General features: G+C 40.5%; 1 protein-coding gene across 1 annotated transcript; it reads left to right on the top strand.

Annotated features, from left to right (window-relative positions):
* The first annotated feature begins 832 nt into the window (after positions 1-832).
* GSTP1 (glutathione S-transferase pi 1) lies at positions 833-36,648 on the top strand. The gene is made up of 7 exons (XM_053692345.1): positions 833-960; positions 4,688-4,723; positions 13,974-14,080; positions 28,954-29,041; positions 35,939-36,042; positions 36,147-36,254; positions 36,346-36,648. Coding segments are annotated over exons 1-7 (633 nt in total). The 5' UTR covers positions 833-959; the 3' UTR covers positions 36,535-36,648.
* Positions 36,649-60,948: the final 24,300 nt, after the last annotated feature.

The raw sequence follows: 60,948 nt of genomic DNA, 5'->3' as shown, positions 1-60,948 counted from the left end.
TATTACTGGAAGGGGGGGGGTTTGGCGGCGCAATAGCGGGTGAACCCACCTCCCTGAAATGAGGTTTTGCAGGTTGGGATGTCTGTAATTGGTAAGCTAATGACAAAGGGCATATATGTCCAGCCACCAAACAGCAGCTATTCTCCTGCTCCTGAGCCTACCTGGGTATACTTTTGAACAAAGGATGCCCAGAGAACTAAGCAAATTAGTAATAAAAGTAAACTAAAACGTTGTCTAAAATTGTATGCTCTTTCTGAAAAATGGTTTCATGTCCCTTTAAATATTGTTCCACATATTTTTTCCCTGGGGACAAAAAGACTGCAATATTGTTTAGAGCCACTTCTACAGTAATCTATTTCTGAAATAATAATTTATATATTAAACTCAGGAGGATTGCTGCACTAAAACGCACATTTTACTGCTACGCTCACTAAACATAGCATAACATGGCATTTGAAGAGTTAAGAAAAACATTGCAATATTACTTGTTTTGCAATATGCGTTTTCTCATAAAATGATGTTTTGTACGTGCCTCATAATAGACCCGCCAAATGTTTAGTGAGATCATGAGACGCGAACAAACATGTTTCTAACTTGTAAACTAACGATAACAATGTGTAAACATTTTCAGTTTGCAAAGCGTTTCAGTAATAAGAACAAAAAATTAACAACTAACATCTAAATCCAACCTGATATTTAATTGTATCTCATGCAAATCTTGCTATTAAACATGACAGTTTGCCAAGTGTTCCAATCCTCAAGCAATATAGATGGCAAATTGCAAAACCAGTTTGTACATATTCCCCTACCCACAGTCTGTCCTGATGGGCGTGGTCGAAATGACGTCACCTCACCTAATCCTCTCACGCCACATTGCTTATAAAGTGAGGACGTCTTTGCAAATCTATTGAATTCACCCTGACTGTTGTGGACGGTGCAGCACCTGACCTCAGACAAGAAGTAAGGTTTTACTTGTAGCTAACAAATATTGCAGATTATAAGTAGCCACTGGTGTAGGCCTTGTGGGGAAGGGTAGGCGGACCAAGACTGTAAATGTTGTTTCTTGCTTGCTATTCTCTGGAGAGCGTTTATATAATTATTGCGGCTTTAGAGCCTATGGTGCGTGCTTGTATAGTATAAAGTTTCTTAATGTTTGTTCATCGTTTTTCCAGCACTGATTGGACACTGTATAATTAGTTCTAAATGTGCCCTGCCCCTACCAAAATTCTATAGGCCTAATAGTCTATGCAGCTATTTCATTAAAGGGACAGTAAACCTCACAAATGTTGTTTAAAAAGATAATCCCTTTATTACCCATTCCCCAGTAATTACCTTGTATCTAAACTTCTGCAGACTGCCTCCCTTATCTCAGATCTTTTGACAGACTTGCTTTTCAGGCAATTAGTGCTGACTCTTAAATAACTCAGCAGGTGTGAACACAAGGTTATCTATATGGCACACATGACCCAACACCATCTAGCTGTGAAAAACTGTCAAATGCATTCAGATAATTTCTAAGCCTTTGAAGGCCACCTCTTATGAGGCTACCTAGGCCTAGTTTTCAACAACGAATACCAAGAGAACAAAGTAGAATTGATGATAAAAGTAACATAGAACGTTGTTTAATCCCTTAAGGATAAGGCATTTCAGACAAAAACTTTCCTAAAAAACCAGAGCATTTTTGCTATCACTACATTTAAACTGAAATAGAGCCCCTTTTTTTTTTTTTTTTTTTTTGTAGACCACCCAAAGTATTGCTCTAGGCCCATTTTGGTATATTTCATGCCACAATTTCACTGAAAAATGCGATATAATAATAATAATAATAAAAAAAAAAAAAAAGTTAACTTTCTCACAATTTTAGGTTTCTCACTGAAATTATTTACAAACAGCTTGTGCAATTATGGCACAAATGGTTGTGAATGCTTCTCTGGGATCCCCTTTGTTCAGAAATAGCAGACATATATGGCTTTGGCATTGCTTTTTGGTAATTAGAAGGCCGCTAAATGCTGCTGTGCACCACACTTGTATTAACCCCAGCAGTGAAGGGGTTAATTAGGGGTGTGGGTAAAAGCCGGAACTTGCTGGATCCATGCCTAATTTAGACAAATGCACACAAATGTAAGTGTTTTCCACACAAACCCATCCAGACACTTCTGTATCCAACAGCATTTTACTCAAAAGCATTTGGGTCCTTTCAGAACCTACTTTTTTACAGAAAAGCAGCCGGATCCAAGCCTAATTTAGACACACACAAATGTATTTATTTTCCACACAAACACATCCATACACTTCTGTATTAAACATTTTACTCAGAAACACTTGGGTCCTTTCAGTACCAACACTTTGTGTTTTTTTTTAAAAAAAAGATAAAAAGCCGGATCCATGCCTAATTTAGACAGATACAAAGTGTTGTTTCTGAAAGGACCCGGATGGTTTTTGAGTAAAATGTTGTTGGATCCAGTAGTGTTTGTATGGAAAACAATTAAATTTGTGTATTTTTATAGATTAGGCGTGGATCCAGCTTTTACCCACACCTGTTAATTGGGTAGCTTGTTGGGTTAATTTTAGCTTTAGAGTAGAGATCAGCCTCCCACCTGACACATCCCACTCCTGATCTGTCCCTGACCCCCTCAAACGGCTCTCCCCACCTTACAATTGTCACCGCCATCTTAAGTACTGGCAAAAAGTCTGCCATTACGAAAATAAGTGTGGTGTGTGGGTTTTATTATATATTTGCTTATTATTTTAGCGCCAACAGGTTCCGCTGCGCTGTCCATGGGTACAATAGAGTACAACGGTGAAACAATACAATAAAAGACAACATTTTACAGACAAATACAGGGGGAATTGAGGGCCGTAGGTTCCCCCCTGATCTCCCCCCCCCCCCTCCATAAAAGCTGTCTAAACCTTTACCTATTTGCCACCATCTTAGGTACTGGCAGCTGTCTGCCAGTACCCAGTTTGCTGCAAAATTGGCAATTTAAAAAAAAAAAATAGTTTTTTTGTTTTTTCATGTAGTGGAACTGCCCCCTCCCCTCAATACACTACCCCCTCTCAGACCCCTTTCTGTTAACGGATTCCAAATGGGATTTCCCCCCCCCCCCCCCCCCCCACAAATCTATTTCTGCAGTGCCCCACTCAGCATGCAGAAATGGCGCAATCTCGCTATTTTGAGCAAGATTGCGGCAGAGAGAAGTTTAATAGGCACTTTTATAAAAGACAAGAACATTCAAGGCTGAGTTTTTTCCTACACTTTAACTCCACATTTTCACTGTAGTCACGCTTTCACAGTTCCCAAATTCTAGGCAAGCTATCATTAAATCACTAGCTGTACCATACATATATGCTAATAAGAGATGTTTAACTGTTAGATTTATATATTTCTTAATTTAAAAATTACTTAACAAAGCATAAGTGTTTTTTAAATAGTAATTTTAATACAATTCTGCATAAGTTAAAATTTTCATTCTACCAATATATTTACACTGCACATATCTCACAAGCTGACCCCTCTACAGTATCACACAGTATGGAGACATTTTACTGTGGAATTTTTAAAATATTGAGTTTCAAATATCACTCAAATGGCAAAAAAATAGTAATTTTCCAACACTTTAACTTAGAGCTACAAACAAACTCACATTGTGGCAATATATTTTCACTGCAGCTATCACACAATGACCACTCTACAATATTGCAATGTATGGGGACTTTTTTACTGTGAAATTTTAAAAATTGCAAGTGTCATATTTTGGCACAATGAGAGACTCAATTGTTGCAATTTGAGTGACTTTTGGGGCCCAATATTATTAAAATTCCAATGTAAAAAGTCCCCATATTTTGTTATATTGTAGAGGGGTCATTGCGTTACATTAGCTGGAGTAAAAATTTATTGGCACAATGGGAGAATTTGTTTTTAACCCTTAGTGAAGTGCTGGAAATTTACTATTTATTTTCTTAACATTTGAGTGACATTTGGGGCCCAATATTTAAAATTCCAAAGTTAAAGTCCCCTCATTTGTCTTACTGTAGAGGGGTTATTGTGTGTTAGTTGCAGTTAAAATTTAAAAGCCCAATGGAATAATTTTTATATACATTTTTGTTTGTTTTTTAACCCAGAGTGCTTACACCTATAACAGAGTCCATCTGAAAAATTACAACCCTGCGCACACAGGGCTACCGTCCTGTTTTACTGCCTGCAGTGTTTTGTTTTTTTGTTTTGTTTTTTTTGTTTTGTTTTTTGCAAATGCCGTAGAAAATTCTGTCCTCAAGCAATTTTTTGCATACTAATTTGCTCAAATACATTAGCGCTCCCCTAATTAATCTAGCTCCTGGGTAGAACACTGGGTTGAACAGTGTCTGCTTCAGATGGTGTGTGGATTCAGTTTCATTCACACAGTTGCTTTAAGCATTTGCAATAAACTGCAAGAAGAAACAATCATTTTACCACTCAGGAATGGATACATTAAACTTACCTTTTTCAACTGATTAAAATTAAAACAGTCACAACCCTAATTTTATCCATATGAAATCCCTAAAAGGGTTTTATATTTAATGTTAAGTAGACCGTGTTTAAAACTGAATGCATCTCATTAACTGTATGTGCTACTGATTATATTACTCTCCATAAGGAGAGGGAACAGTTTCTAACTTAATGATATGCTGTCCAACTTTTTTCCTTTAGTGGCTGATTACACCATCATTTATTTCGATGTTAGAGGTAAGTGTTAAAATACTAATTTGTTAATTACTCATGCAATGTGTCTAGGAGCCAAATATTGTCATTTTTGACTGAATGTATGTATTATCTAGATGCATTTCCAAAAAAATTAACTTTTTAACCCTTCCCTAAAAAATTTTTATATACATAAATGTGCAATGCTGCTGCTATATTTCTTTCATATAGATTGCGAGAGTCCATGACTTGTTTCATATGGCATATACATTACCCCCAGGAGGAGGCAAAGTTTCCCAAACCTCAAAAGCCTATAAATACCCCACCCATTTAATCTGTGATTAGCCTGAGGAAACTGCTCTTTAGAGTTTGAGAAACGTGTGTTTTTTTTTTTGTTTTTTTTTTTTTATATATAAACCGTTTTTATTCATACACTTGCTGCTTTGGTGGACTTTTAGATAATCTGTAGTGGGGAAACAGGAAGGCGCCAATAGGGTGATAACGTAAAGGACCCTGACAAGTAGGTAAAAGGAAAAGGGTACTCACAAGCAGGGCGGCACTTGGACGTGCCTAACAAAGCAGGCCGGGACCTCAGTGTCGCCCGGAAGACTCACAACGGCAACAACCAATCCTCGAGCCGGACCAAGTTCCGTGTGGCCAATCAGGAACGCTGGATACTAACACACCCTCCTCTTCGTATGCCGAATCCGAACACTGGCAGAAGGGTAGGGGATAGTGATATACCGTGTGACTCTCCCGAATACCGAGAGTTGAATAACACAGGCCAACAAACTGGAAAGAGGAAGGAGCAAACTCCAGCAAAGTTGATTAAAACAATTTATTAAAAAGTTTTAAAAACAATGCATAAAAGCAACGCGTTTCTCGGCTACACAGAGCCGTTTCATCAGGCTGTTTGGTGGACTTTGTTTTATCATTATTTTGGAGTGTATCCAGCCTTTTGCCTGTGGAGTTCAGCTAACTGGGCAGCTGTGTAGTCCCAGTCTGTTTTTATTGCACCTGGAGGTGCTTTCTCTCTAGTAAGTGCAATCACATGTGGCACCATTGGGTGCATCACACTTGTGAGTAGATTTTGTTCCATTATCACTTGTCGTGGTGGTACTAGGCCATTTGTGGCTCCTGTGTGTTCCCTTTTTACAGATCATCACTCGCCAGGATTTGACTGTCCTTGACAAAACTGCCTTATTCCTGATTATATGGACTTTTTTGTATGCTTTTGTGTTTGTTGTATTGACATATGGTATATGTTTAAATAGGAAGCGCACCCTATGGGATTATTTGTGCTATAGTGCATTTATCTCATATTTTTTCTATTTATCTGAAAGTAAAGACTTTTTCCAATACTGTAAACCTTTTTTAAGCAAGAGGTTTTTTATTTTTGTTAAATTGTAAAAAATTTTTTTTTTTGGTTTCTATGCCATAATGGAATTTTCTGCTTCTGTCACTGAAATTACCATAGGACCTGAGTCTGAACACCTTTCTACCAAAGCTAAGTGTGTGTAAGTCCCAATTATTTTTTTCTGTAGTGTAGCTGTACCCTCAGCAAATAAGAAATTTATTGCTGCTTCAATTAAGGCCCTGACTGAAATTCCGCCTTCAAATAAGCGTAAGATCAGCCCATGTTTTACCTTCCTCTAGTAACGTATGTACTGATCAGACTAATACTTACTTATCTTCTCATGATGGATAATTCCTCTGATTCTGAGGATCCCTCATCTGATACTGAACCTGATAAATCTTTTTTGTTTAAAATTGAAAAAATTTGTTCTTTTAAAATAAGTTTTTTTTACTCACTTTAGGAATTGAAGTGGTTAAAACTTCGGAAAATATTTCTTCTAACCAATAAATTAAAAAAAAAAAGTCTAACATTGTTCCAGAGATTTCCTGTTCCTAACGCAAGTCTCTAATATCTCTAAAGAATTGAGAGAGAAAAGGAATATATATATATATATGTATACCAATCTGTGAGTATCTTTTAATGAGCTGGGGTGCTTTGAAAAAGCCTAGATAGCATCGGCGAAACATGTCGGGGGGGGGGGGGGTATAGTCTAACAAACACCCCATTATCCGTTTTTAAATGGCATAGGAACTGGTCAATATAATTTAACCTAATATGTTGGTAATTTAAAACTCTATGTATTTAGTGTAAATTGTTTAAACGCAGCCACAGTATACTGACCGGAATGTCCAGAGTTATACTGGCAACTCGGTAATACGCTGGGGGTGGCAGCTTTTGTGGGGACAGCAAATATTTGAGTCTTGGACTTGTAAAAGTTAGAAGCTTAATCCTTATTAACAGATGCCAAAATAAGACATCTTACTTAGATTTACTATACAAGCCAATAGCAATCTAAATATTGCTTAAGATCTGCCACCACTCGCATACTACGCTATCTTAGCATCTAGCATCCTAAGCAGTGTGTGTGCAATTTACTATCCAGTTAACGGTGATTGTAGACACCAAAGAATACATTGCATTTGGGTAACAATATACTGACCTGTGTGGTCCTGGATATTCTGGTAACTTAGTTATATGCTAGAGGTGACTAATAGATGCAAATGATATACAGGTATAACCTGCAACAAACGGTTTAACTTATGATAATTAATGCCAAATAAGGCCCCCCTTTTTTTTTTCAAGAGCGAGTGCACAAATTTAACACATAAGTAAAACGACTACTGTTCCAAATCTGTAACAAAACACACAAAACGTAATTTTACCATTCAGCTATTAAAGCTGTTTGTGTACAATTTAAAATTCAGTCAAATTTACAAAGAGTATCACAGTTGAACAATAACACAACGATCTTTATGATTTAAAATATCCTAGTGACTTAACCACACGTATGAAGTGGATGTTAGGTGGTAATGGTATACAGGTTTAATTTTTAAATCTGCAACAACTTTTGCTAAACTAAGACACTATTAAAACTGGCTGCACAAGACAAAAAATAAAATCACTATACATTTAAAACAGCCAGTTACAAAACGTATAATTTGCCATCTTTTACACCAAGCACCCTAAGATGTGAGACAAATAGCCAGTCGCTACAAGTTTGGCAAGTCTAATCTTGTATAACTTTTGTTACAGATATATAAACTCTGTATGTCCAAATAAGACATCACCTAAATTAGCTAATCTAACAGTATACTTCAAATATGTATACCACTAGACATCAATAATCTGAACTCTTTGCAAAACATAATAAAGAGTAAAAAAGAAAAAAACAAGATTGTAGAAAGTAACGCATGTCCAGCTAAGAGAATTAAACTCTCTATCCTAAGATTTACTAGTCTTGCTGTCTCCAATAAAGTGAAATCTAGACTCATTGTATCTTTTGGAAGCAAGTACAGTATTTAATCAAACATACTTGTATTAATAGCAACTAACTTGACTTTGACCAACAACTCTGAGCACTATCAGCACTATATGCTCTTACAAGATGCAATATAGGTCTGAGTGTAATTCATGAGAATAATAATATTTTTATACTCTAGATACAAAGTGCAAAGGTACTTAGTGTAAAATCTGAATACAGATAGGTTAAAGGGACACTGAACACAAATTTTTTCTTTTGTGATTCATATAGAGCAAGTAATTTTAAGCAACTTTCTAATTTACTCCTATTAATTTTTCTTCGTTCTCTTGCTTTCTTTATTTGAAAAAGACATCTAAGCTAAGGAGCCAGACAATTTGTGGTTCAGAACCATAGACAGCACTTGTTTATTGGTGCTGTCCAATCAGCAAGGACAACCCAGGTTGTTAACCAAAAATGGGCAGGCATCTAAACTTAAATTCTTGCTTTTCAAATAAATACCAAGTGAATAAAGAAAATTTGACAATAGGAGTAGATTAGAAAGATGCTTAAAATGGCATGCTCTATCTGAATCATGAAAGAAATAAAATTGGGTACAGTGTCCCTTTAACAATCAATATATAACCTATCCTAGTAGTGGACAATTTGAAGATATATATATATATATATATATATATATATATATATATATATATATATATATATATATATATATATATATATATATATATATATATATATATATATATATATATATATATATATATATATATATAAAATCATATATATAATCAAAACCTGGCCTAATTTTTGGGCATGAGAAAGTTAACCAGTTAACAACCAGAGGCCATATTTGCAAAATTACTAACTAGATACTGGACCAACTTTATCGCAAATTCAGAAAGTGCCCCACATAGTATCAATATATAAACCCAAGGTGAAACATTACAATCTACTTCCAGTATAAGAAGTTAACCGTAAAACACCAACAATTTCCTATACAAGAGTGGGACCCTTTGGAGGTGCCCCCAACATTTGTACAATTAGGTTACCCAACTGACCATTGGGGAATATTTACAATCCAGCTCCTATGTTTTTAAAGTACACACACATACATTTTGATTTTACAACTATTGTTGAATAAGTTATGTTTTAAGTGAATTTATTTGAATGGAAACTCTTTGGTTCTGAATGTGAGCCTATTATCATTTACTTTAATCAGGGACTGGAGTGCTGTCCAAGTGCACTCTTTCCAGTCTTGACCCCTTCTCTTTGGCTCCAGACTTAATCTAAAAATCTCTAAAGAATTGCCTAAACCAGGTACTTTTAATCCTTCTAGGTTTAAAAAATTGTATCCCTTCTCTGTTGCTAATTTAGAGCTATGGGGCTATTTCTTCTCTAGCTAAACTTCTTTCAAGGATCCTTTAGATAGGAAACTCGAATAGTTTTTATAAGGTCTTATTTACATACTGGTTATGGCCTTAGGCCAGCTATATATAGCTGATGTAGCCACTGCCTCTATTTCTTGGCTCTCTAATCCTTGCTCAGCAATTTTCTTCAGACCCTGAATGTTGTAATACTCCATTTTACTTCAAGAGGCAAATCCTTCTTTTTATTTGCAATGCAGTATTTGACATTATCAAGATTGATGTTAAAACTATGTCTTTAGCTATTCTTTAAAGAAGAGCTTTATGGATTAAATCTCAAAATGCTGATATGGTTTCTAAGATTAGATTGCTATCTTTCCTTTCAGGGTAAGAATCTATTTGGTTCACAATTATTTCTTCCATTACTGGCGGCAAGTCTGTTTTTCTGCCTCAAGATTATAGATCTAAAATGAAAATACAGGGCTCCTAATAGTTTTCATACTTTTCAAAACTAAGATCAGAAACCTTCCCCCTCTCCAAAAGCCCCTGGCTCTAACTGGAGACTTTATTCCAATTGGAATGAATCTAAACAATTCAAGAAACCTAATCCTGTCCAGAAAACAGCATGAAGGTGCAGCCCCCAACCAGTGTTCCCTCTAAGGCCAGTTTTGTGTGCGGCCCAGCAGTGAAACAGTTAATTAGGTAACCACGCCCTGCAATTAGCAGACACTGCACAATGCAGATGGCAAGGTATGGTTCTCTTAACACTGCCCCCAACCCAGTTCTCCTGGTAGGGGGCAGATTAAAACTTTTTCAGAAAATTTGGTCAGAATCTGTCCAAAATCTCTGGATTCAGAATATATTTCAGGGATATCAAATTTGGTTTTCAAAATTAACCCCCCCCCCCCCCCCCAAGGGGGCCGTTTTATCTAACTAATGTTCCAAAACATCCGGTAAAGGCTTAGGCTTTCCTAACATGTCTTAAATCTAGTACTTAGGGGAGTGATAGTCCCTGTTCCTGTATAGGTACAAGGAAAGGGTTTTTACTCCAATCTATTCATTGTACCAAAGGAGAATTCTTTCAGACCAATATTGGATCTGAAAACTCTAAACATTTGTGTATTCCAACCTTCAAGATGGAAACTAAGGACTATTCTGCCTTTTTTGTTCAGCAAGGTCATATGTCCACAATAGACTTAGAAGATGCTTATCTTCACATCCCTATTCACTAGAGCTGCACGATTAATCGCGGCTGTGGTTTTTAACACCGTTTAATCACCACTTTTTTAAAACCACAAGAGCTTGCAATTTTTAACCCTGCCCCTTTGACATCAGGAGGGCCACTGACTTTGCTGAATTTTTTTTGATGCTAAAAAAGCCAGACACTTAAGAAGAACTTATCGAGTGCCTGAAGAACAGCCTGTGGGCATTTTCTTAGAAATCTGACACATAACATGTAAACACTGGGCCCGTCTGTTTCTCACAAGCTTTACCCTCAGGCCGAGCTTGTTACAATATTCTGCTGCAAAACCACTGAGCACAGTTATATTAAGTTACTTCCTTTTTTTTTATGCAGAAGAATACAATTTTAATAAATTATATTTTAAAACCATAAAAACACAGCAAGTATCCACTGTATTTGATTTCCTTATTGTAATTTGAGTAAAATGAGCTCAAAACATGGACGTTTGCAAAAACAAAAAGTAGCGTAGAGAAATAACCAATCATTGATAATAGTGTGTGTGCTCAGCGGTTTCGCAGCATAATATTGTAACAAGCTCAGCCTGAGTGTAAAGCTTGTGAGAAACAGACGGGCCCAGTGTTTACATGTTATGTGTCAGATTTCTAAGAAAATGCCCACAGGCTGTTCTTCGAGCACCCTCTTCTCAAGGATTGGTGTTTTTTTTGTGTTTTTTTTTTTTTTTTTTTGTCATAAAATATTCCGCATGCGCACTGGATTTTATTGGAGATTTCGATAAGTTCTCCCCAAGACTCCGCCTCTTTTCAGATGAACTGATGGTGGTTACAGGCGGTGCTTATGTTAAATGGGGTGCTTATTGAGAGGGTTACAGTGGGAGCTGATGGAGCTTATGTAAGTTACAGAGGGGGGGCTTACATTTATTTTATTTTTTTTTGTTCTTTAGCCCCCCCCCCCACCACCACCACCATATAGCCCAGCCCTACTATTCACCCAGATTAAAAAAAAAATTAAATTTCTGAGATTCTTTTCTAGAAAAGCATTTTCAGTTTGTTGCTCTACCGTTTGGCCTAGCAACAGCACCAAGAATATTTCAAAAATCCTCGGTGCCCCAGAGGGCAGGGTATTGCAGTGTTTCCTTATTTGGACGATATCTTGGTTCTTGCTAAAGCTTTTAATTTGGCAGAATCTCACACAAATCAACTCATGTTTCTTCAAAATCATGGTTGGAGGATCAATTTTCTAAAGTTGATTCCTCAGACTAAGGTCACTTGTTTGGGTTTTCAAATAGACTCAGTGTCCATGACTTTCTCTGACAAAAGACAACTAAAGCTAGTCTCAGCATGTCTGAATCTACAGTCTCTAACATACTCTTCAGTGGCTATGTGCATGGAGGTGTTAGGCCTAATTGCGCATCAGACGCAATCCCCCCCCCCCCCCATTGCTCGTTTTTCATACAAGGCCTCTTCAACTTTGCATGCGGTGTCAATGGTGCAAAGATTATACTCTAATATCACAACTGATGTTCTTGGATCACAACACTCGTTTTTCTTTGACATGGTGGCTACACCACCAATATCTTCAAGGGGCTTCCTTTGTTCATCCTACCTGGTCTGATCACAACAGATGCAAGTCTTACAGGTTGGGGAGCAGTATGGGTGTCCCTGACTGCACAGGGAGTCTGGAATGTTCAGGAAACAAATTCCGATCAATAGCTTGAACTCCGTGCTCTTTACAAAGCTCTTCAAGCTTGGCCTCTTTTACGGAACAAACCTTGTCTTCGTTTTAAGACAGACAATATCACAACAGTGGCATCTGTCAATCATCAAGGGGGAACTCTAAGTTACCTAGCCATGAAAGAAGTATCTCTGATACTTTATTGGGCAGAGACCAATTCCTGTCATTGCAATTCACATGCCAGGTGTGGACAACTGGGAGGCAGAATAACTCAGCCGTCAGTCCCTACACCAGAATGTATTACAAATTGTTCAAATCTGGGGTCTTCCCCAGATAGATCTCTTGTTTGAACAAAAAACTTCCCAGATACCTTGCAAAGTCACTGGATCCCCAGGCAGAAATGAGTGATGCTCTAGCAGTCTCTTGGTCATTCCAATATGCTTATTTCCTCCAATAGTTCTGCTGTCCAGAGTAATTTTCAAAAATCAAAATGGAACAATCGTCTTTAATTCTGTATGGCCTCTCAGGATCTGGTATGCAGATCTAGTTTGACTGTCCAGCTTCCCGTCATGGCATCTTCCTCTTAGACCAGACCTTCTGTCTCAAGGTCCTTTCTTTCATCCAGACATAAAATCTCTCTACTTAATGATGTAGAGATTGAACGCCTAGTTCTCAGTCACAGGTCTTTGAAGCTCTAATATTTTTTTTTTTTTTTTTTAAGTTCTGAAGACTAATTTGGATATCATTTTTCAGCAAAAAAAAGCAGTTTATATTTTATCCCACCCTTATTTTGTTACTCGCAGACTTCCACATCTTGGGTATTATATCCCATGTGTAACAAATCATGGACTCTCGCCACCTATATGAAAGAACCTGATAAATTCATTTATTTTATGGTGGCGAGAGCCCACCCAGTCCTCTCCCTATTATGGGTTATTTTTTTAACAGCTTTTTTTTTTTTTTTTTCTGTTCCTTCATAAAAAATTTAAAAAAAAAAAAAATCTCCCATAATAGGGAGAGGACTGGGTGGACTCTCGCCACCATAAAAGAAATTAATTTATCAGGTAAGTTCTTGCATAAATTTGTTGTGGGGTTTTTTTTTTTTTTTGTTTTTGTTTTTTTTTTGGGGTTTTTTTTTTTTTTTAAATATACTAATAGTGCCAAACTTTATAGTTGTTCAGATTACGACTAACCTAGTGGATGTCAACCTATAATACGCATTTTTTTTTTTTTGTTTGTTTTTTTTTTTGCTCTTAGTTGCAAAATCTAGATTGTTGCATAAGCGATAATGTAATGATAAAAGGTATCTGTCAGGGTATATCATTTGTATCCATATTTGAAAGCAAAGCACTTAAAGGGTCAGAGGTCAACATTGAAATATAAATCTATTCATTTAATTGTTTAAATAGAAGCATTTTGCAATATTCTCCAAAAACAAAAAATGCTTCTAGTAAAAGTTTTTTTCAGCAGCAGATGCATATATACTACATGTGACTATAGAATCAGGATTCAAACACTGCCTGCTCAGTGGTGGGTATTGTCCGTGAAGACTTCATTTGTGTCATACAAGCCACCTCTGACTCTGAGTTGGATTTGCATTTTGGTTGCTTGCTTGTTCTGTTTTACTTATAAATACTTTATGTAAAAAGTGTTTCTGGATGTGCAGTAGTTTGTATTGTTGGCTTCTTTTGCTTTGAAATGTTTTGGTTGCCTTGCAGGCCGCTGTGAAGCTATGCGGATGTTGCTGGCTGACCAAGGCTTGGATTGGAAGGAGGAAGTTGTAACATTTGATACCTGGACAAAGGGGGAGCTTAAGCAGAAAGCGGTAAGATGGACTTGCCTTGTGGCTTTAGAAAAGCAAGAAATGTGTTTGATTTGTGGTGTGTGTTTTTTTTTTTTTTTTTTTTTTTTTTTTTAAACCCCTTAACGACCGAGGACGTGCAGGGTACGTCTTCAAAAAAAAGTCGGTTAATGACCAAGGACGTACCCTGCACGTCCTCGGTCTGGAAAGCAGCTGGAAGCGATCCTGCTCGCTTCCAGCTGCTTTCCGGTTATTGCAGTGATGCCTCGATATTGAGGCATCCTGCAATAACCTTTTTTTTTTTTTTTTTTTTTTTTTTTTTAACCATCCGTGCAGAGAGCCACTCTGTGGCTATATTAGTTGGTGTGTGGGTGGCGGCCATCGATGGCCCTGGTGATCTAGAGGGTGGGCGGGGATGGCCAGGGGCGCGCACGGGGAGGGAGAGGGTGGGAACCGCTACACTACAGAAACATATATTCAAAGTGGGGGATATAAGGGCATAAAATACATCAGTCAGGGGGTGGGGGGGGGGAAGCTACACTACAGAAAAAGCACACACAAAAAAAAAAAAAAAATTTTGCAAACTGGGTACTGGCAGACAGCTGCCAGTACCCAAGATGGCCCCCAATAAGGCAGAGGGGGAGAGCTGTTTTGGGGGGGATTAGGGAGGTTGAGGGCTAAGGGGGATCCTACACAGTAGCATATGTAAATATGCTAAAAAAATTAGAAAACTTATTTTAGTACTGGCAGACTTTCTGCCAGTACTTAAGATGGGGGGGGGGCAATTGTGGGGGAGGGAAGGGAGCTGTTTGGGAGGGATCAGGGGGTGGGATGTGTCAGATGGGAGGCTGATCTCTACATTAAAGCTAAAATTAACCCTGCAAGCTCCCTACAAGCTACCTAATTTAACCCCTTCACTGCTGGGCATAATTCACGTGTGATGTGCAGCAGCATTTAGCGACCTTCTAATTACCAAAAAGCAACGCCAAAGTCATATGTCTGCTATTTCTGAACAAAGGGGATTCCAGAGAAGCTTTTACAACCATTTGTGCTATAATTGCACAAGCTGTTTGTAAATTTCAGTGAGAGACCTAAAATAGTGAAAAATTTTGCTTTTTTTTAATTTGATCGTATTTGGCAGGGAAATGGTGGCATGAAATATACCAAAATGGGCCTAGATCAATACTTCTTTGTCTACTACACTAGAGCTAAAATTAACCCTAGAAGCTCCCTACATGCTTCCTAATTAACCCCTTCACTGCTGGGCATAATACACGTGTGGTGCGCAGTGGCATTTAGCAGCCTTCTAATTACCAAAAAGCAAAGCCATATATGTCTGCTATTTATGAACAAAGTGGATCCCAGAGAAGCATTTACAACCATTTATGCTATAATTGTAAATTTCAGTGAGAAACCTAAAGTTTTTGAAAAAGTGAACTTTTTTTTTTTTTTTTTTTTATCGCATTTGGAGGTGAAGTGGTGGCATGAAATATACCAAAATGGGCCTAAATCAATACTTTGGGATGTCTTCTAAAATATATATATATATATATATATATATATATATATATATATATATATATATATATATATATATATATATATATATATATATATATATATATATATATATATATATATATGTGTGTGTAACTAGCGCTAATTTTGAAAAAAAGTGGTTTGGAAATAGCAAAGTGCTACTTGTATTTATGGCCCTATAACTTGCAAAGAACATGTAAACATTGGGTATTTCTAAACTCAGGACAAAAATTACAAACTATTTAGCATATGGTTTTTGGTGGTTGTAGATATGTAACAGATTTTGGGGGTCAGTTAGAAAAAAAAAATTGTTTTTTTTCCTCATTTTATAAAAAAAATTTATAGTAAATTATAAAAGATGATGAAAATAATGGTATCTTTTGAAAGTCCATTTAATGGCGCGAAAAATGGTATATAATGTGTGGGTACAGTAAATGAGTAAGAGGAAAATTACAGCTAAACACAAACACCGCAAAAATTTAAAAAATAGCCTTGGTCCCAAACGGACAGAAAATGGAAAAGTGCTGCGGTCATTAAGGGGTTAAACCTGCTGTGGAACATTAGTTTGGATCATGTACTTTTTCCACTGCAATTTCCATTTTAAAGACCTTACAAATTTATCTAATGGCTTTTTTTTTTTTTTTTCTCCTCAATCTGTCTTAATGAAAGTGGCATCTGTTTAGTAAAATTCCTTATCGCAACTAATATTGAGAATTTTTTTTTTTTTAGCTGCTCAAATTTCAACAGTGAATTTTTAAAAAAGGCACATTAATCAAATGCTTTAAAGTCAGGTTCACTTACACATAACACACTGCAAAAAAAGCCAACTATGCAAGATAAAACTGTGTTTTCACAGATCTTTCACCTGCCAGACATACAGGGACAATGTATTCAAACAAGGCTGTAGTAGTTAAATCAAGCATTACATGTTGGTAAATTTTGCAATATACATTACATATTTTGCAGCTAAAACTGAGAAATCTTTAGTGCTTTCTACATAAGTACATAATATTCACTTCTAGCAGAGCTAGGGGTTTTCCCACACTCCCTAACTAGCTGCCAGGAAGACCACAGCCAGCATCAGACAATCATGTTGGCAAGGAACTATGTAACGTGAACAGCTGAGCTGTGATACTGAAGTTTTATATCCTAAAATCATAAGAGCAGCACAAAGCTAACATCTAAGAATTAGACTTCCTGTTTCTGTCACGGTAATACTGAGCTGTTTCCTAATGCACTGCAGAAAAGTAGCAAGCTTCTACACGCCCTTCTCTGTGAAATATGATCCTAGCTGACATTGTTTCACAGAACAGTGCATGAGAAGTTACATTTTAAACTTGTATGTATGGTTGTTGGCTCACCCAATTTGTTCAGCTAGCTCCCAGTAGTGCATTGCTGATCCGTTAAAGAATACCAAGAGAATGAAGCAAGTATAATAGAATTAAATCTGAAAATTCAGTTTTTAGAACTACAAAAACAAGTGATATCTTCTAGATAGAAATAAAACCTGCCCAAAATAAGTTTACAGGAGGTTTTTTTTTTTTTTTTTTTTTTTTTTAAAGTTTAGACTTAGATGATATCCTATAAGAACACAAGAGAAATGCCTTATGATTAAGTCCCTTTTTTGTATGTAATGTATATTATAAAGCTCAAATTCCACTCGCCAACTTGCAATTGGCGTGTGAAATTTATGCAGTGGTGAGTAAGTTTCAGTTCAGCTGGAACTCATGCTGGCTCACTAGTTAAAGTTGTTCCCCTGAGTCTGATAGTCTCTTCAGACCGTCACCTACCCCCTGCCATCCTCACATGCTAGCCTTGTTGATTCAGGATTGGGGCGGGCTGGGTCACGCTCAATTCAGTATAAGATCTTAACGCTGCCTTCACACAGTAACAGCGCAGCGTTAAGGTCTCCAGTCACCATGGATAAGAAGAGATTGTGAGGCCCCGTGTGTGTCAAGGAGGCTTTTAATGCTGCCTCCGTAGCACTGTTGATGTGCTTGGGAATCCCATCTAGTTCCGGCGTTCAACCAATCATGTTGAGAGAACTCGCTAGCATCACAGTTCACTTCCCTCCCTGTGAGTCCCCGCGCAGTGGTGGCGGTGCTGGAAAGGCAGAGAGGTGAGTAGCAGGGTACGCATGTTCCTGCAGAACAAGGATATGCTTTATTTGAATGCAGGCATGCTAAAATGTCGATAGTCGTTGCTTTTATTTCTCCTGTTAAGTGTAGTCAGTCCACGGGTCATCCATTACTTATGGAATATTTCTCTTCCTAACAGGAAACTGCAAGAGAATTACCCAGCAGAGCTTGCTATATAGCTCCTCCCCTCACCTATCATCATACTCAGTCATTCTCTTGCAGCCTAACTAAAAAAAGGAAGCTGTGAGAGATCTGTGGTGTTTTTTTAACTTAGTTTATTTCTACAATCAAAAGTTTGTTATTTTTAAATGGCACCGGAGTGTGCTGTTTATTCTCAGGCAGCATTAGAAGAAGAATCTGCCTGGGTTTCTTTCTATGGTCTTAGCAGACGTAACCAAGATCCACTGGCTGTTTCTCATCTGAGGCGTGAGGTACTTTCAGAGAAGGGGAATAGCATGCAGGGCTCCCCTGCAACAAATGAGGTATGCGCAGTAATTTATTTTCTGAGGAATGGAATTGACTGAGAAAATACTGCTGATACCATTGTAAAGTAAGTTCAGCCTTAAATGCAGCGATAGCGACAGGTATCAAGCTGATGTGTGTGTGCACTGAATGTATTTTCTAAGGAATGGAATTGACTCTGAAAATACTGAAATAATGTATGAGCCTTAACTGCAGTAAAAGCGACTGGTAGCAGGCTTGTAAATAATACATAACTTTTAAATGTATGTTTAAAACGTTTTACTGGCTTGTTAATCGTCTTTGTGAGGTACTTGGTGATAAAACTTATTAGGGCATGATTTTTACCACATGGCCATTTTTGTTTTCTGCATAGAAACAGTTTCTGAGCTTCCCCACTGTTGTAATATGAGTGGGAGGGGCCTATTTTAGCGCTTTTTTACACAGTAAAAATTCAGTCACAATCTGTCTACTTCATCCTCCATGATCCAGATCGTCTCTAGAGAGCTCAGGGGTCTTCAAAATCAATTTTGAGGGAGGTAATCAGTGACAGTAGTCCTGTGACAGTGTATTTGACTGAGAAAAACGTTAATTATATAATTGTTATCCGTTTTTGGGTACTAAGGGGTTAATCATCCATTTGCTGGTGGGTGCAATCCTTTGCTAACTTAATACATTTACTGTGAAAATTTGGTTGCTATAACTTTTTTTGATCATTGTTATTTCAACTGTGTTAGTTTTTCTGTGCTTCTTAAAGGCACAGTAACGTTTTTTATATTGCTTGTAAATTAATTTTGAAAAGTATTTCCAAGTTTGCTAGTCTCATTGCTAGTTTGTGTAAACATGTCTGACTCAGATGAATCTCTTTGTTCACTATGTTTAAAGGCCAATGTGGAGCCCAATAGAAATTTGTGCACTCAATGTATAGATGTCACTTTAAATAAAAGTCAAACTTTATATGTTAAGAAATTATCACCAGACAACGAGGGGGAAGTTATGCCGACTAACTCTCCTCACGTGTCAGTACCTTCGCCTCCCGCTCAGGAGGTGCGTGATATTGTGGCGCCAAGTACATCAGGGCGGCCCATACAAATCACTTTGCAAGACATGGCTACTGTTATGACAGAAGTACTGTCTAAATTGCCAGAATTAAGAGGTAAGCGCGATCACTCTGGAGTTAGAACAGAGCGCGCTGATAATGGTAGAGCCATGTCTGATACTGCGTCACAATTTGCAGAACATGAGGACGGAGAGCTTCATTCTGTGGGTGACGGGTCTGATCCGGGTAAACTGGATTCAGAGATTTCAAATTTTAAATTTAAGCTTGAGAACCTCCGCGTATTGCTAGGGGAGGTATTAGCGGCTCTGAATGATTGTAACACGGTTGCAATTCCAGAGAAAGTATGTAGGCTGGATAAATATTTTGCGGTACCGGTGTGTACTGACGCTTTTCCTATACCTAAAAGGCTTACAGAAATTGTTAACAAGGAGTGGGATAGACCCGGTGTGCCCTTTTCACCACCTCCTATATTTAGAAAAATGTTTCCAATAGACGCCACCACACGGGACTTATGGCAGACGGTCCCTAAGGTGGAGGGAGCAGTTTCTACTTTGGCTAAGCGCACCACTATCCCGGTGGAGGATAGCTGTGCTTTTTCAGATCCAATGGATAAAAAGTTAGAGGGTTACCTTAAGAAAATGTTTGTTCAACAAGGTTTTATATTACAACCCCTTGCATGCATTGCGCCTGTTACTGCTGCGGCGGCATTCTGGTTTGAGTCTCTGGAAGAGACCATTCGCACAGCTCCAATGGATGAAATTATGAACAAGCTTAAAACCCTTAAGCTAGCTAACTCATTTGTTTCTGATGCCGTCTTACACTTAACCAAACTTACGGCTAAGAACTCCGGATTCGCCATTCAAGCGCGCAGAGCGCTGTGGCTTAAATCCTGGTCAGCTGACGTGACTTCTAAATCCAAATTGCTTAATATTCCTTTCAAAGGGCAGACCTTATTCGGGCCCGGCTTGAAAGAAATTATTGCTGACATTACGGGAGGTTAGGGCCATGCTCTACCTCAGGACAGGGCCAAATCAAAGGCCAAACAGTCGTAACTTCAAGGCAGGAGCAGCATCAACTTCCTCCGCTCCAAAACAGGAAGGAGCTGTTGCTCGTTACAGGCAGGGCTGGAAAGTTAACCAGTCCTGGAACAGGGGCAAGCAGGCTAAGAAACCTGCTGCTGCCCCCAAGACAGCATGAAGAGAGGGCCCCCTATCCGGAAACGGATCTAGTGGGGGGCAGACTTTCTCTCTTCGCCCAGGCTTGGGCAAGAGATGTCCAGGATCCCTGGGCGTTGGAGATCTCAGGGATATCTCCTGGACTTCAAAACTTCTCCACGGGGGAGATTTCATCTTTCAAGGTTATCAGCAAACCAAACAAAGAAAGAGGCGTTTCTACGCTGTGTACAAGACCCCTTACTAATGGGGGTAATCCACCCAGTTCCGCGGACGGAACACGGGCAGGGATTCTATTCAAATCTATTTGTGGTTCCCAAAAAAGAGGGAACCTTCAGACCAATCTTGGACTTAAAAATCCTAAACAAATTTCTAAGAGTTCCATCATTCAAAATGGAAACTATTCGAACCATCCTTCCCATGATCCAAGAGGGTCAGTACATGACCACGGTGGACTTAAAGGATGCTTACCTTCACATACCGATTCACAAGGACCATTACCGGTATCTGAGATTTGCCTTCCTAGACAGGCATTACCAGTTTGTAGCTCTTCCCTTCGGATTAGCTACGGCCCCAAGAATCTTTACAAAAATTCTAGGATCACTTCTGGCGGTACTAAGACCACGAGGCATAGCGGTGACTCCGTACCTAGACGACATTCTGATACAAGCGTCAAGTTTTCAAACTGCCAAGTCTCATACAGAGATAGTTCTGGCATTTCTGAGGTCGCATGGGTGGAAGGTGAACGTGGAAAAGAGTTCTCTATTACCACTTACAAGAGTTCCCTTTCTAGGGACTCTTATAGATTCTGTAGAGATGAAAATTTACCTGACAGAGGCCAGGTTATTAAAACTTCTAAATGCTTGCCGTGTCCTTCACTCCATTCCACACCCGTCAGTAGCTCAGTGCATGGAAGTAATCGGCTTAATGGTAGCGGCAATGGACATAGTACCATTTGCGCGCCTGCATCTCAGACCGCTGCAATTGTGCATGCTAAGTCAGTGGAACGGGGATTACTCAGATTTGTCCCCTACTAAATCTGGATCAAAAGACCAGAGATTCTCTTATATGGTGGCTCTCTCGGCCACATCTGTCCAAGGGGATGACCTTTCGCAGGCCAGATTGGACGATTGTAACAACAGACGCCAGCCTTCTAGGCTGGGGAGCAGTCTGGAATTCCCTGAAAGCTCAGGGATTATGGACTCAGGAGGAGAAACTCCTCCCAATAAATATTCTGGAATTAAGAGCAATATTCAATGCTCTCCTAGCTTGGCCTCAGTTAGCAACTCTGAGGTTCATCAGATTTCAGTCGGACAACATCACGACTGTGGCTTACATCAACCATCAAGGGGGAACCAGAAGTTCCCTAGCGATGTTGAAAGTCTCAAAGATAATTCGCTGGGCAGAGTCTCACTCTTGCCACCTGTCAGCGATCTACATCCCAGGCGTGGAGAACTGGGAGGCAGATTTTCTAAGTCGCCAGACTTTTCATCCGGGAGAGTGGGAGCTCCATCCGGAAGTCTTTGCTCAACTGATTCGTCGTTGGGGCAAACCAGATCTGGATCTCATGGCGTCTCGTCAGAACGCCAAGCTTCCTTGTTACGGATCCAGGTCCAGGGACCCGGGAGCGGTGCTGATAGATGCTCTGACAGCCCCTTGGGTCTTCAACATGGCTTATGTGTTTCCACCATTCCCAATGCTTCCTCGTTTGATTGCCAAGATCAAACAGGAGAGAGCTTCCGTGATTCTGATAGCGCCTGCGTGGCCACGCAGGACCTGGTATGCAGACCTAGTGGACATGTCGTCCTGTCCACCGTGGTCTCTGCCTCTGAGACAGGACCTTCTAATTCAGGGTCCTTTCAAACATCCAAATCTAATTTCTCTGAGGCTGACTGCATGGAGATTGAACGCTTGATTCTATCAAAGCGTGGTTTCTCTGAGTCGGTTATTGATACCTTAATACAGGCTAGGAAGCCTGTTACCAGAAAAATTTACCATAAAATATGGCGTACATATTTACGTTGGTGCGAATCCAAGAGTTACTCATGGAGTAAGGTTAGGATTCCTAGGATATTGTCCTTTCTACAAGAGGGTTTAGAAAAGGGCTTATCTACTAGTTCGTTAAAGGGACAGATTTCTGCTCTGTCTATTCTTCTACACAAACGTCTGGCTGAAGTTCCAGACGTTCAGGCTTTAACTAGGATTAAGCCTGTGTTTAAGTCTGTTGCTCCGCCGTGGAGCTTAAACTTAGTTCTTAATGTTCTTCAAGGCGTTCCATTTGAACCCCTTCATTCCATTGATATCAAGTTATCTTGGAAAGTTCTGTTTTTGATGGCTATTTCCTCGGCTCGAAGAGTCTGAGTTATCTGCCTTACATTGTGATTCTCCTTATCTGATTTTTTTCATTCAGACAAGGTAGTCCTGCGTACTAAACCTGGGTTCTTACCTAAGGTAGTTACTAACAGGAATATCAATCAAGAGATTGTTGTTCCATCTCTGTGTCCTAACCCTTCTTCAAAGAAGGAACGACTTTTGCATAATCTGGACGTAGTCCGTGCCCTGAAATTCTATTTGCAGGCAACTAAGGATTTTCGTCAAACTTCTTCCCTGTTTGTCATTTACTCTGGACAGAGGAGAGGTCAAAAGGCTTCGGCTACCTCTCTCTCTTTTTGGCTTCGTAGCATAATACGCTTAGCCTATGAGACTGCTGGACAGCAGCCTCCTGAAAGGATTACAGCTCATTCTACTAGAGCTGTGGCTTCCACCTGGGCCTATAAAAATGAGGCCTCTATTGAACTTGGTCTTCGCTTCACACTTTTTCAAAATTTTACAAATTTGACACTTTTGCTTCGTCGGAGGCTATTTTTGGGAGAAAGGTACTTCAGGCAGTGGTTCCTTCTGTTTAATGTTCCTGCCTTGTCCCTCCCTTCATCCGTGTACTTTAGCTTTGGTATTGGTATTCCATAAGTAATGGATGACCCGTGGACTGACTACACTTAACAGGAGAAAACATAATTTATGCTTACCTGATAAATTCCTTTCTCCTGTAGTGTAGTCAGTCCACGGCCCGCCCTGTTTTTACGGCAGGTTTAAATTTTAATTAAACTCCAGTCACCACTGTACCCTATGGTTCCTCCTTTCTCGTCTGCTTTGGTCGAATGACTGAGTATGATAGGTGAGGGGAGGAGCTATATAGCAAGCTCTGCTGGGTAATTCTCTTGCAGTTTCCTGTTAGGAAGAGAAATATTCCATAAGTAATGGATGACCCGTGGACTGACTACACTACAGGAGAAAGGAATTTATCAGGTAAGCATAAATTATGTTTTTAAAGTGCCTTTCAACAGTCAGTAGCAGCTCGACTAATATAGTCTGAATATCAAACAAAGCTTATGAGCTCTATTATAGATTGGTGCACTGATAAAAATGTTTTCTAGCTCATCAGGAAACTGCATGAGGATGTAAATACATATACATTTATATCAGAAAAGCATAGGTCTTTGTGTTATTTAATTTCTAAAAAATTGTAGGTCTTTGTATATCAATAATAATAATGGAAAAAATGAAGAAAAGACTAATATAAGTATATTGGTTGTAAAAGTAATTTCAAAAGACTTTTAAAATGTAGCACCTTTTGTGATGAGAAATAGTCCATTGTCAGTGTAGACTGGAACTCCTTTTTTTTTTTTTTTTTTTAAATATCCCCTCTAGGTATGTCAGATTCGATATTTAAATGGGAATGAAGCCCCATTTCACCAAATAAAACTAGAAAACTCTACCCTATGAAATACATCTCCATGAAAAATTTCATAAACATTGGTACTTTTTTTTTTTTTTTTTTTTTTTTTTGTCCAAAAATTCACTTACAGATAAATATTTTTTCATGGTTTGTAGGCGATAATTATTATGCTGCTCTGCCTCAGGTACCAAGTATAGAGAATATATGCAAACTGAATGTTGTGCTCATTCCACAATGGAAATGGAGTGGTACTTTATAGAAAAATCTTGTTTTTTTTTATTTTTCTAGCATAAAAATATTAAAAAGCCCATTTTTTAGAACACATATTCCTGTGCTTCAGTCTGTTTTTGTTAATGGAAATAATTTTGCTGCTAAAAAGAAAATAAAACAAAAAAACTGCAATAAGACGGTGTGGTGCTTAAAGCTACAGTGGGTCATGTCCCAAGTATTTTTCATGTAAAAACTGAGGAAACTTTGTCTCTATATTGATGGATTACTGGTATATTATGGTTAAAAAAAACATAAGGATAGAGAGATTACATATACATCATAGGGTCATAGGATGCCTGTCTTAATAAGCTCATAGGATTTCTGAAGTTTCAGTAACCGTATGGTATTTATTAATAAAGCTATAAACGTACAGAAATAAGCCAAACATTAGACCCCTAACTCTTGGCCAAACATTCTGAGTTGCATTCACCAAAAATGAGTTGTATTGGCAACTCACTTTTTAGTAAATAAGCACTTCTGTATTGAATTTATTTTAATATCATTAATATACCTTAACCCTCCCCACTCCGCTCTCCACCCTCTTCTAACTGCTAAAGCCGGTCAATGGCAGTTCTTTCGTTTCTCAGATCTATCCCTTTGTGTTTACAAATCTGAATTAAATATTTTATAAAGCAGTTAAAAAAAGAAAAAGCTCACATCTTAATTAATCCATATCCCTACCTAGGGGTGGGGGAGCCTTCAATTCCTTCCCCTTGGCAGTGAAAGGGTTACAAATATATATTTAGGTTTTTTTTTTTTTTTTTTTTTTTTGTTCTACCTCTCTGTGCTGTGAAAGTCTAGCGTTCTTTTCCAAAGATGTATGAATTTAATTTTTTTTATAAGTTATGAAAAGTATTTAAAAATGTAAGCGTAGCTGTTTATTCTTTTTCTGCAATATTCATATGCTGCCTGGATGCTACTTGGCCCTGCTGTTGCAGACTAGTCTATTGTTTTAAATACAAAATGAAATACATTTGCAAACAAAAAAAGAGAATTCAAGCTCTTTAAGGAAATGTATATTGCTGTCGTAAGACATTACCATTGGCATGTGTGATATTGTGCAGCAGCTTTTTTTTTTTTTTTTTTTTTTTTTTTTTTTTTTTTTTTTTTTTAGCCCCAATATGTAAAGTGGGTTAGTGTATGTCAGGCTTTAAAAAAAAAAAAATAACACATTTCTTGGACGGTCCTTAACTTCTCTAACACTTTCCTGGCAAATTAATGCTGTCCAGCCTGGCACAGGCAAGGAGGTTATCCATGTTCCCATATAATCATATGTAATGCATTGTTTCCTGACAAGTGACTGTGCAGGTATGAGTCTATGACTATTTGCATGCATGGGTAAATGCCTGTGTATGTGACTGTTTGTATGGGTAAATGCCTGTGTATGGGACTGTGTGAGTGAATTTTTTTTTTTTTTTTTTTTGTTCTATGGATGTAATTATTTGTTTTAATTTTATTTGATAACTTAAGTTACTGCACTGGCTAAACATATGAAAAGACGGGGTGACGTGGGCAGGTGATGGGTGGGATCAGAAGTGGCGAGTAACATTTTTGGCCTGGCTAGTAGCTTTGGACCTGAAATTTTGAGGTATGTATGATCACCCAATCAAAATCCATTACACAGAAGCATATTTGTAAAAACTCAACACGGCAAGTATTTAGCTAAAAACCTTTTGACACTCAATTAAACCCTTTTATTGCAGAGGGCAGAAAAGTAACTTACAGGTAAACTTTTTTTTTTTTTTAATATAATTGTTATAAAAAAACTTTATTAAAATAAACTATTTGCATGACATAGGTGCTGAAAGGACCTGGTTTGGAACCTGAAAACCTTAAGTTCTGAAAGGTCCCCAACATTTGAGATGGAAACTTCTATGGAGAGATTGAAGTTTGTTTGCCTTTCTGGACAGGCATTACCACAATCCCCTGGGGGTTCAATGAGGTTTTGAAGGGGGTGGTCTTGCTGATGTTGCACACCTAGGAAACTTCAGGGGCTTTTTTTTTTTTTTTCTCGTACAAAATTTTGGTGTAAGCGCCTTTGGAGAAGGCACTTGGGCACCTTACTTTAACTGCTCTGCTGTTGTATAAATGTACCTAAGAGCACTATTGTTCCAAGTACGACTTGCCATCCTGGGTTCTCTAATAGACTTGGTGTCCATAATGCTGTCTGGTGGAAAAACACTGGCTTAAGCATTAGTCAGGATGTGCTAGGTTGCAGCATGTGCCTTTGCCAAATGTCGCCTAGTGGATGGAAATGGTGGGATTGATAGTTTCCTTCTCGGATGTGGTCCCCTTCATATCTCATATGTAGCCTCTGCAACTTTCTTTTCATCAGTGGAATGGAGATCATAAGGACTTGTCACTTGATCCCTATTCAGATGTTCAGGGTGCCTTGTTTGTCAAGAATCTCATTTTGGTCGTCCAGCTTCCTCATCTGGGGATCTCTGGGAACTAAGTTTTAGAATGTTTATAAGGTTGCCTTCCAAGCACACCAAACTCTGTCATCTTAACAATTGTACAGAGTTCAGCCAGTCTGACAGGAATCTTTACTTCAGTTCCCATAGCAGCATTGCCTCCTGGCTTTTGTCAGGAAGAAACTTTCTCTGAGTGAGGTGTCATGAAACTCCAGAGTGAGATATTAGCCATCCCTTTTCCAGATGTAAATGTAGATTCTACAATAGAAGGTTCACAATTAGATTGTGGGGTCCTAGGGAAGGATAGAGATATCAGGGCCTTTTGTTTGCCCATTTTCCCGGACCCTCAGGTGATTCTGGGGAGATACCTTGGTGGTTCCAGCTGGTGTGTGTGTATATGTATGTATATATAGTATCTCTGTTGCTACCCTGCTTAATTCTGGTTTTAACAGAAAATGTTATACACACCTTGTTCATATGTCCTCATGCCTAACTTGGCACTTTCTCAGAAGACATGTCTTGTTGTCCTTTTTATTTTATTTATTTTTTTTATTTCTGCATCTTCAGACCTTGATCTGAATGCATGATTTTGGGGAGACAGGCTTGCCTGGCAGACTTCCTTGCTTGAATCAACGTCTCTGTGTCTGACATGTTGCTGTTATAAGGTTTATCAATGGAAGTGCGTTGTTTTTAGCATTTCTCCAGGAGGGCTTGGAGAAGAGTTTATTGGTTCTCTGAAACATGTTTGCTCAGACCCTGCTCTGTAGCAAAACATTTTTCTCTGCAATGCCACCTTTTTTTTTTAAATACCTTTTGAGTCTTCAAGCTCTTCCTTTGGAACCTAGGCTTGGTTGAGATATTAATCTCCTTGACTTGAAGGGTTCTTAAGACTTTAATCAGGCTTATCTCGGATTAGTCAACTGTTGAGCATATTACTAGATCTATTGTTGTGGGTTTTGGTTTCTCCCTCTCCAAAAGCTGACTTGGCTAAGGTATAAAGTACTGCAGGCTGTTGTCCCTGATTAGTAACCTGCCTAACATTGGATCCTAAATGTGGTGGTTCATGGATTCTCGACATCAACGGAAAGGAAAATATAAATATTTGATTACCTGATGAATCAACAGGTAATCAAATATTTCTAGTCTTAAATTCAATTGGGGGTTGATCATGTTAATAAATTTTCTATCTTTAGTCATTTCCTGTCTTCTGACTTCCCTTCTCTACTTTGCAATATGTATAACTGAATGTTGGTGTAGTGTTGGGAGCATGGAGTGGTACAAAGCTCTAGAATACAGGCATGATTTTTGCCATCTCCCCAGTGAATGGGAAATATTACCACATTATTTGTGGATTCTTACCCTAATGATTAAAGTTTATTATGCAAACCTAAATTGTTTGTGTAATTTTTAAGAATGTATCTAATTAGTATGGCTAGATATCTTCTAACAACTCAATGTTGCACCTTCTTTGCAGATTTATTTATTTTCTTATAGAACCTATTTTAGATTTTTTTTTATGGGGGGATGTTAATGTCAAATGTGTAACAAAGATTGGAGGTATGTCATTTTACATTTTCTAAAATGTGTTTTTTTTTTTTTTTTTTTTTAACCATACACCTCATACAAATGCCAAAATACCCTAAACAGAAAGTAGCTCCAGCAAGGGGTTAAAGGGATAGTGTAGTTCAACTTTTTGATATGGTGTTGTCCTTTTTTTAGCTTTAAAAAAAAAAAAAAAAAAAATTCTCTATAGACACAAAGGGCGCCTAATAGTTTATCAAGTTCCAACGGAATTCAGGTAGATCAATGTAGAAGGTACTACTCATTTAGTAAACGTCTAGAAAGGTGATTATAAACTGAGCTATCCAGCAAGCTCCCTCCCTGCATAAACTGCTCCAGAAATCCACACAGCCGTATTGGATGTATGTAAACCAGGTAGACTCACTCTGCAGATGCTGTATCAGGATATGGCTGCTAATGGTGTTACTATCCAAAACACACACTCCTGCCCTAGATAAGCATGTGTGTCTCTTGCCTGTCTTCTCCTCCCCCCCCCCCCCCATAAAAAAAATAAAATCTAACAACTTATACTTTTTTGGTAATCTACAGGTTTTTGGACAGCTTCCTGCATTTAAAGATTGTGATGTCACCATGTACCAGTCAAATGCAATCCTGCGTCATCTTGCCCGAAAGCATGGTATGTCATTGCCTTGTTTTATTGTATTATGGAGTTTACATACAAAACACTGTAAGATCAGTGTGTTAGTTTGTTTTTTGTTTTGTTTTTTAAACTGTGCTGCTATCCTAAATATAAAATAATCAACAAAATGATTTGACTTTTTATTCTTAAACAAAAAAAAGATCCTGTCTGACTTTGAAATAGGATTCACTCATACAAGCATTTGGCTTAACTTGTGTGAGATTTGTGGCCTTTTCTGTATGACATTGTAAAGGGACATTCTAGTTAAAAACAATGCTATCATTTAGATATTTTTTTAAATTTAAAATGTTTAGGTTATAATTGAGATACATCAACAGACCTAGTACAGCATAAATGCAGCATCAGCTCTCACATTGATTGGCACTCCTTCAATGGTGTATATAGGGAGCCACTTTTGGACTCCAGCAAGTGACCCAAGAAGAGGTACCTTTTTAATATGTATGGGGTCAGGCATTGTTTGTTCAAAATTAGCAGCTATAAATACCAAGGGGGAGGGGGGGAGAACAGAGCACAAAATTGTGTTCTTTTTTGTGTGACTGAAATTGTGGTTATTTAACGGCTAGATGGAGGATAGCAAAACAGTTGATCCCGCATAAACAAGATTAAACCATAAATTCACAATTGTTAACATCAAATGGTTCTCTCTGTATTACTTTTAGCCACCCAGGTGCTAAACCAAAAATTGGTTGGCTCTATCAGAAAGAAAAAAAAAATTTGGTTTCATGTCCCTTTTTAAAGTGAAGGTAAACTTTGATGAATGAAAGCCCGGTTTTTAAAAATACTATTAAAAACAGGGGCCCTTTCATTCATCAAAGTTTAGAAAGCAGCCGCTTTGTTTAAAAACGTACCTCTCCTTTTCACAGCCAGAGCAGCTTCGCCCCCTCTTCACACGTCGGCAAGGACTAATCCGGCTTCCTCCAATCATGGCATGGCCTCGGGCAATGACTCCCCTGGGGAGAAGCCATGATTGGAGGAAGCCAAATTAGTCGTTGACGTGTGAAGAGAGGATCTCTGGGTGGGCGAAGCTGCTTCGGCTGTGAAAAGGGGTGTGTGTTTTGCTTATTTAAAAAAAAAAAAAAAAAAAAAAAAAAAAAAACGGCTGCTTTCTAAATAAACTTTGACGAATGAAAGTGCCCCTGGTTTGTTTTGTGTGGTGTGTGGGGGTTTTTTTTGTTTGTTTGTTTTGTTTTTTTTAACCAGGCTTTCATTCATCAATGTTTACCTTCACTTTAAGTTTGTAATATCCATCGGGACTAGATTTTACTGCATTTTCCCCAATATACACTACCCAGATATCTTGTCAGATAACTGCAGAGCTAGTCAAACTGAAACATTACATGTGTTTGGATTTGCGATTTCCATCTAAAGGGGAGGAGAGTCCACGGCTTCATTCATTACTTATGGGAACTAAGAACCTGGCCACCAGGAGGAGGCAAAGACACCCCAGCCAAAGGCTTAAATTCCCCCCCCCCCCCCCCCAGTCATTCTTTGCCTTCTGTCACAGGAGGATGGCAGAGAGGTGCCAAAGTTTCGGAGGCCTCTTATGGAGAGTACTAGTCTTTGCTATGGGACGGGAGTTTAAGTAGCCCTAACAAGCCTTTCAGTTGAGGGTCTGGGTGAAAGTTACAGTCCGGAGATGCAGGGAGAGCTCTCGTCTGTGACACCATCCCGACTCGTAGTAACTGCTCCTACAGTAATCGGCGTTGACGAGTTTCGCAGACTGCTTCTCTCAAGGTCCATGTCAGGAGCGATGCTACGACCTGTCACACTTGAAGGGCCGTGTTCCATGGTGTGGATTTTGGTAAGATCGTTTCATTTTTTTATTATATTGATAACACAGAAGACGGGCCACAGTGTGGCGCTTTTTATCTTAAAGAATTACAGAATCAAGGGTTAATATTCCTGGTAAGGGGATTATTGAACGGGGGGGGGGGGGGGTTATGCATGATATTCGTTGTGTGTGGGATGAGGCTCTGGCAATGTGATGGAACTGACAGGTTCATTTCCGGGAGTTTGGCGCGCCTTTTTCTTTTTGGCGCTTTTTCTCCTTTAGGCAGGGGCGGTCCTGTTAGGGCCCTTCACTTCCGGTTTGATCTGCGATTTTCTCTAGTCTGGGTCCTAGGAGGTGATGAGTACCCCGGCCGTTGGCAGTATAATGTGCCTGTTCTTAATTTTGTTAAGATAAAAGCTATGAAGGATTCTGACATGTTGGAGGGTACTCCCTCTTTATCGAAGTCTTTTTACCTGCATTTATTGTGAAGTTCCGGTAGACCAGCCTGCGCAACTAGGTTCCACATGCCTTGTAAAAGCTACGACATCTAAAAGTAAAGGAATGTTTAGTACTTCTGAGCCATCCACCTCTGAGGGTTCTCCGTCCCATGAGGTGCGTTCCCCTATTTCACATGCAGCACCCCAGGGTCCAACTGTTACCCCTTTGGGGAGATTTGCTGGCCGCCAGATTTTGCGAACCAACTTCAAACGTCAGTCTCTAAGGTGATCCATGCTTTACCGCATTCTGCGAAGCACAAGCGTAGAGCCTTTTAGAGCAGCCGGAGTCAGGATTCATCTAGGTCGGAAACTCCTTAGGAGTGGTAAGACGAGGCCCACTCCAACGCTTCGGAGGGGGCCCCTTCTGGTTCGGAGTCCGTGTCATCTAAACCACCTGCGGCGGAGGAGCCTGGCTATAGGTTTAAGATGGAGAATTTGCACTTTTTGCTAAAGCAAATGCTTGCTACTCGGGAGGTTCCAGAGCCGATGCTCCCGGAAGAACCTTCCATTCCTAAGCTGGACAAGGTGTATGAGGACAGGGTGCTGCCCCAGACCTTCCCGGATCCTGTAAAGATGGCAAATATTATAAAGAATGAATGGGAGGGATTAGGTTCTTCCTTTTCCCCTTCTAACTTTAAGAAGCTTTTCCCCGTTCCAAAGGCCCAGCTTGAGCTGTGGGGAACACTTTCCAAGGTGAATGGAGCTATCTCCACGCTTGCTAAGAATGCAGAAGGGGGTCTAGGATGCTATTCAAATCTGTTTGTGGTTCCAAAGGAGGGCACATTCCACCCGATTTTTGGATTTAAAGTGTTTAACCCCTTAATGACCACAGCACTTTTCCATTTGGGACCAAGGCTATTTTTTTAATTTTTGCGGGTGTTTGGGTTTAGCTGTAATTTTCCTTACTCATTTACTGTACCCACACATATACAGGTTTTTCTCACCATTAAATGGACTTTCTAAAGATACCATTATTTTCATCATATCTTATAATTTACTACAAAAAAAATACAGAATATGAGGGGAAAAATGGGGAAAAATCACAATTTTTCTAACTTTGACCCACAAAATTTGTTAAACATCTACAACCACCAAAAAACACCTATGTTAAATAGTTTCTAAAATTTTGTCCTGAGTTTAGAAATACCCAATGTTTACATGTTTGCTTTTTTTGCAAGTTATTTGGCAATAAATACAAGTAGCACTTTGCTATTTCCAAACAACTTTTTTTTTTTTTATTCAAAATTTAGCGCTAGTTACGTTGGGGCACTTATATCTTTCAGGAATCCCTGAATATCCCTTTTTGTGTGTTTTTTTTAAAACATAAAGTATTGGTCTAGGCCCATTTTGGTATATTTCATGCCACCATTTCACTGCCAAATGCGATCAAACTTTAGGTTTCTCACTGAAATTATTTACAAACAACTTGTGCAATTATGGCATAAATGTTACTCTGGGACCTTCTTTGTTCAGAAATAGCATATATATATATATATATATATATATATATATGGCTTTGGCATTGCTTTTTGGTAATTAGAAGGCTGCTAAATGCCGCTGCGCATCACACGTGTATTATGTCTAGCAGTAAAGGGGTTAATTAGGGAGATTGCAGGGTTAATTTTAGCTTTAGCGTAGAGATCAGCCTCCCACCTGACACATCAGACCCCCCCCCCCTCCCAAACAGCTCTCCTCCCTCCCCACCCCACAATTGTCCCCACCATCTTAAGTACTGGCAGTACTAAAATAAAAGGGGTGTGTTTTGTTTTGTTTTTTGTGGTTTTTTTTTTTTTTTTTTTTTCCTCAGTGTAGCCGTTCCCGCCCCCCACTTCCTACCTGAAGCCATCGATGGCTGCCCACATCGGCTACTGGCCATCTATGTCCGGTGCAGAGTGCCATAGAGCCGGTCTCTCTGCACAGGAGGGCTAAAAATCGTTATTGCAGGATGCCTCAATATCGAGGCATCACTGCAATAACCGGAAAGCGGCTGGAAGTGATCAGGATCGCTTCTACAGCTTTCCTAGAAAAACGTGCAGGGTACGACCTCATTCGTTGTTTTTTGTGAGGACGTACCCTGCACGTAGTCGGTCATTAAGGGGTTAAATAAGTTCCTGTCCGTTCCATCGTTCAAAATGGAAACGATCAGGTCCATTTTGCCTCTAGTTCAAGAGGGGCAGTTCTTGACCACAATAGACTTAAATGATGCCTACCTACATGTTCCAATTCACAAAGACCATTTCAAATTTCTAAGATTTGCGTTTTCTGGACCAACACTTTCAATTTGTGGCCCTTCCCTTCGGTCTGGCAAGGGCCCCGAGAGTCTTCACGAAGGTTCTGGGAGCCCTGCTTGCAGTGGCCAGATCCAGAGGTATTGCGGCGTCCTTTCATCCGGCAGAAGCCAACTCAGGGGTTCTGTTTCTTCAATCTCACGGTTGCAAGATCAACTCTGGAAAAAGCTCCCTGGTTCCCAGCACCAGGGTGGAGTTTTTGGGCTTCATTCTAGACTCATTATCCATGAAGCAATTCCTCACAGATCAGCAACGCAGGAAGATTGCGCCTGTCTTGTCCTTCAGTTCTCAAGGAGTCCCTCAGTGTATGAAGGTGATTGGGCTCATGGTCTAAAGCCTAGACGTCATTCCATTCGCAAGACTTCATCTCACACCAACTGTGCATGTTGAGACAGTGGAACGCCGATCATTCACAGCTGATATCCATGAATACTCAGACTTCCCTCTTGGTGGCTCCATCCGGCCCAGTTGTCCATGGGGACATCCTTGAGACCGTCCTGGGAAATTGTGACTATGGACGTGAGTGACGGGATGGGGATTCATCCCTGGGGTGCCAGGATGGCACAGGGAAAATGGTCTCTACTGGAGTCTCTTCTTCCAATAAATATCCTGGAACTGTGAGTGATCTACAACGCTCTGAGGGCATGGCCCCGTCTGGGGGAATGCAACTTCATCAGGTTCCAGATGGAAATTACCTCAGTGGCATACATCAACCACCAGGGGGGTACGAGGAGCTCCCTGGCAATGAGGGAGGTGTCTCAGATTCTGGAGTTGGCGGAGGCCCACAGCTGTTAGCTCTCAGCGATCCACATCCCTGGAGTGGACAATTGGGAAGCCGACTTTCTCAGCAGACAAACTTTTCATCCGGGAAAATGGTCTCTTCATCCCAAGGTGTTTGCAGAGATTTGTCTCAGATGGGGGACACCAGAGATCGATCTAATGGAATCCCGATTAAACTACAAGCTTCCCTGATACGGTTAGAGGTCAAGGGACCCCCAATCGGCGTTGATAGGTGCGTTACTGCTTCTACCTCCATATAGTGGCACGCATAAAGCAGAAGAGTCGTCCATTTTGATCCTTCATGGCCGTGGTTTGTGGATCTGGTAGAGCACAACTCAAACAATATGTAGGCCAAAGCCTTTGAGTAAAAACACTTTACAGTGAATAAAAGGCACCACTTTAATTTCCCCCCCCTCTGTCTCCCAGCCTAGCTACTGATTTGAACCGCTGATTTTCTTCAATAGACAGTGATGCATTTATTTGTTCTGTGGAAAATAATGGAACTCAAGCTAAAAATATAGTGAGTGCTGCTAATGGGATTTACGGTAATAAAATGAGAGGGATTTAGAGATTGAATTTTGGAAATTCTGGTGTTAAACACACAGGTATGTGTAAAGGCTGAGAAACCCCAACTATTTAGTACCTATCAAAAGGGAGAGTACTAGGGATAGTTCTTGGACTGTGTTTAGTGTCACTTACCTGGACTGTAGCACCCCTCCACTGTATCTTACCAGTTTGCTGAGGCTTTTCTTCCTCACAGCATCCAGTACAAGTAAATATACTGTAAAGGATGTCTGATATACCAGCAACTCCTCAGGTACCGTACGGGTACTGATGCCATAACTGAGTTATTCCTTTACCCCTGATTCACTCAGAATTTGAGAAATTATCTTTACTTCCCTGAGGAAAGATGGAAGGATACTTGGGGGTTCAAGTCAGGTCTTGCTCCCCATAAATTAATATATAAAATAAAACCTTGCTTGTAGAACAACTCTCTTCGGGTGGGGGAGAGGTGGTGTGAGGGATTAAAGCTCTTCTGAGGGCCCTTGACCTCTTCCTAGTGGCAAGAAATATATCCCACATGTTAGACACCTATGGACTCGTCTTACGAAAGAAAAAGACTATTAAAATATCTCTCTAATATCTCTATTTGTTATAGTTTCTAAAGTGGTAGTGGTCAGCTTATTGGGTTCGTCACTGGGTAGCTCTATGTGATGGGGTTAGATCTCTACAGCACTTAAACTTTTTTGCTTTTTTTTTTTTTTATTATACGTTTTGATTATGCTATTCTGTTAAGTGGTTCTTGAAGGAAAGGCTACATTTTATATTGCAAATGTATCTTTCTGACTTTTTTTTTTTTTTTTTTTCTACCCCACGTACAGTATGTTTAAAATATTTTCCCAGCTGTTAGGAATGTAAAGTAAAATTCCCCCCCCCCCCCCCCCCCAAATAATAATCTGTGTACTCCAGTCTTACTCCTTAGCAGCATATAGTTTATTACTAGCCATTTCGTTTCTTTCCCTTTCATGTATTTCAGGTCTTTATGGGAAGCAGCCTCTTGATGCATCTCTTATAGATATGGTTAATGATGGAGTAGAAGATCTTAGACTAAAATATATTCGTTTGATCTACCAAAACTTTGTGAGTGTTTAATTCCTTGTATTTATTGGCTATCAATTTATATAAAAAAAAAACCCTAATGAGTGGTGTGTTTTGTTGGGTTTTTTTTTTTCCCCCTCCTGCAGGAGGACGGAAAGGATGCTTATATTAAGAGTCTTCCCAATGAGTTGCGGCCATTTGAACGTATACTATCTGAAAACAATAAGGGTAAAAGCTTTCTGGTGGGAGAAGAGGTGAGTAATGAATAGTCTCCACATTTTATGTATGACATGGTTTTTAAAAGAAACCTAGCAATGTAATTTTCACATACTATGGCTCTTGCAGATTTCTTTTGCAGATTATAATCTAGTGGATCTCCTGAACAATCATCTTGTTTTGAGTCCGGGATGCCTTGATGACTTCCCACTCCTTTCAGCATACGTGTCCTGCATCACATCCAGACCTAAGCTCAAAGCATACCTGTCTAGTGATGCGCACAAGAATAAAAAAATCAATGGGAATGGCAAACAGTAACTGGTGGGAGGCCTGGAATATTGAGATCTTAATATGTAATACAGGCTCAGTACTTGATTACATCTTTTTGTAGAAGCTTGAACAAATTTTGTAACAATAAACAAAAGAAACTTATTGTGTTTTTTTTTTTTTTGTGTTTTTTTCTGTTTTTTTTTTTCTCCCCCAATAAGTGATTGTAAACTTTTGAATAACTTTTGTTAAACTTGCACTGGGACATTTAGAAAAGGTGACTAGCTGTAAAACCAAAGGCATTTTATAAAAAAAAATTACACTAATGGTTAGATTAAACATTACTTAACGCCATTAGGACGTTCCAGGCCATCCTAACGATGCTGAGCTTTAACGCCGTTAGTATGGCATGGAGCTGATCTGGCACCCGGCAGCCTCCTGCGCTTTCTGAATGGGAACGCTGGCGGGGGTGTATCTAAAATCATACCGATTTTTGTTTTAATTTGAATATTTTAGTTAGTGACTGTAAAGTTTAATAAAGTAAAGCCCAGTATTTAAAAATACTCTTAAAAACAGGGGCACTTTAATTAAACTTTAGACGTGCTTTTTAAAAAATACCTTTTTTGTTATGCTAAAGACCGCAGATCCTCTGCCTGCGTCTTTTGTATTTTGCAGATCAACGACTAATCGGGCTTCCTCCAATCGTTGCGTGCCCCCCATTAGCATCCAGCTAGTGGGGCACTCAACGATTGGAGGAAGCCAAATTCGTCATGGATATGAAAAATGCAGGCGGAGGATCGACTGTTTACAATATAAAAAAATAAATAATAAAGTTAAAAAAATAGCTTATCTGTAAAGTTTAATTAAAGTGCCCTGGTTTTTAAGCCCTAAAAAAACACAATTTTGTTTGTTCTCATTGTTTAAATATTGCATTTTTGTGTTTAAAAACATAATTTATGTAAGAACTTATCTGATAAATTTAATTTCTTATTGGCAAGAGTCCATGAGCTAGTGACGTATGGGATATACAATCCTACCAGGAGGGGCAAAGTTTCCTAAACCTCAAAATGCCTATAAATACACCACACCCACAATTCAGTTTAATGAATAGCCAAGACGTGGGGTGAGAAAGAAAGGAGTAAAAAGCATCAACAAAGGAATTTGGAAATAATTGTGCTTTATCCAAAACAAATTATAACCACCATAAAGGGGGTAGGCCTCATGGACTCTTGCCAATATGAAAGAAATTAATTTATCAGCGAAGTTCTTACATAAATTGTTTCTCTTGTGAGGTGTATCCAGTCCACGGGTTCATCCATTACTTGTGGGATATTCTCCTTCCCAACAGGAAGTTGCAAGAGAACACCCACAGCAGAGCTGTCTATATAGCTCCTCCCCTAACTGCCACTCCCAGTCATTATCTTGCAACTCTCGACAAAGGAAGTATCAAGAGATATGTGGTGACTTAGTGTAGTTTTACCTTCAATCAAGAGTTTTATTTTTAAACGGTACCGGCGTTGTACTGTTTTTCTCTCAGGCAGAAATTAGAAGAATTCTGCCTGGAGATTTGATGATCTTAGCGGTTTGTAACTAAGGTCCATTGCTGTTCTCACACATAACTGATGAATATGGGAAAACTTCAGTTGGGGGAACGGCCTGCAGTTTACCTGCTTTGAGGTATGTTCAGTATTTTTATTTCTAGAGAGATGAATAAGTTCTAGAAAATGCTGACAGAGCCTTGTGTATTTGAGGTAAGCCTGATGCAGTGATTTAATAGCGACTGGGATCATGCTTACATAACAGGGTAATACTCATGTTAATAGTCATATTGCTTAGTGACAAACGTTTACATGATTTCAAATAAATAGGACGTTTTTTTCTCTGAGGGAGATAAGTCTTTATTTGGGGCCTAGTTTCCACATGGCTAGTCAGATACTCCTATTTTAGCGCTCTAACTGCACAGTTTTTATACAGACAGACATCCAGCTTCCCTAGAAGAGTCCTCTGGCATCTGAGAACCATTTCAAAGGGGTTATTTCTGCACAAAATCGTATTTAAGGGCAGGTAGGAGCCTCAGCAGAGCTGTGGCATGGTGCTCAATTGATTTTTAACGTTTTTCAATCCGGTTTGGGGCCTAAGGGGTTAATCATCCATTTGCAAGTGGGTGCAATGCTGCTTTAGTCCCTTATTCACACTGTAAACATTTCAAAGATTTTACTGTATTTTTTTTTCTCACTGTTTTGCAGTTTAAGTGCTAATTATTTTTTCTCTTAAAGGCACAGTAACATTTTTGTTTAATTGCTGTTTCACCTTAAAGTGTTTTCCAAGCTTGCTTGTCTCATTACTAGTCTGTTAAACATTGTTCAATATGTTTGGAAGCCATTGTGGAACTCCTCCTTAGAATGTGTACCAAATGTACTGCTATTTCTATAAACACCATATTATGGCGCTTAAAGATTTATCTCCAGGGGAGTCTCTGACTGGAAAGAGGGAGATTATGCCATCTAACTCTCCCTATGTGTCAGAACCTATAACTCCGGCTTAAGTGACGCCAAGTACATCTAGTGCGTCTAATCCTTTTACCTTACAGGGCATGGCGGCAGTTATGAATGCTACCCTCACAGAGGTATTCTCCAAACTGCCAGGGCTACAAGGAAAGCGAGACAGCTCTGGGGCTAGAATTAATACAGAGCTTTCTGACGCTTTATTGCCTGTGTCCGATATACCCTCACAATGCTCAGAAGCTGAGGCAGGTGAGCTTCTATCTGTGGGTGACATTTCAGACTCGGAAGGCGTTACTTCAGTCTGATTCTGAGATTTCTGCGTTTAAATTTAAGCTTTAACACCTCCGCTTATTGCTTAGGGAGGTTTTAGCGACTCTGGATGACTGTGAACCCATTGTGGTTCCAGAGAAATTGTGTAAAATGGATAAATACTTTGCAGTACCTGTTTACACGTTGTTTTTCCAGTCCCTAAGAGGTTTTCGGAAATTATTACTAAGGAATGGGATAGACCAGGTGTGCCATTCTCTCCCCCTACTGCTTTTAAAAAGATGTTTCCCATTGATGCCGCCATACGGGACTCGTGGCAGACGGTTCCTAAGGTGGAGGGAGCAGTCTCCACCCTAGCAAAGCGTACAACTATCCCCGTCGAGGACAGTTGTGCTTTCCTAGATCTTATGGATAAAAAATTGGAGGGTCTCCTTAAGAGAATTTTTATACATCAAGGTTTTATTCTCCAGTGTCTTGCATGCATTTCCCCAGTTACTGCTGCAGCGGCTTTTTGGTTTGAGTCTCTTGAGGAGGCTCTACAGGTGGAGACCCCGTTAGACGATATTCTAGATAGGATTAAAGCTCTTAAGTTAGCTAACTCCTTTATTTCTGACGCCATTTTATATTTAGCCAAGCTAATGGCTAAGAATTCAGATTTTGGCGCGTAGGGCGCTATGGCTTAAGTCCTGGTCAGCAGACGTTACTTCAAAGTCTAAGCTTCTTAACATCCCCTTCAAGGGACAGACCCTATTCGGGCCCGGTCTGAAGGAGATCATTTCTGATATTACTGGAGGAAAAGGTCACGCCCCTCCTCAGGATAGGTCCAATAAGTTAAGGACCAAACAGAATAATTTTTGTTCCTTTCGAAACAAGAGTGGCGCAGATTCAGTTTCCTCTAAAGCAAAACAAGAGGGAAATTTCGCCCAGTCCAAACCAGTCTGGAGACCTAACCAGGCTTGGAATAAGGGGAAGCAGGCCAAGAAGCCTGCGGCTGCCTCTAAGACAGCATGAAGGAGTAGCCCCCGATCCGGGACCCGGATCTAGTGGGGGGCAGACTCTCTTCGCCCAGGCTTGGGCAAGAGACGTCCAGGATCCCTGGGCATTAAAGATTGTTTCCCAGGGATATCTTCTGGACTTCAAAGCTTCATCTCCAAAGGGGAGATTTCCTCTCTCACAATTATCTGTAAACCAGATAAAGAGAGTCATTCTTACATTGTGTTCAAGACCTGCTGGTTATGGGAGTGATCCACCCAGTTCCAAAGCAGGGGCAGGGCTTCTATTCAAACCTGTTTATAGTTCCCAAAAAAGAGGGAACTTTCAGACCAACCTTGGATCTCAAGATCCTAAACAAATTTCTCAGGGTCCCATTCTTCAAGATGGGAGACTATCCGAACCATCCTCCCTATGATCCAGGAAGGTCAATATATGACTACCGTGGACTTAAAGGATGCTTATCTCCACATTCCGATTCACAGAGATCATCATCAGTTCCTCAGGTTCGCCTTCTTAGACAGGCATTACCAGTTTGTGGCTCTTCCCTTCGGGTTAGCCACGGCATCAAGAATCTTTACGAAGGTTCTAGGGTCCTTACTGACGGTTCTAAGGCCACGGGGCATAGCGGTGGCATCTTACCTAGACAACATTCTGATACAGGCGCCGACTTTTCAAATCGCCAAGTCCCATACGGACATTGTTCTGGCCTTTCTGAGGTCTCACGGGTGGAAGGTGAACGAAGAAAAGAGTTCTCTTCCTAGGAACAATGATAGATTCAGTAGAAATGAGAATTTTTCTGACAGAGGTCAGGTTATTAAAGCTTCTAACTTCCTGCCGTGCTCTTAATTCCATTACTCGGCCGTCAGTGGCTCAGTGTATGGAAGTAATCGGCCTAATGGTAGCGGCAATGGACATAGTTCCGTTTGCCCGTCTACATCTCAGACCACTGAAACTTTGCATGCTCAATCAGTGGAATGGGGATTACACAGATTTGTCCCCTCTGCTCAATCTGGATCAAGAGACCAGGGATTCTCTTCTCTGGTTGTTCTCTCGGGTCCATCTGTCCAGGGGAATGAGTTTCCGCAGGCCTGAGTGGACTATAGTCACGACAGATGCCAGCCTTCTGGGTTGCAGTCTGGAACTCCCTGAAGGCTCAGGGTTCGTGGACTCAGGAGGAAGCCCTCCTTCCGATAAACATTCTGGAACTGAGAGCGATATTCAATGCTCTTCAGGCTTGGCCTCAACTAGCTGCGGTCAGTTTCATCAGATTTCAGTCAGACAATATCACGCCTATATAAACCATCAGGGGGGGACAAGAAGCCCCCTGGCAATGTTGGAGGTTTCAAAGATAATTCTATGAGCAGAGGTTCACTCTTGCCATCTCAGCTATCCATATCCCAGGAGTAGAGAACTGGGAGGCGGATTTTCTAAGTCGGCAGACTATTCATCCGGGGGAGTGGGAGCTCCATCCGGAGGTATTTGCCCAGCTGATTCAACTATGGGGCAAACCAGAAGTGGATCTGATGGCGTCTCGTCAGAACACCAAGCTTCCCTGTTACGGGCCCAGGTCAAGGGATCCCCAGGCAGCGCTGATAGATGCTCTAGCAGTGCCCTGGTCCTTCAGCCTGGCTTATGTGTTTCCACCATTTCCTCTCCTCCCTCGTCTGATTGCCAAGATCAAGCGGGAGAGAGCTTCGGTGATTTTGATAGCACCTGCGTGGCCACGCAGGACTTGGTATGCAGATCTGGTGCACATGTCATCCCTTCCACCATGGACTCTGCCGCTGAGGCAGGACCTTCTACTCCAAGGTCCATTCAAACATCCAAATCTAATTTCTCTGCGGCTGACTGCTTGGAGATTGAACGCTTGATTTTATCAAAACATGGTTTCTCTGAGTCAGTCATTGATACCTTAATTCAGGCTCGAAAGCCTGTCACAAGGAAAATCTATCATAAGATATGGTGTAAATATCTTCATTGGTGTGAATCCAAAGGTTACTCATGGAGTAAAGTCAGGATTCCTAGGATATTATCTTTTTCTCCAAGAAGGATTGGAGAAGGGTTTGTCAGCTAGTTCCTTAAAGGGACAGATTTCTGCTCTGTCTATTCTGCACAAGCGTCTGGCAGATGTTCCAGACGTTCAGGCGTTTTGTCAGGCTTTAGTTAGAATCAAGCCTGTGTTTAAACCTGTTGCTCCGCCATGGAGTTTAAATTTAGTTCTTAAGGTTCTTCAAGGGGTTCCGTTTGAACCCCTGCATTCCATAGATATCAAGCTTTTATCTTGGAAAGTTCTGTTTTTGGTAGCTATCTCTTCGGCTCGAAGAGTTTCAGAGTTATCTCCCTTACAGTGTGATTCCCCTTATCTGATATTCCATACAGATAAGGTAGTGTTGCGTACCAAACCTGGATTTCTTCCTAAGGTGGTATCTAATAAGAATATCAATCAGCAGATTGTAGTTCCGTCACTGTGTCCTAATCCTTCTTCATAGAAGGAACGTCTATTACACAATCTTGACGTGGTTCGTGCTTTAGAGTTTTATTTACAAGCTACTAAGGATTTTCGTCAAACATCTGCATTGTTTGTTGTCTATTCTGGACAGAGGAGAGGCCAAAAGGCTTCGGCACCTTCTCTTTCTTTTTGGCTGAGAAGCATCATTCGTTTAGCTTATGAGACTGCTGGCCAGCAGCCTCCTGAAAGAATTACAGCTCATTCCACTAGAGTGGTAGCTTCCACATGGGCTTTTAAAAATGAGGCCTGTTGAACAGATTTGTAAGGCGGCGACTTGGTCTTTGCTTCATACTTTTTCTAAATTCTACAAATTTGATACTTTTGCTTCCTCGGAGGCTATTTTTGGGAGATAGGTCTTGCAGGCAGTGGTGCCTTCCATTTTAAGTTCCTGCTTTGTCCCTCCCTTCATCCGTGTCCTAAAGCTTTGGTATTGGTATCCCACAAGTAATGGATGAACCAGTGGACTGGATACACCTTAGAAGAGAAAACAAAATTTATGCTTACCTGATAAATTTCTTTCTCTTGTGGTGTATCCAGTCCACGGCCTGCCCTGTCACTTTAAGGCAGGTGTTGTTTATTTTTAAACTACAGTCACCACTGCACCCTATAGTTTCTCCTTGCTTGTCTTCGGTCGAATGACTGGGTGTGGCAGTTAGGGGAGGAGCTATATAGACAGCTCTGCTGTGGGTGTCCTCTTGCAACTTCCTGTTGGGAAGGAGAATATCCCACAAGTAATGGATAAACCTGTGGACTGGAAACACCACAAGAGAGAAATTTATCAGGTAAGCATAAATTTTGTTTTTCTTTCATGTAGTTGGCAAGAGTCCATGAGCTAGTGACATATGGGATAGCAATACCCAAGATGTGGAACTCCATGCAAGAGTCACTAGAGAGGGAGGGACAAAATAAAAACAGCCATTTTGCAGAAAAAAAATTGTTCAACAACCCAATTATGTTTATTCTCAAAAATAAAAGGAAAAACTTAAATCTTAAGCCGAAGAATCAAACTGAAACAGCTGCATGAAGAACTTTCCTATCAAACTGCTTCCGAAGAAGCAAATACATCAAAATGGTAGAATTTAAGTAAATTTACACAAAAGTGGAGACTGACCTAGTAGAATGAACTGTAATTCTCTGAGGCGGGACTTTACCCGACTCCAAATAAGCTTGAAGAATCAAAAGCTTTAACCACGATACCAAAGAAACGACAGAAGCCTTCTGGCCTTTCCTGGAACCAGAAAAGATAACAGACTAGAAGTCTTCCTGAAAACTATAGTAGCTTGAACATAATATTTCAGAGCTCTCACCACATCCAAAGAATGTTAAGAGCTCTCCAAAGAATTCTTAGGATTAGGACACAAAGAAGGGACAACAATTTATTAATGTTGTTGGAATTCCCAACCTTAGGTAAGAATTTAAATGAAGTCTGCAAAACTGCCTTATCCTGATGAAAAATCAGAAAAGGAGATTTGCAAGAGAGCAAATTCAGAAATTCTTCTAGCAGTAGAGATGGCCGAAAGGAACAACACTTTCCACGAATGTCCAAAGAATGCATAGGCTCAAATGGAGGAGCCTGTAAAGCCTTCAAAACCAAATTAAGACTCCAAGGAGGAGAGAGTGATTTAATGACAGGCTTGATAGGGACCAAAGCTTGTACAAAACTGAATATCTGTGTAATAAAATAGAGCAGAGATTTGACCTTTTCAAGGAACTTGCAGACAAACCTTTATCCAAACCATCCTGAAGAAACTGTAAAATTCTAGGAATTTGAAAAGAATGCCAAGGGAATTTATGAGAACACCATGAAATGTAAGTCTTCCAAACTCTATAATAAATCTTTCTAGAAACAGATTTACGAGCCTGCAACATAGTATTAATCACTGAGTCAGAGAAACCTCTATTTCCATACCTTCAAATTTAATGATTTGAGATCCTGATGGAAAAACGGAGCTTGATAGGTCTGGCCTTAAAGGGACAGTCTGCACCAGAATTTTTGTTTTAAAAGATAGATAATCCCTTTATTACCCATTCCCCAGTTTTGCATAAACACAGTTATAATAATATACTTTTAACCTCAGTGATTATCTTGTATCTAAGCCTCTGCAAACTGCCCCTTTTTTCAGTTCTTTTGACAGACTTGCAGTCTAGCCAATCAGTGCCTGCTCCCAGATAACTTCACGTGCACAGTGTTATCTATATGAAATACGTGAACTAACACCCTCTAGTGGTGAAAAACTGTTAAAATGCAATCTGAAAAGAGGTGGGCTTCAAGGTCTAAGAAATTAGCATATGAACCTCCTAGGTTAAGCTTTCAACTAAGAATACCAAGAGAACAAAGCAAAATTGGTGATAAAAGTAAATTGGAAAATTGTTTAAAATTACATGCTCTGAATCATGAAAGTTTATTTTGGCCTAGACTGTCCCTTTAATGGAAGTGGCCAAGATTGGCAACTGGACATCCGAACAAGATCCGCATACCAAAACCTGTGAGACCGTGCTGGAGCCACCAGCAGCACAAACGATTGCTCCATGATGATTTTTGGAAGAACTAGAGGCGGGAAAATATAAGCAGGTTGGTAACACCACGGATGTGTCAATGCATCCACTGCTTCTGCCTGAGGATCCCTGGACAGGTACCTGGGAAGTTTCTTGTTTAGATGAGAAGCCATCAGATCTATTTCTGGAAGCCCCCACATCTGAACAATTTGAGAAAACACATCTGGATGGAGAGACCATTCTCCCCAATGCAAAGTCTGACGACTGAGATAATCGGCTTCCCAATTGTCTATACCTGGGATATGAACCATAGAAATTAGACAGGAGCTGTATTACGCCCAAACAAGTAGCCGAGATACTTCTTTCATAGCTTGAGGACTGTGATGATTGACATATGTCACAGCTGTGATATTGTCTGAAAAAAATTAATGGTTCTCTCCAAGAGAGGCCAAAACTGAAGAGCCCTTAGAATTGCACGGAGTTCCAAAATATTGATTGGTAATCTCACCTCTTGAGATTTCCAAACCCCTTGTGCTGTCAGAGATCCCCCAAACAGCTCCCCAACCTGAAAGACTCACATCTGTTGTGATCACAGTCCAGGTTGGACGAATGAAAGAGGCCCTTAGAATTATATGATGGTGATCTAACCACCAAGTCAGAGAAAGTCGAATATTGGGATCTAAGGATATTAATTGTGATATCCTTGTATAATCCCTGCATCATTGGTTCAATGTACAAAGCTGGAGAAATCTCATATGAAAACGAGCAAAGAGGATCGCGTCCGATGCTGCAGTCATGAGACCTAAAACTTCCATGCACATAGCTACTGAAGGGAATGACAGACTGAAGGTTCTGACAGGCTGTAACCAATTTCAAACGTCTCTTGTCTGTTAGAGACAAAGTCATGGACACTGAATCTATCTGGAAACCTAAAAAGGTTACCTTTGTCTGTGGAATCAAAGATTTTTTTTTGGAAAATTGATCCTCCAACCATGTCTTCGAAGAAACAACACTAGTTGATTTGTGTGAGATACTGAGCGAGTACCAAGATATCGTCCAAATAAGGAAACACTGCAATACCCCGCTCTTTGATTACAGAGAGTAGGGCACCGAGAACCTTTAAAAAGATTCTTGGAGCTGTCGCTAGGCCAAAAGGAAGAGCAACAAATTGGTAATGCTTGTCTAGAAAAGAGAATCTCAGGAACTGATAGTGATCTGGATGAATCGGAATATGAAGATATGCATCCTGTAAGTCTATTGTGGACTTATAATGCCTTTGCTGAACAAAAGGCAGAATAGTCCTTAGTCACCATTTTGAAAGTTGGTACTCTTACATATCGATTCAAAATCTTTAGATCCAGAACTGGTCTGAATGAATTTTCTTTCTTTAGGACAATGAATAGATTTGAATAAAACCCCAGACCCTGTTCCTGAAACGGAACTGGCATGATAACCCCTGATAACTCCAGGTCTGAAACACACTTCAGGAAAGCCTGAGCCTTTACTGGGTTTGCTGGAATGCGTGAGAGAACAAAAATTTTCTCACAGGCGGTCTTACTCTGAATCCTATTCTGTACCCCTGAGAGACAATACTCTGAATCCAATTATTTTGGACTGAATTGATCCAAACATCTTTGAAAAATTTTAATCTGCCCCCTACCAGCTGAGCTGGAATGAGGGCTGCACTTTCATGCGGACTTGGCGGCTGGCTTTGATCTCTTAAATGGCTTGGATTTATTCCAATTTGAAGAAGGCTTCCAATTGGAAACCTATTCCTTGGGGAAGGATTAGGTTTATGTTCCTTATTTTGTCTAAAGGAACAAAAACGGTTAGAAGCTTTAGATTTACCCTTAGGTCTTTTATCCTGATGCAAAAAAGCTCCCTTCCCCCCAGTGACAGTTGAAATTATTGAATCCAACTGAGAACTAAATAATTTATTACCTTGGAAAGAAAGAGATAGCAATCTGGACTTAGAAGTTATATCAGCATTCCAAGATTTGAGCCACAAAGCTCTTCTAGCTAAAGACATATCTAACATCAATTTTGATGATATCAAAAATGTCATCACAAATTAAATTATTAGCATGTTGAATCAACTTAACAATGCTAGACAAATCATGATCCGATACTTGTTGCGCTAAAGTTTCCAACCAAAAAGTTGAAGCAGCTGCAACATTAGCCAAAGAATTAAACAAAAAGAAACAAACATGAGAGAAACAAGGCATAAAAGGTAACAGCAGGAAGATCCCAAATATAAACATATGACAGTCTCATCACAAATGTATATATGAATAAGGAAGAAGTCCCGTAACAAGTCTAATTCACAGCCGGGTGAGACTTATTTAGCTTAATGGTAATATACCACTAGCTCCAAGCAGTTAGAATAGCAGAATCACCTTGATGAGGAACTGGCAGAATCAATTGTAATGTGGAGAACGATGTGGTATGAAATAGCACCATGGGCAGTATAGAAAAATTTAAATCCCCTTACTAGGTCAAAAGACACAACGTGAGGATAACATAAAAGTATGCAAACACAGTTGGCTACCAAGTCACATATTCACTCACCTGGTGTGTATAGATAAGACAACTGATGATCTTACTGTGTGTCCCTGTGTATCCAGTGTTAGTGTTGAAAGCTTAATACTTCCGGTGTCATGTGACCACCCAGCAGCCAATCAATCAGGAACTGAACTGGTCTGTAATTCAATGGACTCCTCCAAATAGCGATCTCACTGAAAAAGACTGTATCCAGAAAAACAGGATCTTGAACAAACGATCTTGAATGTACAGGTAAATAGAAAACCAGCTGTGTTCAACTCGTTGTCCAGGAGCTGAGCTGGTTAGCAATCCAATGTAACTCCTCCCAATGTCAGCATATATTCAACTGTAACAGAATTCTAGATACACACTCTCAGTAATAGAATTAGTGTTCTGTGTATTAATGAGCCTCAATATCCAAAGCGTGTCCTCTGTATATCCCCTCGGCCTTAGTCACCAATGAACCCCCAGGCATAATTTACCTTAGGGAGGGTAAGAAACGACAGGCAATGCACAACTACAGCTTGAGGAGGCTAAATGACACTTTCAGACCAAAAACCAGCGAAGTTGCCTTGATGTCCCACAAAAGGATAGTGAGCAAAAAAGCCCAAAAAGGATAAGGCTCCTGATAAGGAGTGGACACCCCAATGTCCACTAAGCAACTTAGGCAAAAATAAAAAGTTCCAACAGGCAGCCTTGAAATACGAAAAATAGTAGCTTTATTGTAGGTTAAAACAGCAGGACATGCAGTTAAAATCTCAACAGAAACATAGTCTGACCGGTTTCTAGCTAATAGATACTAAGATCTAAATTGGCATAATCTTATTGTAATTTAATAGTTCGAAACTAACTATCTTTTTCTTTGAGCAGTGAATACTAAAGTTGGAATGCATGGGGTTAATTTCCACATAAATTTGCTTTTAGCCAATCAGGAGATGCTACATGTTATTTAATGAGATGTTACACATGCTATAAATTAGTCTATGATTACGGTCAGGGAGACTGAAACCGGTCAGACAATGTTTCTGTTGAGATTTTAACTGCATGTCCTGCTGTTTTAACCTACAATAAAGCTACTATTTTTCGTATTTCAAGGCTGCCTGTTGGAACTTTTTATTTTTGCCTAATCAGCCAAAGAAATTGCAGGCCTAAGAAGATGACCTGAATATAAATAAGCCTTCCTTAGATACGATTCAAGTTTCCTATCTAAAGGATCTTTAAAAGAAGAACTATCTTCCGTATGAATAGTAGTACGTTTAGCAAGAGTAGAAATAGCCCCATCAACTTTGGGGATCTTTTCCCAAAACTCCAATGTAACTGTTGGCAAAGGATACAATTTTTTTAAAGCTTGAAGAAGGAATAAAAGAAGTACCAGGCCTATTCCATTCTTTAGAAATCATATCAGAAATAGCATCAGGAACTGGAGAAACCTCTGGAATAACCACAGGAGGTTTATAAACAGAATTTAAACGTTTACTAGTTTTAATATCAAGAGGACTAGTTTCCTCCATATCTAATGTAATCAACACTTCTTTTAACAAAGAACGAATATACTCCATTTTAAATAAATAAGAGGATTTGTCAGTGTCAATATCTGAGGCAGGATCTTCTGAATCCGATATATCCTCATCAGAGAAGGATAAATCAGTATGTTGCCGGTCATTTGAAATTTCATCAACTTTATGAGAAGTTTTAAAAGACCTTTTACGTTTATCAGAAGGCGGGATTGGCAGACAAAGCCTTGTGAATAGAATCAGAAATAAATTATTTAAAATTTACAGGTATATATTGTGCATTAGATGTTGAGGGAACAGCAACAGGTAATGAACTACTACTGATGGATACATTTTCTGCATGTAAAAGTTTATCATGACAACTATTACAAACCACAGCTGGAGGTATAATCTCCACAAGTTTACAACAGATGCACTTAGCTTTGGTAGAACTGTTATCAGGCAGCAGGGTTCCAACAGTGATTTCTGAGACAGGATCAGATTAAGACATCTTGCAAATGTAAGAGAAAAAAACAACATATAATTATCAATTTCCTTATATGTCAGTTTCAGGAATGGGAAAAAAATGCAAACAGCATAGCCCTTTGACATAGAAAAAAGGTAAGAGGCAAATAGGAATGAGGTATTAAATAATGAAAATATTTGGAGCCAAGTATGACGCACAACAAACAGAAAAATATTTTTTTGCGCCAAAACGTCCAGAAACGACACATTCGTGTCATAAATGACGCAACCTCGCGAAGGTCTCGGCGTCAACTAAGACGCCAGAAATGACGAATTTGTGTCAACGAACGTAACTTTGTGCCAAGAATGACGCAATAAACATTGGCATTTTGCGCCCTCGCGCGCCTAATTCTGCCCGCAAATTGAAAAGACAGTCAATTTGAAACAGAGACTAAACCCCAGGTAAGAAATAATTTTTCCTAAAAAAAGCATTTCCCAGACATGAAACTGACAGTCTGCAAAAGGAAATATACTGAAAACCTGAATCATGGTAAATATAAGTACAATACATATATTTAGAACTTTATATAAATACATAAAGTACCAAACCATAGCTGAGAGTGTCTTAAGTAATGAAAACATACTTACCAAAAGACACCCATCCACATATAGCAGATAGCCAAACCAGTACTGAAACGTTTATCAGTAGAGGTAATTGAATATGAGAGTATATCGTCGATCTGAAAAGGGAGGTAGGAGATGAATCTCTACGACCGATAACAGAGAACCTATGACATAGATCCCCGCAAGGATAACCGTTGCATTCAATAGATGATACTCCCTTCACATCCCTCTGACATTCACTGTACTCTGAGACTAATCTGGCTTAAAAAATGCTGAGAAGCGCATATCAACGTAGAAATCTTAGCACAAACTTACTTCACCACCTCCATAGGAGGCAAAGTTTGTAAAACTGAATTGTGGGTGTGGTGAGGGGTGTATTTATAGGCATTTTGAGGTTTGGGAAACTTTGCCCATCCTGGTAGGATTGTATATCCCATACGTCACTAGCTCATGGACTCTTGCCAATTACTTGAAAGAAATATATCCCTATCTTTTAATCTTAATCTTTTTTTTCCACTTTTTGTATGTGGAGGGGGGGAATAAATGGCATTTTAAAATACTTTAGGCACAAGTGTATATGTCAACAATTATCTTTACTTATATTGAAATCTTTAGTGGGGGGGGGGCTTGTTTTTTTAAACTGTAATTGGATTTGCCTTTACTTTGCCTTGCAAGTTTGTGTTCTTTTCATTTAGTTTATGATCTTAGACTTTATAACATCAGGTTTCCAGGATCTACATTTAATGCAGAAATAGGAGTTATTTAACAAAAAACATATTTTCATATTAATATGGGAAGAGTCCACAGCTGCATTCCTTACTTGTAGGAAATACTGAACCTGGCCACCAGGAGGAGGCAAAGACACCCCAGCCAAAGGCTTAAATACCTCCCCCACTTCCTCATAACCCCAGTCATTCTTTGCCTTTCATCACAGGAGGATGGCAGAGAAGTGTTTCGGAGTAGTCTCTTATGGAGGGTATTACTCTTCGAGATGGGACTGGAGTTTTAAGTAGTCCTGTCAGCCTCTCAGTGAGAGCATGGATGAAAGTTGGAGTCTGGAGATACAGGGGGAGAGTTTCTGTGAAACCATCCCGACTCATATTAACAGCTACATAGGCAATCGGCTTTGACGAGTTTTGCTGCCTGCTTTCTACACTCCAAGTCCATGTCAGAAGCAATGCTACTATCCGTCACACTTGAAGGGCCGTATTCCTGTTCCACGGTGTAGATATTCTGGTAAGATCATTTCATATTTTATACATGTATGATAATGCAAGAAGACAGGGTCACAGTGTGACTCCTTTTATCTGTATTGAATCAAGGGTTAATATCTCCTTAGGGGGATTATTGAACAGGGGGGAATAATCTTATATGATTTTATGCTGCTTTTATGTGTAAGATGTTATGGGCTCATAGGCTGTTATGGAATATACAGGTTTCACTTTGAGAGCCATGCAGCTTACAAGCTTTGCGCGCTTTATCATAGCAGGGGCGGTCCTGCATAGTATGTGATTTCATTCCCTTTTTCCTGACCGGGTGTCTATCAGGGAGGAGTCATAAATCTCTGTACTGTCTGGGTCACAGGAGGTGGTGAGTGCCCCAGCCATTGGGGTATAAGGGTGCTGTTTTGTTTTAATAAAATAAGATGTTTTATTTCTCTAGTTCTCTGGTTATTGCACTAGCGATTGAGGATTCTGTTACTTTAGAGGGCATTCCCTCTATTCCTAATGAGTAATTCCTGTTTATATGGTGAGGAGGCCTTAGTTCCGCCCTCTCAATTATGTTCTATATGCCTTGATAATATAAAACATGTTTGATACCACAGAGTCGTCCACCTCTGAGGAGTTGTTGTCCAGTGAGGTGCGTACCCTACATTCTTATATCTCTACACATGCAGTTTTCCCATAGCATTGCTGATCCTCCATCTGGAGGGGGTCATTTTTTCACCAGACGTTACTGCGCAGTTCAGACAGCGGTGTCTGCGGCCTTTAATGCTTTACCTCGCCCTGCTAAGCGCAAGCGAAAGGTTACATATTGCTCTCCTTCCCAGAGTACATCAGATAATTTATTGGATTTAAATGACGGTTATCCAAGTATGAAGTTCTTTCTGAGACTTTGGAGTATGAACATTCTGGGTCGGAGTCTGCTGCCTCTAAACATCGGGCTGTGGAGGAATCGGACTTTAGTTTAGGAATTTGCACTTTCTTCTAAAAAGTTTTTGGGGAATTCAGAGGTTCCAGAGGTCAAATTGCCTGATGAACCTTTAATTCCTAAATTGGATAGTGTTTGAGGACAGGGTGGTACCTTATCCTTCCCTGCTCCTGTTAGATGGCGAACATTATTAAGAATGAGTGGGACAGGATTGGATTCCTTTCCCCCTCTTCTCCCTTTAACAAATTGTCCCCGGTCCTGGACTCTCCATGGAGTTGTGGTTCAGTCCCTAAATGGGATGAGCGTTATCTTCACCCTTGCTAAACATACTACTATCCCGCTTGAGGATAGTTCTTCGTTTGAAGAGCCCATGGATAAAAGATGGAAACTCTGTTAAGGAAAGATGTTTAAACATATGGGATGTTTGTATCAACCGGCGGTTGTGACTCCTTATAGGACGTCATCCCTTTCGCCAGGTTCCATCTCAGACCTCTTCAATTGTGCATGTTGAGACAGTGGAACGGCGATCATTCAGATCTATCACAGCAGATATCCATGGATGCTCAGACCAGGGACTCCCTATCATGGTAGATCCGTCCGGAGCATCTGTCCATGGGACATCCTTGCTGAGACCGTTCTGGGAGATTATGAACACAGACGCGAGTCTGGCAGGATGGGGAGTTGTTTGGGGTGCCAGATTGGTACAAGGAGAATGGAACCGGGAGGAGTCTCTCCTTACGATAAATATTCTGTAACTTCGAGCAATCTACAATGCTCTGAGGGCGTGGCCTCCTCTGGGGTCATTCAGCTTCATCAGATTCCAGACCGACATTACCTCAGTGGCTTTCATCAACCACCAGGGGGGAACGAGGAGCTCCCTAGCAATGTGGAAGGTGTCTCTGGTTTTGAAATGGGTGGAGTCCCACAGCTGCTTACTCTCAGCGATCCACATTCCAGGTGTGGACAACTGGGAAGCGGACTTTCTCGCAGGCAATCCTTCCTTCCGGGGGAATGGTCTCTTCACCCTGAAGTGTTTTCAGAGATTTGTTTCAGATGGGGAACGCCAGAGAAATCTCATGGCGTCAAGACTCAATTTTAAGCTACCCCATTACGGGTCGGGATCGAGGGGTCCCCAGGCAGAGCTAATAGATGCCTTAGTGGTGCCTTGGGACTTCAGCCTAACTTACATCTTCCCACTGTTGAATAAGATTAGGGAAAGTGAGGGGATTTATGGCATTTAAGCCAAGTGTAGAATTATACACTAAGGTTATAGATAGAAAATAGGGTTTAAAATTACACTTTATTAAACATATATGCAAAAAGACATTACCATAGGTGAGATGGTGTAAATAGTAGAAGAGAATGGGTATATTTACTTCCAGACGCTATAATGATAACTATTTACCTTGCATCCACCCATAATTAAAAAAGGGGAGAGAGATATATACGGCTAGTGGAATAATGGGATAGGTCACTTCCAAAATTCTAATGTTGTGTAGCCTTAAGTATGTAGCATCTCATAAATTAAAATGAGGGCTTGAGGGTCTGGTAAGCTTGAGTCCACTCTGAATTGGTGAGGGATACTGTAATCAGCAGGTACTCAAATTATCATTCATGTGATCACGCATCAGTATTCATACTAAATGCAAACATAAGCTATGCGCTCAAAGGCCTCCTCCTACCTGCGTACTGCTTTGATCAAACAAAGTCAGCCGATTTCTGGCTAGATCCCTAAAAGGTTAACTAGGTTAACAATCCATACATACAGCACATTCACAAACAACAGACGCTTAGGGTATAGATAGACATTACTCTCATAGTCAGAGCTAAACCTCACATATGTTGTTTGTATGATATTATGCATACCGTGTAATGATATAACTTGTTATTAGTGTGCTGTAATGAGTATAAACCCATGTAACTATGTTATTAAACATCAAAACGCCAAAGCACTATATGTTAGCCCCTATTAGGGGACTCAACAGAGTATCAACGAGGTATGGTAACAAAATATCTAAGGCGGATAAATTACAAAATTGCCGCTGGTGATTAGCTGTATGTAAAAGGTTAGGACTCGCTGTGTACCAAGCCCCGCCCGCGAAAACGCAACCATCATTGACAGAAGATGTAGATAACAGTGATATGTCTCAGTCAGGCAGCAATACAGACATGGACGTACAGTGTGATGATGATGATGTTGTACCCGCTGCTGCTTCCTTTGTTGATTTGTCAGATACAAGTGAAGCGGTTGATGATGACGATGCGTCCGTGGATGTCACGTGGGTGCCCGCTAGAATAGAAGAACAGGTGGAAAGTTCAGATGGGGAGACAGAGAGGAGGAGACGAGTTGGAAGCAGGGGGAAGTCATCACAAGGAGCTAGTGGCACAGTCAGACAGCATGCATCGGCACCCGGGGTCAGCCAGACAGCACGCCAATCAACGCATGCTGTTGCCACCACCAGAATGCCGTCATCGTAGAGCTCAGCAGTGTGGCATTTTTTGTGTGTGTCTGCCTCTGACAACAGCGATGCCATTTGCAACCTGTGCCAAAAGAAACTGAGTCGTGGGAAGTCCAACACCCACCTAGGTACAACTGCTTTGCGAAGGCACATGATCGCACATCACAAACGCCTATGGGATCAACACATTAGTAGAAGCAGCACACAAACTCAAAGCCGCCATCCTCCTCCTGGTCCAGCATCTTCAGCCACGTCAACCACTGCTGTCCTCCTTGCCCCCTCTCAACCATCCGCCACTCCGTCTCTCTTCCGGAGCAGTTCCTGCTCATCTGCCCACAGTCAGGTGTCTGTCAAGGACATGTTTGAGCGTAAGAAGCCAATGTCACAAAGTCACCCCCTTGCCCGGCGTCTGACAGCTGGCTTGTCTGAACTCTTAGCCCACCAGCTTTTACCATACAAGCTGGTGGAGTCTGAGGCGTTCAAAAAATTTGGAACTATTGGGACACCGCAGTGGAAGGTACCCGGACGAAATTTCTTTGCACAAAAGGCAATCCCCAACCTGTACTCGATTGTGCGAAAGGAAGTAATGGCATGTCTGGCACACAGTGTTGGGGCAAGGGTCCATATGACCACTGATAGCTGGTCTGCAAAGCATGGTCAGGGCAGGTATATCACCTACAGTGCGCATTGGGTAAACCTGCTGATGGCCTCCAAGCATGGAATGCGTGGCTCTGCAGAGGAGGAGTTGGTGACACCACCACAACTTGCAGGCAGGCCTGCTGCCACCTCCTCTACTCCTCCTACTCCATCCTCTTCCATAACCTCCTCGGCTTAGTCCTCTTCTGCTGCTGCGTCTTGCTCCACATCAACGGCACCCCCCAGCTCCGCAGGTACTATTCCACATCCCGGATACGGCAGTGTCCCGCCGTCTTGGGGTTGACTTGCCTGAAAGCAGAGAGTCACACCGGACCAGCACTCCTGTCCGCCCTGAACGCACAGGTGGATCAGTGGCTGACTCCGCACCAACTGGAGATCGGCAAAGTGGTTTCTGACAACGGAAGTAATTTGGTGGCGGCATTGAAATTGGGCAAGTTGACACATGTGCCGTGCATGGCACATGTGTGTAATCTGATTGTACAACGCTTTGTGCATAAGTACCCAGGCTTACAGGACGTCCTGAAGCAGGCCAGGAAGGTGTGTGGCCATTTGAGGCATTCCTACACGGCCATGGCGCACTTTTCCGATATCCAGCGGCAAAACAACATGCCAGTGAGGCGCTTGATTTGCGACAGCCCGACACGTTGGAATTCAACACTCCTAATGTTCGACCACCTGCTCCAACAAGAAAAAGCCGTTAACGAGTATTTGTATGACCGGGGTGCTAGGACAGCCTCTTCGGAGCTGGGGATTTTTTTGCCACGTTACTGGACGCTCATGCGCCATGCCTGTAGGCTCATGCGTCCTTTTGAGGAGGTGACAAACCTAGTCAGTTGCACCGAAGGCACCATCAGCAACATCATACCATTTGTTTTCTTCCTGGAGCGTGCCCTGCGAAGAGTGCTGGATCAGGCCGTAGATGAGCGTGAAGAGGAAGAGTTGTGGTCACCATCACCAACAGAAACAGCCTTATCAGCATCTCTTGCTGGACCAGCGGCAACGCTGGAAGAGGATTGTGAGGAAGAGGAGTCAGAGGAGGAATGTGGCTTTGAGGAGGAGGAAGACCAACTACAACAGGCATCCCAGGGTGCTCGTTGTCACCTATCTGGTACCCGTGGTGTTGTACGTGGCTGGGGGGAAGAAGATACCTTCAGTGAGATCACTGAGGACGAGGAACGGGACATGAGTAGCTCGGCATCCAACCTTGTGCAAATGGGGTCTTTCATGCTGTTGTGCCTGTTGAGTGACCCTCGTATAAAAAAGCTGAAGGAGAACGACCTGTACTGGGTGTCCAGGCTACTAGACCCCCGGTATAAGCATAAAGTACCTGAAATGTTACCGAATTACCGCAAGTCGGAAAGGATGCAGCAGTTCCAAAATAAATTAAAAAGTATGCTTTACACAGCGTATAAGGGTGATGTCACAGCACAACGGGAATCTAACAGGAGAAGAGGTGAAAGTAATCCTACAACTCCCACGACCACGCCGGCAAGGACAGGACGCTTTACAGACGTGTTGTTGATGGAGGACATGCAGAGCTTTTTAACTCCTATGCATCGCCACAGCCCTTCGGGGTCCACCCTCAGAGAACGACTCGACCGACAAGTAGCAGACTACCTCGCCTTAACTGCAGATCTCGACACTCTGAGGAGCGATGAACCCCTTGACTACTGGGTGTGCAGGCTTGACCTGTGGCCTGAGCTATCCCAATTTGCAATAGAACTTCTGGCCTGCCCCGCTTCAAGTGTCCTGTCAGAAAGGACCTTCAGTGCAGCAGGAGGTATTGTCACTGAGAAGAGAAGTCGCCTAGGTCAAAAAAGTCTAGATTACCTCACCTTTATTAAGATGAATGAGGGATGGATCCCGAAGGGACTGACATTGGGCGATACATTTGAGTAAAAAAGGCCTGATGAGATGAGCTGCCTTGGGCTAAAAATGGTTCACACGGTGCTGTATTTTATCTTTGAATGCCGGATGACTTGTGTGACTTATCCGCCACCAACTAGGGTTCAAGCTGCAATGTTTTAGGGCACTTTCTGCCTGGGAAACAAACATCAATTTTTCTGGCCGCTGTTACAAGCAGCGGCTGCAACAATACCTAATTTTTCAGGCATTTGTACATGCCTAATTTTTCTGGCCTCTGGTGCAGCACTGTGGCTTCAAAAACCAAACCAATAAAAAAGGCACATAACAGGGATTAAACTGATAGGAATAGTACTACTTAACACACCACTCCTATCTGGTGGCACATTAGATTGCACGCGCAGTGCCCCAAATTTGAAGTAGGAGGACCGACCAAGCATCTTTTTCCATCTCCTGGTTCCTAAAATCCATGCCATATACACGTCCCCTGATAGGGGACGGAACAGGGATTAAACTGATAGGAATAGTACTACTTAACACACCTTATAATAACGCAGAGAGGCAACGCAGAGAGAGGAGTCTGAAGAAGAGGAGTCAGAGGAGGAAGCTGGCTTTGAGGAGGTGGAAGACCAAACACAGCAGGCGTCCCAGGGGGCTTGTTGTCACCTTTTGGGGACCCTTGGTGTTGTACGTGGTTGGGTGGAGGAAGAGACCTTCAATGACATCAGTGAGGACAAGGAACGGGACATGGCTAGCTTGGTATCCAACCTTGTGCAAAGGGGGAGCTTGCGGTTGTGCAAATGGACTGTTTGCGGTGCGTTAAAGGGACAGTCTAGGCCAAAATAAACTTTCATGATTCAGATAGAGCATGTAATTTTAAACAATTTTCCAATTTACTTTTATCACCCATTTTGCTTTGTTCTCTTGGTATTCTTAGTTGAAAGCTTAAACTAGGAGGTTCATATGCTAATTTCTTAGACCTTGAAGCCCACCTCTTTCAGATTGCATTTTAACAGTTTTTCACCACTAGAGGGTGTTAGTTCACGTATTTCATATAGATAACACTGTGCTCGTGCACAAGAAGTTATCTGGGAGCAGGCACTGATTGGCTAGACTGCAAGTCTGTCAAAAGAACTGTAAAAAGGGGTAGTTTGCAGAGGCTTAGATACAAGATAATCACAGAGGTTAAAAGTATATTATTATAAATGTGTTAGTTATGCAAAACTGGGAAATGGCTAATAAAGGGATTATCTATCTTTTAAAACAATAAAAATTCTGGTGTAGACTGTCCCTTTAAACGGGGAGTTTGGTCTGTCACTGTGAAGCGGGCGTAACCCTTACACTACCTGATCGATACAACATCATACCTGATGTTTTAAAGCACGTTATTCCAAACAAATTAGGAATGTTAGGTGATTTATGCCCTTTATGGCTTAAAACCAGACTCTGCATCAACTATGTAATTTTCCATGGGAGTTTTGCCATGGATCCCCCTCCGGCATGCCACAGTCCAGGTGTTAGTCCCCTTGAAACAACTTTTCCATCACTATTGTGGCCAGAAAGAGTCCCTGTGGGTTTTAGAGTTCGCCTGCCTATTGAAGTCAATGGCGGTTCGCCTGGTTCGCCCATTCGCGAACTTTTGCGGACGTTCGTGTTCCCCGTTTGCGAACGGAAAATTTTAAGTTCACGACATCACTATTCACAATCCATTCTTTAGAGACAAGCATTACGTACCCAATACATCTAGCTTTTCTACCACATGCCAAACTTAATGCCTTACCCTTGAAAATTCAGCACCACATCCTATTTAGAGACCCGTTGAGGGCATGGGCCAAATTGGGCAGATTGTGGAACACACAATTCACTACTAGCAAATTCCTTCCAATCCAGGGCAACCTTTCTTTCCTGCCTGGGTACACCACCGAGGTATTTAGGACATGGCAGGAAAAGGGTCTTACAAAAATAGGACAGTTATTTAACCCTTTGACTCTTGAAGTTTACCTTTCAAGATTTGCAAAATACATATCTGCTTCCAAACGCGCATAGATTTGCATACCTACAGTGTAGGCACTATGTTACTAAATTAAAATCAGATGGCCTTCTGCACACAGAAAACAACAATTTAACTATGTTATGCTCACTGGCTAAACAAGGTTCATACAAACTAGCAAATACATATAACCTCGTGCTCAAACATTTTGACAACCTTACTGTTCAAAAACTAATATCGAAATGGTCTGGATGTAGAACAATAGAGGTGGACAACGAAGGGCTTATAGGTAGTTTCATAGAAGTCAGAAACATTACGTTATCAGTAACTCTGAGAGAAACACATACCAAAATCCTCCAACAAGCATACATTATCCCAGCCAAATGGGTACCTGGAGCACAAGACACATGCGTTAAATGTAACCATGCAAACCCGGACTGGATTCACTTGTTCTGGGATTGTCCTAAACTGAAGTGGTTTTGGAGTAAGTTAGAGTAATTAAAGATCGGATATCCCTTTCTGTTTCTACTTCCAGAGCACAACATACGCCCCCATGATACTTTCATCTCTGTGTCTATATTGCTTGCAAGGCAACTGATACTACAATATTGGGCGGATAGCTCATCTCCACCTTTTCAAAAACTACTCACCAGGCTTCATACCCAGATGCTCATAGAACAAGCAAATGTTAGGGGGAACATTGAGCAAAGAATTTTTAGATTCACAAAGAAATGGGCACCATACCTACTATACTCACCAAACACTGTTAGGGAACGTGTCTTATACCCATTTAAAAATAGTGAATTCATTCTAAAAGAAAACCTTAGGGGAAATTGGTGTTTTTCTAACACAACCACATGATAAGTACGTACACCTCATCACTATCTATGCCATATTTGCACTAGTTCAGAGACTCACTTCACGGCCGGTGGTCCAGGGGGGCTCCGGGTAAGTAGGAGATGCAACTGGTTTTGCTGATGTTTTTATTGTTTATTTGTTATGTTTTTTAATGGTTGTTCATTGTTATTATTTAAAGAAAACAGGAAAAAGGCGAGGAGAGGAGGCATGACCCACTTTCCTGATATGTCAATGCAGGACTTTTAAGAATCTTCCATTGGACTTTCTTTGTACTGAACTATCGCCAGAGTCCTGTATCTGACAAGATGTAATAACTTCCTTATGTTTGTACTGAAAATTCACGCTGTCTTGGGCTGATGTGCCTTTCTTTTTTGTGGTATAAATAAAGTTTGTGGGGGGAAAAATGCAGCACTTAAAGGGACACTAAGGGAAAGTACAAAATCGTTTTTGCATTTAAAGATATTGTAAGCACAATTATGTTAAATGTTTTCCTTTTAAATTTAAAAAAACTAAACCCAGTTTTGGTACATTCTTTCACGCCTTGCCTGCAGTCTCATACCTTTAGCATTTCTTCTTCTATGGAATTGCAGGGCAG

This window comes from Bombina bombina, chromosome 9 (genome assembly GCF_027579735.1).
Source record: "Bombina bombina isolate aBomBom1 chromosome 9, aBomBom1.pri, whole genome shotgun sequence".
Taxonomy (NCBI): domain Eukaryota; kingdom Metazoa; phylum Chordata; class Amphibia; order Anura; family Bombinatoridae; genus Bombina; species Bombina bombina.
This window is presented reverse-complemented; position numbering and strand designations above follow the sequence as displayed.

Excerpts from the sequence above, each read along its gene's own strand:
- GSTP1 (XM_053692345.1), top strand. Across the intron at positions 14,081-28,953 it reads GGGAGCTTAAGCAGAAAGCG|GTTTTTGGACAGCTTCCTGC; the intron begins GTAAGATGGACT and ends GGTAATCTACAG. Across the intron at positions 29,042-35,938 it reads TCATCTTGCCCGAAAGCATG|GTCTTTATGGGAAGCAGCCT; the intron begins GTATGTCATTGC and ends CATGTATTTCAG.